General features: G+C 40.6%; 1 protein-coding gene across 2 annotated transcripts; it reads right to left on the minus strand.

Annotated features, from left to right (window-relative positions):
* Positions 1-24,748: 24,748 nt before the first annotated feature.
* POMGNT2 (protein O-linked mannose N-acetylglucosaminyltransferase 2 (beta 1,4-)) lies at positions 24,749-48,714 on the minus strand. Of its 2 annotated transcripts, none has more exons than XM_083377208.1 (2): positions 48,501-48,714; positions 24,749-27,028 (listed from the first exon to the last, which is right to left on the minus strand). In XM_083377208.1, exon 2 carries the CDS (start codon positions 26,935-26,937, stop codon positions 25,201-25,203), a length of 1,737 nt encoding a protein of 578 aa, XP_083233334.1. In that variant the 5' UTR covers positions 26,938-27,028; positions 48,501-48,714; the 3' UTR covers positions 24,749-25,200. The 2 variants fall into 2 exon arrangements, with proteins under 2 accessions (XP_083233334.1, XP_083233335.1); XM_083377209.1 differs by having other exon boundaries at positions 48,302-48,686.
* Positions 48,715-72,089: the final 23,375 nt, after the last annotated feature.

Consider the following 72,089-nt stretch of genomic DNA (forward strand, 5'->3'; position numbering starts at 1 on the left):
GAGGGGATAATCTGGAGTTGTTTGAATAGAGATTTGTATACAGTTACATATGATGAGAAGCTGTCCTGTGGAAGCATCAAAAAGGCCCTCTGTTGTTGACACCTGTTTTGTCTTATAAGATGGAAGAGCTATAGTTTTATCCTCTCTTTTAAAAATATATACTTTGTCACCTCAAGGCAATAATCACATCTACTACTTTTATTTTTCCCACAACAACCCTGTGAAGTGGATTGAGGTGTGAGAGAGTGAGTGACTGGCTCAAAGTCACCTAGCTGACTTCATGCCTAAGGAAGGCCTAGATTCCTACAGCGCCTTAATCGTAACACCCAACTGGCCCTCAAATGTACTCATTCTAGCTCAGGAATGGTGAGGAACCCTAACTTTAGGATTTCATATATCAGCTTTGTAATTCAAAGTCAGGCTGGAGCAGAATAATATCAACCTGGAAGAGAGCTACTGGGAAGGCATAGCCAATAGTAGCAATCCTCAACTTTTCCAGCTTGGTAACCCAGCAAGAGGGGGGATGGTTCCATGTGAGTGGCAGGCATGCACGCGCGCAAAGCATGCGTGTCTGCTGCTTCTGCAGCCCGGTTCCAAACAGATGTGGCCCAGTAGTGGGCCATGACCCAGGAACTGGGGACCCCTGGACTAGAGAGACAAAATGTTGGATTGACAAGTATTCAGAACCCTTTATGGCATGGGATCAGGGTATCTGAGCAGCCACCTCAACCCAAAGTCCTGCTTGTTCATATTTATTTATTTATTTTATTTTATTAAATTTCTATACCACCCTATTCCCGAAGGACTCAGGGCGGTTTACAGGGCAAAGAATTTTGGCTGGTGGGTCCAAGAGAAGAGCCTTTTCTGCTCTTTTCTGTAGCATTTCTTTGGAATATTCTCTCCCTGGAGGTGGGATCAGCACCTGCTCTCCTGGCCTTCTGGAAGAGCTTTAAACCTGGCTCTTTTGGCTGAGCTGGAACCCTAATAGGATGCTCTATGCTGGGAATGGGTGATTGGATAGAGAGAAGATCCCCATCACTATGTTGCCTGTCCTCTTTGTTTTTACTCTTTATTGAATTTTTCTACATTTTAATCATTATTTAAAAAGATAATTTTATCATTCCACCAGAATAGCTGCAATGGATGGCATATATATTAAATGAAATAAATAATAAATAAATGTAATTTGGATCAAGTCCAGAGATTTGGTCTGAGGAGTCAGAATATCCTAATTTGATCCAGGGATTCAGCTCTTCCACTTCAGAAATTCAGAGCCTTAGCATTTGATGTTAATTAAAGGCTTATTATTCCAATAATAAATAAATCCATTATTCTTTATCAGAGAACCTGTGGGCCTCAGGGTAATACTGAACTAATACTCCCAGCATCTTTTACCTTTAACTATGTTAACCTGAAGCTCACAAGCTCAGGAGACTGGAAACTAAATCTTAAAAAGAGACTGAAAAACAGGCAGCTTCTTCTAGGCAGCTTTTCAGATTTCCAGTTTAGTCGGCAACCTATTTTTCTACTTAGAATATATATTTTGTCATATTGTGTTTGTCACATAGTGTTCAGGACTCTTGTCATAAATATTGTCATGGATTATATTGCATTCAAAGCAGATTTCTTCCCCTTGTCTGCAAAACGTATCTGTTCAGATAAAATTTAATATTTTCCCCCATCTTCTTTTATGACATGTTTATATTTTAGCTAAACATTAATTTGACAGACTGGAATCTTTTTGTCCCTGAATACTTACTCTGTTTTCTTATTACTAGCTTAATGTTGGAATAGCATAGAGCCTTTCAAGGTTCATCAGTATTCACTTTCCTCATTTCAGCAATTGGAAAGCTTAAATAACTCAGGCTAATGAGATGCTATTTTGCTGACATTGTGACTTTTTTTTGAACCCAGCTCAATACTAATAGTTCCTCACCTTATTCTGTCCTCTTTTTACATTCATTTATGCTTTTAAAAAGATTCTGATAATTTGCATTTAAATACCCATTTAAATATGTATTTGTACATGAATTTTCTCTCAGAATATAGATTTATTCATTGGTGCATAGTAGTGGGTGAATTCTAATCTGCATTTCAGGCTAACAGATATGAATCTGATTATGTCACATTACACCTCCCCAAGCTTGCATTTCCTCAGGTTTCCTATGGCTTTTTCATTTTGTATTGTAATAACAATTTACCCACTATCCATCATTCCTAATAAATATGATCAATTATTTTTTCTTTATCTGTAACCTCCCAGAACTATGGGCTGAATCTGAAAGAAAGAAAAAGCTATGCACATTTGGCTGAAAGAACAATTGTTTTAAAGCAATGCTTACCTTTTTAAACATGGAACAAACCATGATTAAGTGCCATTTAATTGTCTGCCTGCCTACATTATAGAAGCAATCAGATTTTCTCCCTCAATTTTTTCTATTGTATTGTTTTCCACTCCTGTTCACATTATTAATGATGATGCTGTGATGGCTGCTATCCAGTTGCTTTAGTTGGAAGACACATTCACATAGTGTGGTGGGATGAAGGGTTTGTTGTCACTGTGTGTTGGGGGGAGAGAGCACGGGGGGGGGAGGCTCAGCTAATCTCAATGTACACATGTTGCACTTTGACAATAAAGGTTTATTTATTATCTTTATTATTATCTTTACTCACAAGTGCTCATCAAAAGCAATGAGACTGAGTGACCGACCCTAAGATTAAAATTTTGTCTTCGCAAGCTCTTTTGTTCTTCAGGCTCTTTTTGAACTTTCAAAAAACATTACTCAAGTTTTAAAATATCTAATTATGTTGCTTTTCTTTTTTACAGTAATCTTTTAGTTTCATATGGTTCGTTTATTAAAATCACACTGATACACGTCTTCCAGTATCACACCCAATTCTGTTCAATTTGGACCAGACAAAGTAAGGCAGGTCAATACCAGATGGTTTGGTAGAGGGATCACAAATGGTCAGGCCACAAGAAGGTACCTTGGACCATTCCTCTCTCCTGGCATTCTGTTCTGGTTAAACTGGGGAGATGTTAAGTGAATGGCTGTTTTCCAAGATGGAAAGATTTTTCTTCCTTCCCTCACCTCTCATTCTTTCAGTATATATACTTTTTACCTATCAGAGCTCCTGTTCCTTTAAAAAAAATCAATGCACAAATTCTTTTTTTGCTCATCATCTTTTATTTCCTACTGTTGCATGAACAAGATGAAGCAGAGCTAAATGGTGATCCTTCAGAAGTTGTTGAACAACCATTTGTAGAATCTTTTGTTACTGAACATGCTGGCTGTAGCTAGTGGCAACTGAAATTCAGCAATATATGGAAAGCCACCTCTGAAGCACAGCAACTGTTTTCATGAACAAGAAGTAAATATCCCCTCAGCGTTACAGGATTACATTCTCAGTTTTTCCACCCTTTCAACTAAACTTCCATTATTCCTCATCACAATGATTTTGGCAACCAAAGATAAACCCAATTAACCTTGATAAGTTCAGACTGAAAAAAGTTGGATTGGATTGTTACATTATAGCATGTACCACCTATAATTGCAGCAGCAAATTGATTTATTTAGAAATTTATAAACTGCTTCTATTTCAAAGATCGTAGGAGGCATATAGAATAACTGAGTAATCTTGGGAAGAAAAATGTGTCAAATCTTTGAAAGACAAAGAAGAAGGAAGACTCTGAACCAGTTACTGGTATTTTTCGGATGACCGATCCTTCTTGAGATGTGTTGTTCTACTCCTCTATTTTATGCTTGTACCAATGGTAATTCTAAGCTATCAAAGAAGATGAATGCAAAATTATGGGGTGGATAATTTGTATAATAACTATGTGTCTCACACAGATGTGTGCCTGTTGAAAGGTAATATTCAACTAACCAATTTGTAATTTCATTTTGTCAATCACCCAAGGGATACGAAATCATATCTGAAAGCTTTGGACCTTCTAGCAGCTTTTAAAAGCTCGTGTTAATAATAATTTTGTGCCTGTTTTGTACTTTTTAGGATTACCACTTAAAAAAAAAAACAACTTTGCCTTTAGTAGTAGTTCAACACCATGGAATTTAAATAGCCTAAGGCTTTCCCAGTTTTTTAGCTGTACTTTCAAGCTGCATTTTCAGATACAGGAACTAAGAACAATAAAACAGCAAGTTAGCAATTCCTACTTTAGTTTAACTGGTTATTTACATATTATTGGAAAGGAAAGCAAATCTGGGCACAGATCTAGATAGCTGATTGTTTTATATATGTAAATATGCCCATTTAGAAACAGTTATTCATATTTAAATAGAAATACAATATATCTCACCCAGAGAGAGAAAACAGTGACCAGATGTCTTGTGAGCTTCTTGCAGTAAGATGCTAATGCAGAAATTAGGAGCATGTAATCCTTTTAATGTCACTATGTTCCAAATCCTAAGACAACATGAACAATAATGAAAACTATTATCATAGTTTGGGAACATATGCAGGGTTTCAGAGGCCCTACTCTTTAGTAATGATTCATGAGCCACATCAAGGCCTTGTTCTCTTTATATTTGGATTATACATCTTCACACTCTGACAAGCCTCCAAATTCACATTCCAAAATTGTACCAGGACACTGCAGCAAAGTCATAGGGGTGTTGTTGAATATTTTAATGCTCAATAAGTGGAATTTCCCTAATTTTCCCCAAGGCATTGTGGTACATAACTTGGAAACTGCTAAGGATGCTGGGAAAAAGAATTGTGACCCCAAGGACAGCATGAACCAAGAATGTTAGGGATTTCTCCACTTTTGCCCTAGGTCATAATTCAATTTTAACCCCCAGACACCATGTGGTTATGAATAATGAAGTCCAAGACATCTGGAAAAAAAGGCCTTGATTAGGGAAGGCTGTAAATACAATAATTCTTTGAATAGAAGGCCCCTGACCACCCCTATTTTGAAAGACTGTCATTGTTTAGCATTGAGAACTCAGATCCCTCTTTACTGTTTCCAGAACTGAAATATCTAACCTGTTTTTTAAGAACAAATCAAACTGGCAAGTCACCCACTGAGAGGGCTTCCATTTAGAGGGATATAGAGTTGACTTGCCTGTTTGATTATGATAGCATGATCAAAGCCACATAATCGTACATTTGTCTTTGTCTTCTGTTAATGTTTTTTTAAATAATAAAGCTGTGATTATTGGGGAAGGGGAGGGTCAATCCATATTAATACAATAAGTAAGGACAAATGTCTTTAATCCCTTGCTTCTAACTGTGATTTCTTCCTGGATTCTCCTACTGAAAATCTATAAACAGAGAAGCCATCCATAGCACCATATTTTTTGCCCCAGTTACACTCAACTGTTTTATATATTGCTACTCCATGATACAGTTCTGAGGACAATACAAAAATAGTAAATCCCAAGAAATTTACACCTTAAAATTATACAGAAACTTGCTTAATGTTGTTATACCTCATAAGCCTTTTTGCATTCAGTGGATTTACTCTCTTAGTATTGTTCTTAGTCTGCAGCTTTGCTTTTTTAAAATTGTGTTTATTCATATGTTATTTTTCCCCTCAAAGCAGCACATTTAGATAGTCTAGGGCAGGGGTGTCAAACTCAATTTCATTAAGGGCCGCATCAGCATTGCGGTTGCCCTCAGGGGGCCGGATGGGTATGGCCAGGGTGGGTGTGGCCTACTGGGTGGGCGTGGCTAGAGTGCGTATAGTCTACTGGGTGGGCGTGGCCAGCTCTACATCGTTCGCATCAAGGGTGCCTATGGGGGCCTGGGCAGGAGTGGGACAGATCTGAGGGTCTCTGTCAGAAGGAGGGTCTCTGGGCCAGGGCCAAGGCAGTGGGGGCTGTTCCCTCACTGTTTCCAGGATGGCTTCGTGGGCCACATGAAACCACTTCGCGGGCCGAATCTGCCCCCCAGGCCTTGTGTTTGACATGTCTGGTCTAGGGAAAGTGGTATATAAGAAGATTGGATAAGATGGAAAGGAAAAGACAACCATTAATTTTGTCTGAACTTTCTATTTCTGTATTTCAGAATTAGCAAACTTGAGCCAGGACAAATTTTAATGAATCGCATGGAATAAAGTCTTCCTCTAAAGCAAACACAAGGCGAAGCCATCCTGGAAATAGTGGGGGAAGGGCCCTACTGCCTTGGCCCTGGCCCAGGCCAGCCAGGAGCCAATGTACAATTTTGTGGTGGCCATCTATGCTGAAATGCATTCAGTCTTAGCTTCACAAGGCCATCTGGAAACAGCGAGGGACTGGCCCCTGCCATGTCAGCCCCGCCCCCTGGGCGCACGCTAGGGAGGTATCACGCTTTGTGAGGAATGAAGAAAGGCACAATTGCCTGGAAGTTGCCAGCAAACGGCCCTCGCCTACTTCACATATCTGGCTTGATGGGCTCCAGGGGAGGGGTTTCGGCAGGCAGTGGGGCGCTCTCCTCACAGCGCCAAGAGGCTGAGCTGGGCGGCACGAATCCAAAAAGAAGTGTGATGCTGCCCAGCCCCCAGCCTGCCCGGTTTCAGCAGGCAGCGGGACACTCTCCTCACAGCACTGAGACGCTGAGCCAGGTAGTGCAAATCCAAAAAGAAGCATGACGCCACCCAGCCCCCAGCCTTCCCGATTTTAGCAGGCAGTGGGGTACTCTCCTCACAATGCCAAGAGCTGAGCCGGGTGGCACGAATCTGATAAGAAGTGCAATGCTGCCTAGCCCCCAGCCTGCCCGGTTTCAGCAGGCAGCAAGGTGCAAAGCCAGCTCAGCTGGAGGCTGGACGGCATCATGCTTCTCTTCGGATTTGCACTGCCCGGCTCAGCCTCTTTCTGCTGTGAGGAGAGCACCCTGTTGTCTGCCGAAATCGGGCAGGCTGGGGGCTGGACGGCATCGCAGTTCTTTTCAGATTTGCACTGCCTGGCTCAGCCTCTCAGCGCTGTGAGGAGAGCGCCTTGCTGCCTACTGAAATCGGGCAGGCTGGGGGCTGGACAGCATTGTGCAGGTAACATCAAATCTCCCGCTGCTCATGGCATCCCCTCCCCCAGAGCCCACCAAGCCAGATATGTGAAGTAGGTGAGGGTCATGTGCTGGCCACTTCCAAGCAATGGTGCATTTCTTCATTCCTACGAAGGGTGACACCTCCCCAGCTGCATTTCTTGCCTGTTTTTCTCCCTCCCTCATCTCAAATATTTTCCCACCACTCTATTCTAAGGAAGGAAGGAAGGAAGGAAGGAAGGAAGGAAGGAAAGAAAGAGAGGGAGGGTCTGAGGGAAGTCTTGGCTTAGTCCTGCCCTGCTGCCCTTTCACCATCCCCTTGCCTATCCTGGGAGTCTCCCATCCTATTGCTAAGCAAGCTTTGGATACAAAGCCGGGTCTCCTTCCATGGAGAGGGAGTGGGCCTCTCTCTAACTTTGCCCTCATACCCATCATGAGCAACCTGGCTAAGGAGAGCAAGCACAGCAGCAGCAGCCTTGAGGAGGAGGTAAGTGCAGCTGGGCACCCCCTTGGGGAAGTGGGGCTGGGCTTGGAACTGCGGGTGCTTGAGGGATGGGATGGGTATTTGACCTCTGCTGCCTAGGGCTCCAGGCACCATCTAGCCCCCCCCTGCATGGCCTAAGAGGAACAGTGAGGCTCCTCCAGTGGACCATGCCTTGGCACTTGCCCTGGTCCCACCCGCTTCTGCCAGAGAGCCTCAGATCTGTCCCACTCCTGCCCAGGCCCCCACAAGCACCCTTGATGTGAAGGATGTAGAACTGGCCATGCCCACCCAGTAGGCACACTCACTCCAGCCATGCCCACCCAGCAGGCCACACCCTTCCTGGCCACACCTCCTGGCCCTCTGAGGGCAACCGCAATGCTGATGCGGCCCTCAATGAAATTGAGTTTGACACCCCTACTATAAAGTTTTCTTACTTTCTGCTCCCAGTCACTTATTTCTGAAGTCTATGAAAGTAAAGATAAGAAAAAGAACCATCAAATTATATTCATGATTTTTTAAATGCCTCCACTGGACTTTTAGAATTGAGTTAGAATGAATAAAAGAGCTTTGATGCATAAATCTTGGGCATACTGGAAAATGTAATGTACTATATTAAATGGCTTAGGTTATACAAAATATAATTACAGCACAGTGGTGCAAGGTGGGAAAAGGTAAAAATATGAAGCTACATTATAGAAGGGAAGATGCAGAAGATGAAATGCCCTTCCTGTTAGACCAACCAGGCAACCAGCCCCAAATAGTCAGGAAGGAGGAAAAGGCTTAGAATAGGAATAGTATTTTTCTACCTTGTGTTGGAAGTCAGCACCCGCCCACCCTCCTAGAGAAGAAAATATTTTGGGTGGATATTAAAAAGGACAGATTGTTATATTTCCCCAAAGGAATAATGAAAAATCTTAGGCAAAGACAGCCCCAAGTCTCCCTCCCTCAAGCAGAAACCAAGCAGGCCAGCTTTTAGAAATGCAGATTTGATAATCCTAGAGAGACTGTAGCCAGAAAGCTTGGAGCTGATGGGATTAGAAAAACAAAGATCACTAGAACCAACAACTCCTTACCCAAAAAATAGCCATCAACCACAGCACCCAGGGAAGCAGGACAAGACCTTTAGGACATAATAGGATTAACCCACCACCATCAGAATATCAAAAAGGACATGCTCAAAAGTTCAGGACAAGGTTCATGCCACAGGAACAGGAAATGACTCCAAACACAAAAGCCCAAGAAGGTATAAAATCCCACCATTCCCAGCTACATCTGGTCAGCTGCTCCAGAGCCACATCTCTTATGGTTCTGCTCTTCAATCAACTACAACCTTCTTTCTAAAGCAGTCTCCATTTTGTTTATTGCCAGCTTGGACTGGACCCTGATTAAGATTTTCTTTCTACAATTTGGCACCTAGGATGGGACTTTAAGCTAACCTCTCCAATGGACTAGGTCTGGGTAAGCCTCCATCTTGCTGGCAACAGACCCCTTGTATCTGAGGGTGGATTTCCCAGACCCTGGCCATTTGGAGCAAGGCTAGTAAAGGGAGTTTTGAATTTGAGCTCAAGGCTGCTTTGGAAAGAAGTTGAGTACCTCTAAATTTTAACTTTTAAAGTCTAGGGAAGTGAAGGAAATGAGTCTATGTCTGTGTGTGTGAGTGAGAAGACCCTTTTCCCAATCACAGTTGAATCTTGCTTCTTCTGGCCTTTCCTAACTGCCAAAAGATCTGGAAAGCATGGGGGTTTGGCCAGAGTGCAGGACCTTTTGTTAGGGAAAAGGGAGAGGCTGTGTGAAAATGGAATGGAAAAGTGAATGAGAGAATTGGATTTGGGCAACTAGCTAAGCATCACTGAGCAGACCCTTATTCTGAAAGGAGGTACCCTTACTCTGGAGGTACCCTTACTCTGATTAATTTTGGCAGACAGAGTCCTCCCAGACCATTTGCCTGAAAAACCGAGGCGTTAACTGCAGGTTGGAAGTTACTCCATTTGTTGAGGTTGGTGTATTCTGCGGATGGTGTATTCCGCAGGTTGCGAGGGACCCAAGTAAAAAAGGGGAAAAGGGGTGGTCTTGGAGTCTCATAGTGGACAGTGGGAAGAGAAACCTAGGAAATGGGAAGCTTACGAGTCTAGGATCCCACTGAATTCTCTCCTAGGGGTCAGGACAAATTGCCCGCCCAGGCAGAAATAGAGAACAAGCACGTGCACAAACTGCGAGAAATGGACTCTGCTCAGAGATGAAGCAGGAAAAACCAATTTGTCTAAATAAAGGTACTTAAAAGAAAAGGAAAATAAAATATAGGAACAGTTATTTTTTTTCCCTCCTCTGTTTTCTATGCAACCACGTGTTATGTTTAAGATTTGTGTCTTCCCTAATTCGAATTAACTGAGATTTATAGTGGGAATGACCAGGGTGTGAAAACTGAGTGTTCTGTTTTCCTCTCCTTTACTCTTTGTGGTTGTGTGTGTGTGTGTCAAGGTCTTTGTGTGTCCTCGAGATAAATGTTAAATGTTGGGTGTCTCTAATCCCTAGAGTCAAGAATTTTAAAATTCTGCTAGAAATTCTGCTTAAAATAAGCCACCAAAAGAAAATACCCTCACCCTACTTTGCCTGGTGAACAAAAGAGGGTGAAGAGAAATGAGTTCTTTTTTCTTTCTGTGTGCTTGTAAGAACAGCCCAAAGTTTTCAGGAGGAAATGTTTTAAGTTCATCTACAGGAAAAGTTTCATTCTTGCATTTACTGTATATCTTTGAATGGGTTTCATCTATTTAATATCTGTAAAATTAACCTTAATGTCTTTTCAAACGCTGCCTGCAAGTTATCTCCCCACCATTCCATTTCGCCATTTCTTATCCTCTGTCCTCCATTTTTCATATCTGACCAGCATTGCCTCTACTGGGAGAGTCACTCACAAAATGGGGAGGGGACCTTGTTTTCAGGTCTTTCAGCCCTGCACAGACGATTCTGCAACCTTTGGAAGCAGACCATACTGACCCAGACGCTGCCTCCAAAGGAGACCCTCCATTCATTTGAGCTAGGAAATTCGGTTTGAATCCATTCATCCACTAGAAAATCACCATGTAACCAGAGTGCAACAGATCTTTCCAAGCCATACATCAATCAGATGTCTGTGGAAATCTGCAGAGAGAGGAAGGAGTCCTGGAGCCATTGGCCCCCACATGAAGCTCAGAAGACAACTAGGAAGACTATGGGGGGAGGGTGGAAACTCATTGTAAGGTTTTCTTTCTTGCCTCATTTGTATTGTAATAAGCGAGTCAAACAGATCCAGGGAGGGATGGTATTTGTGAATGATGTGCACAGAAAGTATTGAACACCTTGGAATTCTGTTTGGTGGGAGGGAAAATTTGTCCAGGATGTTTGTATTGCATGTCCTGTGGAATCAGCTGCACACACACACACACCATTCAGAATCACACTGAAGCTATCCCCTTCACTTACCTTCAGTAAAGTTCAACAAGCTGGTTTTTGCTGTGTGGCACTAAGGGCTTTGCATGCACACCTTCCTGCAAATTCCAAGGGGAAGGGAACCAGGCCCCCTCAGGCGATTTGCAATTCATATACCCTTTCTGAGGAGGTAGCAGGAAAGAGATCTACAAACCCAAGCCCTGAATATGTTGCACTTGTGGGCTCATAGTGGGAGTCCTAGGGCTCACTGTGTGCAATTTAATAGCTTGGCTTGCACACTGGCTAACCTCAACTGGACATCACAAGCTGTGGATGCATTAAACTAAGAGCTAAGGCAGGTTCAGTAAGCGACCCTTGAAAATGGGCAGTCAGTAGTTATGTACTGAGGCAAACCATGGGTGTGAGGAGTTTTGGGGCATGTGCTTCAAAAACCTGACTGGAAAGCTCACAGAAAGTGACATGTACCATTTAATAATAATAATTTAATTTCTATACCACCCTTCTCCCGAAGGACTCAGGGCGGTGTACAGGGCAAATACAATAAAAATACAGTATACAAAAGTTAAGAAAGAATTAAATAATGTAGCCCAATTACAATAAAAATTAATGCAATTAATATTAAAATAATTAATATTAAAATACCCCAAACCCATCAGACCAGGCTGGCTTGTTCAAATAAGTATGTTTTTAGGTCACGGCGGAAGGAGCGAAGGTCGGGAGCCATCCAGAGCTCAACCGGTAAACGGTTCCAAAGGTCTGGCGCGCCCACAGAGAACACCCTCCCCCTGGGGGTCGCCAGTTGACACTCTTTGACCGATGGCACCCTAAGGAGGCCCTCTCTGTGGGAGCGCACTGGACGAAGGGAAGTTGATGCCGGCAGCAGGTGCTCCCGTAAGTAATCCGGACCCATGCCATTTAGGGCTTTATAGGTCATTACCAGCACCTTGAATCTCACCCGGAGGGCAAGTGGAAGCCAATGCAGCTCGTGGAGTAGAAGTGTTACATGGGATTATCAGGAAAGCCCCACCACCACTCGCGCGGCTGCATTCTGCACCAGCTGAAGCCTCCGAGTAGTCCTCAAGGGCAGCCCCATGTAGAGAGCATTGCAGTAGTCCAAATGAGAGGTCACGAGCGCATGAGTGACTGTACGCAAGCCATCCCGGTCCAGATAGGGCTGCAACTGGCGCACCAGGCGAACCTGGGCGAAGGCCCCCCTAGTCACAGCTCCTATATGATCTTCCAAGTAGAGCTGTGACTCTAGGAGGACACCCAAGTTGCGAGCTCTATCTACGGGGGGTAATATTAATTATAATATTAATATTATGATTATTCTTTTAGGCAGACAGAAGGCAGCAGCTGGCTCCTAAGTTTAAGGTTCCAATTCCATGTTTTATGCCATCATATTTCTATTTGAGTTCTGTACACTGCCTTGAGAAATGAAATATAACTGTTGCCAACATAGGCATTTGAAATGGTGCCCCCATTCATGACCTATCTCATCAAAAGCAAAAGGCAAAGAAGCCCTGAGAATATTATATATCATAGCTTGATGTTTAACTATCCTCATTTAAAGTATTATATTTCAATTCAGAAATCAGACTGGATTTTTTTTTATTTTTGTTCCAGCAGCTTGACACCTTATAAATTAATTTTCCTATATTTAGCTCACCATCTGTGTGCTGAGCTAGAAAGTAACTTTGCTTTAGGAGCCACTGTGGTTTAAGGATGTAGTAGCTTGTTCAACTGATGAGACTATTACTTCAGATTGAAGACACCTTTATGCAGTCTATGTGGCAAGGAAATATTGGATGGTATTGAGAAATTTTGTAGCTTCATCTCCTTGCAAACTGTTCCCAATATATAATGAACAGTCTGATATCACACTGACCCTGGGTGGGCTGACCCTGGCTTAGTACATCAGTTTTCACTCTTGTAAGGAGGGTATTGATGATCAACTAGCACAGTGAAGAAGTGCCATCTTCACTTCCCAGAACATCTCTGAACTTTGACTGACTTTGTAGTGTAAACAGTATATTTGAGATATACTGTTCTATGCCTGTTGCTTAGTTTTAAGCCAGGCATTGTTGCCTGACTTAGTCTCTATAGTTGAGATGGTACAAGGATGGAGCCAGCTCAACTTGGAATGGGAAGAGGAGCACCAGGCAACACAGTTTTAGCCTCTTAAAATATCTTCAAATTTGATACCAGCTCTATCAGTATCAGTGGCGTAGCGTGGGGGGTGCAGGGGGGGGCTGGCCGCACGGGGCACAACATCTGGGGGGCGCGCTCGCACTCGCAGCTCTCTGCCCCTGCCTGGCTCACTCACTCTCTCTCACTGCAGTGCTGGCTGTGCGAATCCGATCCGAGCCGCCGGGTCGCCGCCCACTGTGGAGGGTGGGGTGCCAGGCGTGCGGTGCGGAGAGAGAGCGAGGGACTATCTGGGGGAAGGACAGTGCAGCGGCCGCCCAGCGCAGCGCTGAGCGCGGGAGAGAACCAAATTACTTGCCTTGCCCCGGGTGCTGACAACCCACGCTACGCCACTGATCAGTATATATCTACATTTGAGCCATACAAGCTAATCACCATTTAGGAAAATCAGGGTAAGGTTTCCTTTGAGTCAATCTCAACTCTTGGTGGTTTTCTCAAGTAAGTCCATGTAATTTTCATATAATTTTCCAATGCCATCTGCTGGGATATTTGGTTGGCTTCCAAGTGTAGCTTCCAATGCAAACTTCCAAATACCATCCAGGCTTAATCCAGCTTGTTTTCTGAGCCCAGAGAAGGATAGTCAAGTTAAAATTAGGGTAGTTAATAGATGGTTGGCAGAGAAGGATTTAAGATAAATAATGCAGAATAATTACCTTGCTTTTTTCTCTTTAATTTGAAAAGAGAGAATTTGCTTTTGCCTCTGACAAAGAAGTCTGGTGGAATGTGATCAGTGACTAATGTGTTTGTGGATGTTCTGACTTTTATTGTACAATCATCTCAACCAGCTGTCTGCAGCTCTGGGAAGGTGTGATAGTCACTGAATCAATATGGCAATTGCTATCTTGGGATTGAAGCCCCACCCCTTTTGTACATCAATACACAACTATAAGAATGGGGCTTTCAACAACCATGTCAACTTTTTGGATCTCTTTTCTCTCCATGGACAGTGCTGGCATCTTCCCTGTCTTTCAGCTAAATCCTAAGGAAGCCACTGTCATCCCACAAAGTTTATTTTTTCCAGGCACAGCAGTCTGAACAATGTCAGAATAGGGCTCTGCACACTTGGAAAGTAATTCAGAAGTGCTTTAGGCCTCACACAAACACAAGAGATTCCTGCTACTCACTGAAACAGTTCGGTTTTTTGCAGTTGCAGTTTTGCAATTGCTACAGTTGCTTTAAATTGGGGGTCACGAGTAAGCAATCAAAACCCCAACCCCTTTTTACATTCATCTAGGACACACATGAAAAGGAGCTTGGTTCCTTTGACCCCTTGGAAGCCTGAGATTTAAGATGTGCATTCATTAAAGTTAACAACACTCTTAACCAGCAATAGCAGCAATTTTGTTCAAGGTGGTGCAGCCGCCAAAAACAGAACACCCCCCCCAAAATCCCAACCCCCAAAAGTAATAATAATAATAGCAAGAAATGCTATATTTGCATGAAGTCTAAAAGTGTCACTTTTGAATCATTTTCAAAATGTGCAATGATAAAAAAAATGGTGAATGATTATTTGAAATTGCTCAAAAGTGGAAAAACAAAAATAGCAAAACAATAAAAACACACCAATCTGCATTAACTTGAGTGCACTGAGGGATACATCTAAAGTTAAAGCAACATTGGGAAGACTCACCAGCATTTTAAATATTTATTGACAACTTCAGGTGCAATGCATTTTATAACTAACTTTAATTTAGGTTTGCACCAAAGTGCCTTTCTAATGGAGGACATTTTCCGACATTATTACACTTTAAACTGAGAACTGTAAAGCATAACATTCTGATGCCATAGAATTTTCTTCTATGTGGTTGCGTACATTTGTATACAGTTCTTTGGTTCAGACGTCTTGGAAGTGGAATTCTAGATTGATTATTACTGTAATCTGTATAAGTATGTGTGCGTGTTTGTATGTGTTTAACTCCTTTTATTATTTTTTCACTTTATTTTCATGTAAATTTTATACATATATATTGCCTTTGTTCATACAATGCAAAGAGTTTTTAATGATAATAATGCAAGGATTTGGCTGGGCTAGGATTCTTTTCCAGTCACAGCTCAGTACCATACATTTGTGAATAAAGACTTACAAAATCAATTCTTACTTACGTTGTGGGGCTGGCCGAAAGGCTTTGCGGGAGCCTGGCCAGAGAGAGGGAAATGGGAGGCTCGGACAGCTGCTGCCAGTTTTGGGCACGGCGGGCATGGACTGGGTGGAAGGAAAGAAAGGGGGAAAGAGAAAGGGGTGGGGTGGGGTGGTGGTTGTTGTTGGGGAGAGACCAGGTGAAGCTGAAGATGAGTTTGGGGTTTTATGTGATTCCTTTCTTCTGAAATAAAGGGAGGGAGAGAGAGAGTGAGAAAGTGGAGTTTTATTGCTTTCTTTTGCAGGGGGGATATTCCGAGCGAAGGGAAGAGTGAGAGTGAGAAGAGGGAAAGTTTGCTGGGGTTTTAAATTAAGTTTTAAAAGAAAGAGGAGAGGGGATTTAGCATAGAGAGACCTGGGACTACGAGTGCCAACAGAAGAAAGGAGAGGCTGGTCGCTACTGCTTTGGAGACCAGCGGCCATCCGAACTTTGATCATTATCACCTGTGCAAACTGAAGACATTGTGGGGAGCTGCCCTCATGGGGCGAGATGTTGCTGCGGAGCACTGACTATCTTCACTAGTGCTTTCTGTTGCTGCCTGGAGCTGGAGGGCCTCCCCCCAGTTTTTCCAAGCGGCTGCTACAAGCCATTGACTACTATTGCCACGACTGCCAGGGGGTTGATAAACACTGTCACACACTGACAGTGGCTAGGGGTTGGTCATCTTTGTTCCTGTAAACCCCATTGATGATGAGAACCTGTCACCCCTTCACTCTGCGTGAACTCGGACATTTTATCAACACCTTGAGAGCATGGCTGCTGGGCATAATGGAAGTGGGGGCTAGCAGGGCCTGGGCTTTGGCGGCCTCTGATGGGGTAACACTACACTTAAATTTACCTCTGTATGACATCTAATCTGCTTCAAAAAGGTCAATAATTCAAAACAAATCAATCTCACCTGTTCTAAATAAATCTCTGCTTAGTACTGAAGTGGTGGTGTTTTTCTTCTACAATGTATTGTTTAGAAACCTGAAGATCTTGAAATTATGATTTATGAATTGTTTCTGTTTAGGTAAGTGAGAGAATGAGAAACAAATTCTATCTGGTATCTGCGCGGTCAACAATATGGTTCCAGTGGTACATTACGTAAATAAATCCTTAAAAGTGCACATTTCTGTTAAATGCATTTTTGCTTTTTTCCACTAAAGCTATAGAGACATGAAAACTAAATAATTAAATCCTGTTGATAAATACATTTCCTGACCCTTGAGATAAAAATTACTACCCCAACCAAGTGTCAGATACGCAGAAACGTGAAAATAAAGGTTTGACAGGTAGAAAATACTTCTGGTATGCATTTTACTGCCCGACTCTAGTTGAGATTAATTGCCTGGCTGCTGTCCTCAGTGTACCAGTGAAATTGAATTCAAAATCAATCAAGCAGAGGAAAGAGGGAGATTTTACAGAAATGCCTCCTTGGAGTCTCCTTCTAATTCCCAATTACTCCCATTTCTTCAGGATTTTGCCTTTGAACAGCTCCCCTGCCTCTCATCCTTGCATGTGCCATGTATAAATCTACTAAATATGCAGAGCTTAAAAAATGGGAGAGAAAAAAATACCCTGAATGTTCCTCAGGGTTGAAATCTATCAAATTGCAATTTTTAAAGGCCATTGAAGAATGATAAGTTTGAAAGATCAGGTTTTAGTAAACCTCTAGTAAGTCTGAAGAAAACTGTAAAGCTACACTTTTAATATTTCTCTTCCTTCTCTTTTGAAAAACATAGTCATTTTACAGCTTTCAAACACCATGACCTAATTTACTGGGGATAATCTAGGAGGACAAACTATTAGTCTATGATAGTCAAAAAGTCAGAAAATCTGATAGCACCTTTTTAGACTAACAAATTGTATTAAAAAGCATAAGTGTCTGTGAGCTACAGTTCTTTTCATCAAATGCATAGAGTGATTTGATTGATATAAGATTTAAATTGGGATAAGTTGGAGAGAAAGAGGAAAACAGGTTAGTTATTTGCAGGGGCAAATGACCATACATGAGAGACAGATTACAAGTATTTTATCCATTAACAATTGTAATATATCAAATCCTACTTGGGTTTAACAATTCTGTGCAACTGATGAGCGAGCTATACCTCACAAAAATGTATGCCTTTTAATAAAATCTGAAAACTCCTAATTGTTGCCCTTACTAATATGGATACCGACTGTAGCTTTGTGATTACAGCAGATGGCAGCACCAAGCCAACCCTAACTAAACCTGGATAAGCTGAGCATAATAAAGTTGCTGTAGCTTTATTATTACTGTATATGTTTGATACTTTAATAAGAGATCCACAGAAAAATTGAAGACTGTAAGTTAGACTGTGAAGTAGAAAAAACTTGGGAAAAGACAATGCTTAACTACTAGGTGATACATGGATGTGAAGTGATCAAAACCTAAGCTCCACTCAAGGCATCTTTTTTTTTTAATGTTTTTGTGATTGAAGCTGAAGAAAGTTCAACAACCTACAGCTGATGGAATTCAGCATAAGAACATTTTTCTCAGTGTTGGTCTGGGAAGAAAGAAGGAAAAAAACAGTATTTATGGAACAGAACATAGCATGACAGAAGAGTTCTGAAATGGCACTTTTGGGAAAATGAAAATAAACTGCTATATTAATCCTTAAGACAAGAATCCTAAACCCATGGTTGGACAATATTTCTTTTTAGAATCAACTAAAAAAAATTCATCCCAAAAAAAGCAAGGCATACTGTGTAGTTTGATTTTTTACATATGAAATGTAGCAGGAAATATTAGCTCAAGCACTGGGAAAGGTTATTATTTAAGAGCCTTTCTGTTCATTCTTGAGTCAAAAAATAAACGTGTACAAAATGCGTAGTCGTCATTGTCAGCGCCTGTCCTTCCACTGCTGCTATTCCCAGGCCTTATAGCCATTTAACTTCTCTCCAATATGACAAAGCCTAACAATGCACAAGCAGCAGGGATGATCGCAGCCTGGCGAGGATTGTCAGGAACAGGCCACTCAAAGGTGTTGGGGACTTTCACAAGGAGTGGACTGAAGCTGGAGTCAGTGCATCAAGAGCCACCACACACAGACGGATCCTGGACATGGGCTTCAAATGTCATATTCCTCTTGTCAAGCCGCTCCTGAACAACAAACAACATCAGAAGCGTCTTACCTGGGCTAAAGAAAAACACACCTGGTCTGTTGCTCAGTGGTCCAAAGTCCTCTTTTCTGATGAGAGCAACTTTTGCATCTCATTTGGAAACCAAGGACCCAGAGTTTGAAGGAAGAATGGAGGGGCACACACTGCAACATGCTTGAAGTCCAGTGTGAAGTTTCCACAGTCTGTGTTGATTTGGGGAGCCATGTCATCTGCTGGTGTTGGTCCACTATGCTTCATTAAGTCTAGGGTCAACGCAGCTGTCTACCAGGAGATTTTGGAGCACTTCATGCTTCCTTCTGCAGACGAGCTTTATGGGGATGCTGACTTCATTTTCCAGCAGGACTTGGCACCTGCCCACACTGCCAAAAGCACCAAAACCTGGTTCAATGACCGTAAGATTACTGTGCTTGATTGGCCAGCAAACTCGCCTGACCTGAACCCCATAGAGAATCTATGAGGCATTGCCAAGAAAAAGATGAGAGACATGAGACCGAACAATGCAGAAGAGCTGAAGGCCACTATTGAAGCATCCTGGTCTTCCATAACACCTCAGCAGTGCCACAGGCTGATAGCTTCCATGCCACGCCACATTGAGACAGTAATTGCTGCAAAAGGGACCCAAACCAAGTACTGAATACATATGCATGCTTATACTTTTCAGAGGTCCAATATTGTTCTATGTACACTCCTTGTTTTATTGATTGCATGTAATATTCTAATTTTCTAAGATTGTGGATTTGGGGTTTTCATGAGTTGTACGCCATAATCATCACAATTATGACAAATCACGGCTTGAACTATCTTGCTTTGCGTGTAATGAATGTATCTCATATATTAGTTTCCCCTTTTAAGTTGCATTACTGAAATAAATGAACTTTTACACGATATTCTAATTTTTCTATTTTCACCTGTATATATGGAAGTCCACAGATGATATGTGATGATATTACAAAGTAAATCCAACCCTTATATTCCCCGCATTTTAGTGTTCGACACAAGGACTTCAATCATAGAGTTTGCATTGTGATTTCAAGGCCCTATTTGGTCACTTGCTCTCCTTTCCACGAAACTCTGTCACATTAAATGCATCTAGTAGATAAGCAGAAGTCATTGAAGACATAGGCAGTAGTTAGGATTTAAAATCATAGGTCTACTGATCCTGAACCAATTCCCTGAAAAATAATTCCAATATGACTGTGTTTGCTAGCAGAAGGCAGAGGAACAATTGCAACCAGCCATCTGTGAGAAAATTTACCATCCCACTCAGCACGTGCAACCAATCGTTTTGGGGTTCAGAAAGTCTTTGCAAAAACAGTTGCAGGGGATAAACAAACTGCAAGCCCAGCTGACTAAGTCTAGTGGCCTTTAATGAAACAAAATGACACTGAGTAACCTGGTCTTTTGCTTTGCCAAAAGGCAACCAGGCTCACAAATAGAACAGGACACAGCAATTTCCTTACAAGAGATATTTCTACAGGTACAGTAAATAGCAGACTTGGCTTTTCAACCTGGTTGCTAGGGAATGCGTTGCAATAACAAGCCCTATAATACTTGGTTTGTGTGCTTGAGTACTGTTTCAACTTGGGAGAACTTGATGGTCCTCAAAAAGGATTTGCACACACAGACTGCAATTTTGCCATCTCTTTAGAAATAGTTCCTGAATTCTAAGCTTAGCTATCTCTGATATGTCTCAAAATGCTTCCAGGTAGTTCCATTTTTACTCTACTTCCCCTAATCACTCACAAATCAGCTGATGTTTAATTTTTTACTACTCTTTGGCTCTGAAGTCCTGGGAGCAGATAGGGAATACTAGGAGCCAACCAGATCAGCTTATCAATACTAAAAATTAAAAGACTAATATGCGCAACATGTCCTCAATATTCCCCCACAAAGAATACGCAGTCAGGCCTTAAACATGTGTCAGCTCTTTAAGATAGACCAGATTAGGAAGCCAGAATTATGAATGCTAATACTACTTTTATTATAAGGTAACAATAAAAAAAGTTTGCAAGACCGTCAGTTTAGGTTCGTGAGAATTAGGAAGGTCATATCTAAGACACCTTTTCAAAGTCCATTTTGCCAGGGTTCAGATTTCTCTTATCTAATCGTAGCATTGGTTGTGGCTCTTCCTCCTTTTTTTCAATATTATTTGGACTTCGGATTATACCATGTTTTCAAGCATATGTGCATAAAACAGAAAGCGTGCTGTTTTTATTACAAAAAGGAACATTATAGAAGCTCTGTTACCCATTCCTGGTTGGCCACATTTCAACAGAAACAAAACACAAAACAGCTTTGGATGTTTTGGTCACAAGAAAAAGGGATTCAGAGAAATTTCTTGGGCTACAGAAATCTAGAGGACCTTTAGACAGCAACAGAGGTACAGAAAACAATAACTCCTTGCTACCATCAACTGGCTATCCAGGTTTGTCAACCCAGATCTCATGCCCTTCCTTGAACTAAGAGCAAGTGTTTGCCCTGGGGCAGAAGTGCTCTAAATTAGACTGAAAATGAGAAGAGATTGGCAGGTTTTACATCTCACACCAAGACACAATCCTTTCATTTAATTACCTCCTCCAGGTCAGGAGAATATTCCAACGGAAAACATGAAATAGTCTCCTCTTTTAAATATAAATGGTTTACGCCTGAATCTAATCTTGCAGGAAGTCAGAAACATGAACTACTTACAACTTCAGAGCTAGATTTTCCCCTACCACCACCTAATCCTCCCCAACAAACAAGGTTTGCATTTCTACCTAGTAGAAACAGAGCAAAAAAAAAAAACAAAAAAAAAAAACAAGCAGGAGTAGATTACAATAAATAAATCTCATTTTTCCCCAAGTATATCAGAAGATAGCAGTCATTTTTGGAATACTTTAATCATACGAGGTTTTGTAATTGATAGAAAGCAAACATCTTTTGAAGTAACTGACCCATTGTGCTTTCACCACCAAAATTAAAAAGAGCTATGCTGTACAGTCATGATTTATTTTCATCCTGCCATTTGCCATATTGCATTGCCTTCTATGATTGCATCATAGTTGGGACATAGACTTTTATAATGGCAATTGCTCTTGGCATCTGTGACTGTTGTAACTAATTTCTGTGTCTACTTACTTTAGGATAAATACGAAAGTCTGAGAACACCAAGGGAGACAGAGTGACAACAACAAACTTCAAAGAATATACTGAATCTATCAGGTGAGTCCAATAAGCTAGGACAAAATTTGACTCACAAAGGGGTTGCCATCTTAATTTTGTAACCCTTCAAACTGCGTCCCCTTGCGCCTGCAGAGTTGCTTAATTTAAGCATCAGCAAAGGAAGGTTATATATTAATGAGAATTAAGTGTCAGGGTACAACAAAAGGGAAATAATTATCTGATTGCAATTACAGTTGGAGTGAGTTTGTTATCTCACAATTTACAAAAATAAATAGGAAAAGCTAGCTTGTCTAAGAAGTCTCTCTTCCAGTGTTTAATTGAAAAATGTAGGTTAAAAAACAGTGACTGAAACGCACTCTTTTTGGCTATTTGGGATGAATTAGAAATAAATGCTATTATGATTATATATATTACATGGCTGTCTCATAAGACTGACTTCACAAGAGCACCAGAACTTGTTAGGCAATGTGTGTATGTAAACATACATATCCAGAAATATAGACATTGAAGTCTAACATGGAAAAAATAGGTAGTAGAGAAAATTTCTGAAATATGAGATAAATTTTCTGAAACTATATCAGAAATAAGGCTAGCTAGAAGTTCTCATATTTAATCCTAACATGAACAATTGACAGGTATTATAAATGAATACAAGCATGTTATTATCCTTCAATGAACCATCTCGGTGTGGAGCTCCAAAAAAACAACTGCCTGTTACAATGGACGCATAGTGGAAAAACAATTCTCCAAAGGCTTGATTTGAGTTGAAAAAGGAACATGAATGTATTCATCAATATTTGCACAATTGTTGTGGATTTCTACAACTGCACAACTAAATTGGATGTTTCAATAGCCAGAAATGAATTAGAGAAACTGCATCTCCAAACAACTGAAATACAGCAAGAAATGGTCTATCTAGAAAAGAAATGTGTGCCATTTTAAATCCTGACCTTCCCATCACTTTTTCCCCACTAGTGTTTTCTTTCCACAATTTCTTGTGTTGTTACCCTTCATCACCAATGTTTATGTAAGCTGAAAAGAAACATTATTGATGTTGCAGAATCTGCAGATTGGAGCAGTGTGTAAATATTGTTACTTATTTCTTCTGGGTCAATATCCTGATCTACTGCCATTACAAGTTTACTCCTCTTCTCCTTGCTTTATTTTATCTTGCTTTTGCATTATTTGGCTCTGAGATATTAGGGATAGGAAAGGAAGCATTTTGTTCCAGGTAATTTTATTGCCCAGCACTGTCCTTCAGCAGTGCCAACAGGTTGTCGGATCCTCTGGTTACCCAACACTTAGGCTACACAGTTTTCTTGCTGTTTCTATGTTACAACTTTCAACTTTCTATTATCACTATGCAGCTGTTCTGTCCTGCTCTACATTTCCCCCACACCTTCTATTCAAACATATTGCTTTTGGCCATCTCAAGGTCAAACATATTTGGGGGGGGGGCTTCAGGTGTCTTTTTTACAGACAACAGTTCAATGAAGGTAACCCATAATATCTATATTAACCAACACCAAGTTGTTTGGTGTTAAGATAGCAGTCACGGTACAATCAAAGCTTCACAGTAGGTCCAGCACATAAAAAAGGCAGAGCTTCAATCATATTGTTACAATCACCATGATAACGTTTTTGACCATGCCTTGAGGACAAACCCTAAACAATACAAATATATATTTATAATTGCTTATTATTTTAAGAAGCTCCAGAGAAGTACACGGGTACAGCAATAGCACATAGCTGAGATAATATTTGATTTCCCAAACACTACATGCTTAAATGGCATAGTTCTTCAAATATTACTATGGAAAACTATCCATTTGAATAGGTCTCATTATTTTGGATGAATTCATAATTGTAACACAAGATTGAGGACAATATTATAGGGGATGTGGAATAAATTAGTTGCTGAAAATTATTATGATTAATTGGAAATAAGTCTCTTAGTTAAAATCACTGCTATTAGGAAAAGAAGGACAGCAGTCTTATTACACACTTAATATTAAATGTACCTCAAATTTTATATATTGGATCAATTATCTTTCATTTATTCATCATCTGGTACTGGGAAGGTACAAATGGAAAGCGGAGACACTGCTCCCATTCACTCCCATCTACAGATCATTGGAGTGACTTTTTCCCCAGTCAGTACTTATGTGAGGAAAAGGCGGAATTGCAGCCCATGAGGTATTTCTGAACTCTCAAAATCCCTGAGTATTTCTTTTGTTAGCTAAAGCTAAGGCAATTTGGAGTGCATAAAAATCAGGAAGATTCTTGGCAAAGTTTCATCTATATTGTCTATCAGAGAAACTGGTGACTACCTCCCACTGTATCAATAAGTGATTAAAAATATGATCAAGGAATCTACATTCAATATTAAACTAAATATGACTGCCAAGATTCCCCTTTCAATACATTTGGTTGAAGAAGATTCTGTGAGAATCTTACTTTTTGGTTATAAATAGCCACTTGGGCTGACATCAAACATGTCAATTCTTTTTAAATTTCCTACCAGTTTAAAAATTTAAATATCTCAACAATTACATCCACGTTTTCCTTACAGCAGGGGTCCCCAACCCCCGGTCAGTGGATTGGCACTGGTCGTAGCATGCCAACAAGTGGGCCACACAAACAAGCAAAGCTCCATCCTCAGGATGCAGGCAGTATTCAAAACCAAACCCCCTCCGATCTGCGGAAAAACCCTTCTCCATGGAACCAGTCCCTGGTGCCCAAAAGGTTGGGGATCTCTGCCTTACAGGATGATATTTCTTGTTATATTAATGAACAAAGATCTACCATCTTCATAGACTTCTTTTTTTTTATCAGATGTTCATCGTAGGCATTGAGATTGGGTAAAAAGAATACCCAACCATTGTATCTATGAAAAATAGACACTCTACTACAAAAATAGAATAAAAAGCAATAAAATAAAAATAATTTACAGAAAGCATCCAGAGCAGGATTTCTGGAACTCTTTCAAACTCCTTATTAACAGCTCTGCTTTAGATCATATGACTAGGAAAGGATTTTCATTGGAGGAAAAAGTAATCTCAACAAGTGGTCAATTGCATCTTCCATATGAATGCACTGGGGGATTTTTCTTCATCTTTTGCCTTCTCAAGTCAAAAGATCATTTCATCTTTTGTTGGCTTTTTCAACCATATCAACATTGATCATCTTCCATGTCCTATTCAAATTGAACAGAGTTCTATTTAATGCATAAATATCAAAGACAAATGTGCTTGAATAGGTTTTAAACAGTTTAATAAATATTCTGGTGCCGAATTTCTGCTCTGGAATACAGAACTTTGGGGGAACAAACAAAAAATAAATTAAAAATTGTACATCCAGTATAACCAAATTCCAGTATAAAGCTATATTTAAAAGATTTACCACACAAAAGAGAGAGAAAAGTTCCTAGAACAATCAAGATAAAACAATTATTCCACTCTGATTTTGTAGGCTCATGCCTGTTGCCTCTTTAAAAAACTAAGAGAGTTTATCTACCAACTGGATGTAATGTTACACAGAATGGAGAAGACATTCAGAATGCAATAAAATGGACACATAGGCACTATCCTGGTCTGCAAGTTTTTATCCATCTTCTTAAACTACAGAACACCAGGATTGGGTTTGTTTTCTTTGAAGCTAGTAGCTAGAGAACAATTATGTACTGCAAACTAACATATCTGCAAAGGGCCCAAGGAGATTTTTGTTGAAAATGCATCGGATCCACACCAAATAGTTTGTGAATGGCTTAATGTTGTCTGAAAATGTATGGTTTTGGTGGGACAAAATATAAGGCATGTACGTATTTTCTCCTTGCTCCTGAATCCAAACTTCATATTTTACTTCTCTAACCTTCAAGTATTTCAAGTTCCAAGGGATTTGCCAAGATACAGAGAGCTTAGCTTCACTGGTACCCTGGACAGAGGCCTGGCATTTGGCATCTCTAACTTTGCCTGGATAGAGGCCACTAGTCCACTTTTGCTTCTTAGGCCCTGGTTTGGTTTTCACCGTTTGCCTAATCACCTGGGTAAGGGAAGCAATGTTAATTTTGGTGTCCTGGTAGATACGGAAAAGCCATTCTGGGTTACGGCAACACAGATGCCGGGGAACCTCATTGTTCTTTATAATGCGATCTTGTTCTGCTTTGTCTAAGTGGGCAATTCCTCCTTGATCCCAGGGTCTGTCTGGATAAGTCACAGTATTCTCCTTTTCAGTGTTTTGCCATGAAATGTACTGAAGATCCATACCAGGAAGGGTAGATAATGTCTTGTAAGGTGTGTAATGTTCAGGATTTATGGCAAAAGGGAAGAGTTCCACAACAGTGGCTCCTCTTGGCAGGAAGAGAGACATAATAAGTTGAGCTCCATGCATGCTGACAAGCATGGATGCATTGCTAATCAAGCGTACTATTTCTGAAAATGTATGGTCTTCTATGGAAACGGTAATGGTTTTCATCTGAAATTCTTGGGCAAGTGCCAAAATTAACTCTGCCTCATTTAGGATTAATCTATTGATGGTTCGGCTGAATACTATTATATATTCCTCACCAGGTATTCCTTCCAAGCTCACATTTAGCCTCTTCATCATAAATGTTTTGAACTGTCGGATCTCATTGCCAGAGACCAGGATGTTGGCTTTTGGCCCCTGGGGCTGAACAAAACCATACTGATACCAGGTTGTGATTTTAGACAGACCCACGTATGACTTGGTGAAGCACAGGAGCCGCCCAAGTGTTTTAAGCTGCTCTTTTAGGAGTGGTTGCTTACTGCTAAGCAATTTGTATAGCTCAAAGTGTAGTCCTTCACCCCAGCCTTCCATGAAGAATAATCTGGCCTCCAAGTCCAAATCAGGGAACTGCAGCATTGTATAGAAAATTGGAAGGAGATCATCATGGAAAACATGCATCAAATTATCTGGATTGAACCTATTCATAATCAGCGCTACATCAGGAACAAAGACAGGCTTTGGCATAAATTTCAGAGCTGCAGCAGGCAGTTCTACAAAATTGAAATATTGGGTATTATGGTCCTCCACTGTGGAGAGATCAAGCAAGGCAGGCTGAAATCTTCTGGAGCCCAAGTTTGGAAGCATGACAGAAGAACTGCTATGGAAGAAGACAAATTCCTCAGCTTCGGTGGAATAACAGAGAGATTCAAAACGGCATATACGATCAGTATGCATCCTGCCAGTGCACACCATCTTGGTACCATCTTCTGCCAGAGCTTGAAGTGCAGCATGATAGTCAATGCTGACCTGAGAGAGTTCCTGGGACTGGCGCATAAGGGCTAACTCCTCTTCCAGCACAAAGACATGGTCGTGCAGCTTGATATACTTCCACAGCACAGCAGCAAGGATGCACACTAGCAAGGCGTTAAATACTGATGCTATGTTCATTCTGGACCCAGGTCCTAGCAAGCGGGCAGGTGGTGAACACTAAGGAAGAGGGATGCATTCTCAGTCTTCTTTATCATAATGGAGCAGAGGCCTAAAAAAACAAAGTAAGGGCAAAAACAGTCATCTAAAGTTCATTATGTTGTTGTAATGGAATAATGGCTACTCTCCATATCTCCACCCCCTCCCCCGCGATAAATTCTTCAGTTTTTGTGCAAGAAGGAAGGACTGCAGATAATGTTTAAAAATATTCTTTGGAACAGCTGCTCCAAACAAATTCACTGTAATTTTAGCCTTGCTCTCTAAATAAAAATACATGTTATATTACAGACTGATAAATAGCTGCTACATACCAGCAAACCATTTCTGCTCTTAAAATGCTCATATAAAACTTTACTCATGGACACACTTATGAAAGAAGGTATACTTATAGCCACATGGACCTTGTCCCAAACCAACTATGTGATTTGTTTTTAGTTTTGTGCCTTATTTCTTGCAAAAAGAAAACTAGCAGGGGAAAAAAGGGAGAATCTTTGAGTTTCAATGTGACACATGACTACTTACATATGTATAGAATTACTGCCTAATGGATATGCCAGCCAAACAGGAGCATTTTACAACTCTTACCCTGTATCCATCACATACATGTAGGTTAAAGTTACAAGCCATATACAAACAACACTCCTGAGCATTTGGTGTTGGTTACCCTTTCCCACTTTTGCATCCCAGGAGAGAGAGAGAATTCCCTAAAGAGGCTAAAGAAGATCCTCAGCAGTTTTTCCCCATGTGTTTTCTCCATGTGTTTCCTACCCATCACCCCAACCATCAGCATTAGAAAAGTCAAAGCAGGAGCCTGTGCTTCATCTATTCTAAGGGATCCTCTCGTCTGCTTCTGAAGGGGCTGTCTGAGCGAGCTCCAGTTGTCAGGGGTGGCCTATTACTCCAGCTGACTCTGCTCCCTGAGGTCAGCCTGGGCAACTGGGTAATCGCTATAGTGTTGCTGAATAGTTGCAGAGGGCAGAGAAATGGAAACAGATCACCAGAGAACAATTTTTACAAAGCTAAAAAATGCGCTGGGAATTGGAAAGAAGGTTCTTACGCTTTGTAGTAATTAAAAGGAGAGGCAGGCGGGCATGCACACAGATCAGACCAAAACAAAAGGCTAAGAGGAAAATGGAACATCAGCCATAAGAGCACGAAAGAGAATTAAAAAAGGAAATTATCCATTTTGATCTCCCAGCTCTTTATAAAAGCTCTGGTACTTCAAACCATCACAGGAATCAGCCCAAAATAACAACACTGTACTCTTTCTCCAAGAATTATATTGTTAAAGAGATAGGGCTATCTGTGCTACAACTCACACAAGCATACTACTCCCACCAAAGATTAGTATCTTAGATTGCAAACTTTCAGGAATAGAGTGCAGTGACCCCATACAAGTGGATGGGTGGGTAGAAAAACCTTCAATCAACATGGGAACCTAGGCTGAGTAAGATGAAAGGTGTAATCCAAGAGACCTCAAAGGACTCTTAAGCTGATCTATATATCTCCTTCCAAAGCTAGCATTTTGATCCCACTTCAGAACTTAATATTTTAGTTTGATCCAGGCCTTTTTTTCTTAAAAAAAAAAGGTGCCGGAACTCTCAACTTGTTAATCTTATATTTATATAATTTTATTTATATATTTATTTATATAATTAAACAATTATATATTCAATTCTTAACATACATTTTATTTATTGTATTTAAGGCAAATGTTGATAGAAAATTCCAAACTTTTGTCCAATTCTCGTCTGGCAAATCTTCTTGACTCCTTTCCTTGCTCTTAGTATCTATGGCCGAATGTCATCCTCTGAGTAACCACAGATCAACGTACTTTGAAGGATCGAAAAGTCTCAGAGATGGTCCGACAAGTTTGATGAACAAAAGTGCTGAAATTGTCTTAGTCTTTAATGAAGCTCTTGTTGGGGTGGCAATTAGATTCATCTGTGAAAACCCACATTCACATTCACTTGAAGAAATAGGAATGGTATTCAGAGTCTGTATCAAATGCAACAGTTTTTCTGGATATGTTTTTTCGAGAATGTATTCACGGAATCCACAAATCATTTCTATTTCATTTAATTGCAGTCTGATTGATAAGTTTCTAATTTCCACTTCTCCAAATGTCAGTTGAGTATTAACATCTTCAGGTCAATGTTTTTGATCAAGTATGCGAGACCAATACGCCAGCTCATCATCTTTGCTATCAAGTAATCTTTTTTCAATTGACTCTTTCAATTTTGTATAAAATATACTTGGGTCAATGGGAGGATCCTTTTTTGAATCTCTTTTGTGAAATAAAACTCCACAAAAGAGAAGATCACTTACAGCAGCAACAGCACAATTATAATAGGGCCCAAAGTTCTGTCTTCTTTCTTCAAAAACTTGTACCAATATTTTTATTTTCTTATTTGCCTTATACAAGTCGATGCTGCGGTCCTGTAGATCCAAACTTAAAAATGACAATTCTTGGAGAGCATCACACATCAATCCTAGGTCCAATAAAAATTCTGTAGATGTTATTTTTCTTTTCAAGCCATCATAAGTACACTTATCATTTTTATCTCTTGTAGGATCGTGCATTGCTTGTTCAAAATGATACACAAGGGATTCAAAATTATTCCATGCAGCCAAAACTGTACGCAAACTAGATGACATCCATCGGGTACTTAAAATTCTTCTAATTTTCAGCAGCTCAGTCCCCAGTAATTCTGCACATGAATGCAACTCTCTGCTATTCTTTGGTGAAGCATGGTATATGACATTCAGTTTATCAATAAATGATTGGAATCTATTTATTCCTGAAGTTTCCTTGGCAGCATCACCTGCTGATAATTCTAGTCTGTGATTAGCACAATGCCAAACTATAATAGAAGGAAAACATTCTGACAGCAATTTTTTCACTCCACTTTTACATCCCATCATCACAGCGGCGCCATCGCATGCCAGAGAAATCAAATATTTTTTCAAATAATCTTCTGTCATCCCATAAGAGTAAAGACATTGGAGTAAGGAATCAAATATTCCTTCTGCTGTTACTTTTTCAAGTTCTACCAAGTCCAAAAACAAATTTACTGGTGAATTCATTCCCATACCTTCGATACAGCATTGAACAAATACTATGAGGGTAGTTTTTTTGCTTATTGTGGTTCATCAATTATCAATGAAATTTTATTATTGGATCAAACAATTTCTTTAACCACAGTTTTCCTCATTTCTTCACTTATATGATTAACAATATATAATCTTAAAGGGCTTGCCATTGTGATAGAAGATTGCTACCACTGCTCCAGGGTTTGGCTAACTTAAATATGCATAGCATAATTAGATTTATTATTGCTGCTAAAGCTATGGATTATGGATTCACATTTCCCGTGGATTGTCTTCTGTCCATGGGAGGGAAGCTTGGTAGGTTCTAAATTTCATCATTTTAGTTATTCCTTTGTGGCAGGGTATATATGAGAACAAGCTGCAAAGATCTTTAAAAACATGTTTCTCACATATTTATATTTTCGAATCATAAATATTAAATCTTTTTTCTTTCCAATGATCCAAACTAATGCTTTAGAAATATAATTTCCAGTTTTAGCTACAGTAAACAAGCAAATTACACTAAAGCTAAATTTAAAGTTACTTGTTAAAGATATTTACTATATTTCAGAATTAGTATTCTTTCAGTCACAATTCAATTTGGCTGATTTTAAAATGTGATGTAAAATCATAAGCACATAAAAAGAAAACAGCAGAAACAGCTGCAAATTAACTCAACAGTTCTATGCTTAGCAACATTTCCATTTAATCAAAGTCCTTGCTCTTTCCAAATCTATTTCAGGGTTTACTTTCTATGTACACAAACAATGGGAAATGAGTTTTTGGGCTGGTTCAAATTTTTTACACATTCCAAAAATTTCAGGTAATGTATATGTTCCATATAAATATAAAAGCATGATAGGCTCTGTATTTGTACAATGGCCAATTATCTCAGTGTGCAGAAATGTGGATAACTACAAACAGAAGTTGCAAGCCCTCTCCTTGACTTCAGAGTCATCCTGGTGAGATAGTCAGCACATAAATTTAATAAATAACATTTTTTTTCAAATGCCCTTATCAGGAATTGAATTTGAATGAAGTTTCAGAAAAGCAAATGTTCTGTGCTGATGGTACTAAGCTCCCAAAGATCTAGTGTGGCATAAATGAATTCTTCCTAATAAAAATAACTTCCTGCCTTTTTCTAATCATTTCTTCCCTACAGCAATTTGAAAAGTAAAACAAAGTGAAACAAACCACTACTCCCTCCATGCAGGGAAAATTTCCTTGAGTCATACATGGATATCCTATTTGCAAATAATATCTTACTTACCTAGTTGAGATGGTGTAGTTGGGGAGCAGGAAGGAGTGCAAAATTCCTGCCTTCACTGCAACGTGCCTGTGCAACATTTGCCTGCCGGGTCTTTTGGCAAGCTCAGCAGCAATTCCTATTGGCTTCCAAAATCCAATAGCATAGCTGACTCAGGAATTCTGGGAGTTGAAGTCCATGAGTCATAAAAGAGCAAAGCCTGCAATAGTCTTAAGCCAATAGCTGCATAGGTTCTGCAAAAGCTTTTTTTGTGCAAAACAAAAGGTGCCAGAACACCGTTCTGAGCGTTCTATGAGAAAAAAAGCCCTGGTTTGATCCAACCTGTTACCCAAATTAAAAAAAATGTTCTGGCTTGTTTTGTTTGAAGGCAGGAGCAAATCTAAAATGGTATTTTGCTGAAAAAGCAATAATTAAGCAGTTAAGAGATCACTTTTGTAACTAGCTTCCAAGGTTATGTCAACAACAGAGGATTCAGTGATATCAGATAAACAGGAATTAATATGTCTAACTGTGTCAAATTACAATCCAATTCTCTTTACAATCTAATCCAAGGAATTCACAGCAAATTTTGACCAAATAGGTCCTGGTATGAGAAAAAAATGTCATACAAAAACAAAACAAAAACAAAAACAAAACACACACACAAAACCCCAGTAAAGAAAAACTGTTAGACTTGGTGGTTAAGATTCTAGGCTAGACAGGTATAGTTCTAGTCTGATATGAAAGCCAACTGGGTGAAATGGGCCAGTCATTCTCTCTTAGGCCAACCCTCTTCACAGAATTGTTGTTGTGGGAAATACAGGAGAGGAAGGAATATAAGAGTATAAATATAATGGTAACTGTCTTAGTTATTTATAAAAATAATAAAGATGGGATAGAAAGTCTTTTAAAAAGCTTAATTTAAAAAAATGTGCAGTTTTGTATGTAACAACTCAAAAATTAGAAGAGATGGGTAATAACTTTTATTCTGTCCTACAGAAATACTGGACTATGACTCCTAGAATCCCAATCACTATCCAGAAAAAAATAAGAAACTAAGGGAAGGTTAACAGAAGAAACAACAGGTTTGAAATGAAGAAAAGAGAACAGTCCAGCAAGATAAGTGAGGACAGGAAACTGGTTGACCTATTTTCTTTTGATTATTTTGGATCTCTCAGATGTGTTTTAGAATTGAGATACTAAATTAAAGGCAGAAGAATGAAGATTGACCCGCCATTGGATATTTCTTTATTTTGATGTTGTCAACTGTTTCAATGGTGACATTTATGTAACATATCAAATGAATACACACTACTCTTTGTTAGAAGAGTAGGCTAATCTAAAGAGAAGATAGTGTGCTGTATGCACAGAGGCACTTCTTAATCTGCTGGATTCTAGACAAAAGTCACACAGTCTTAAAACACTTCTTGCCCACCTTCAGCAAAACCTAGGTATGTTTTCAGCAAGGAAGTGAGCATAATGGTTTCTAAAGGGTTTCAAGCCCATGGGGATCAATCAATCCCTAAAGAACAGGAAAGAGACAAGAATTATAAATTAGTAGCTCTGTTGAAGGAGAGAAAGACATTGCTGTTTTCCTAAATGCTGAATAAAATAGCCTGAAAGGGAACATAATCTAACCTTCCCAGGATTATACTATCCAGGTTCAGATTTTTTTAAAAAAAAAAGGGGGGGAGGGAACAAACTGTGAAAGATTCAATCTATGAATTTATGTCACAGCAATAATTCCCAACATTAGAAAAGCTAATTTACCTACCGGTATTTTCTTCAAAAGTGCTCAACAAGAAGACAAGCGCACAACTATGTACATTAACTACAAATAAACTTGAACCTACCTGCTAACATCTGAAGAGTGAAACATATTACTTTCATCTCCAGAAACAGAATGCTCCCATATCATCATATTCCTTAAGTTATCTATGTTTGTAAAAGACATGCTGGCCTCATTACACTGAAAATGAAAGTGCAGTAGTAGATGGATAGATCAACAATAGCCTGCACTTGACCTTTTGCAGCATCCAATGTGCTACCATATATAATAACAAATGATGCAGTTTTAGATTAGCGTAAAGAAATGCATGCTGGAAAATGAACTCATTTTGGTAATCACTGATTCAGTATTACTGATGGCAGTAACTAAGATGGAATTCCTGCAATTAATATGAATAGTTCTGCGAGAGCAATAACTCATGATGCCACCACTGTGAAAGAAGAAATCTGTGTCAGTGACCTCTGGGAAAGAGATTGGATAATAAAATGTGATGGTCACCTATCAGGAGAGCTAAATAGTCCATTCTCCTGGAGAGTCAGTCCTCTGGAGTTCCACGTAATGCTGAGATTCAATCATCCTAAGTCTACAGTGTGACTAGATTTAAAATATTGTATACAGTTCTGACAGCATTCCAAACAAGCTATCCTTTGTGAATCAGTTAACTACGTGTATGCCTGTGTTTGAAAGGTTCAATTTAATCCCCGATTGTGGCTATAAAGAGTTGTTGTACCTCACTCTGTCCAAAATGCTACTGCTTGCACTATTCTGGACCTTCCTCCCACCCCACCCCGCCCACCTACCATATCTATCATCTATCTGTCTGTCTGTCCATCCGTCTTATCTATCTCCTGTCAGATCTTTATAGCTGACCTTCATAAGCAGCATATCCCTGAGTAGCTCACAATCAATAAAATAATATCAGTTTAAAATACATAAAAAACAATCTAAATAACTTCCTGGTGTCCTTAAATACAACACATAACCATACAGCCAGGAAAAAAAGTTTCTCTGGGCTCCAGCCATTACCATCTCAAGATCTAGAAAACCCAAATCTTCATGGGTTTTTGGAAGTTAGGAAGGGAAAGTCCTGTGGGATCTCCAAATGGCAGGTCCCACTGGGTGGCAACATTTAAGGACTTGGAGTACACTCACTTGCCAAATCTAATGAAATGATCAAATTCCCTTAGAGAGAGGTGGTCTTGCAAACAACCTGGCCCTGTGATAGTCTTTAGCGGTAACCAATTTTTTATAGTTATAATTATTGCCAAATATTAATTAATTGGCTATTCATGAAAGAAATCAATAGAAATTTCTGGTATTGACACTCTGTGCCCTGCATATAAGGAAACCCAATTATTTGAAAGACTTCCTGGTGCCTCATATGCCTGTTGATTCAAGTATCAGTGATGGTCAATTCAACTCCTAAGTACTAGAAGAGCTACAACTGACTTTTTTGATCTGGCTCCAGTACTTTATAATAGAGTCCTATCAGAATTACATGTGAAGTCAGATTTCTTGACATTTAAAAAAGCCCCCCAAATATTTCTTCTCCCTGGGGTCCTGTGAAGCTGATTAAAAGGGGGGGAAAACCTATTTGAATTATATGTTATGGGAATATTCTTTATAATTTAAAAGCTCCTTATGTTTTGATTTCATAACACACCATAGTCTGTTATAGTATTATTTCTATTCTTTATCTGTATTCTGCTTCATTACAGTATAGCTCCATAACAAAATAGATTTAGTATTATGCAACTAGAACGATCAGAAGAAGCTGCCTCCACAACTGATTTATCTACAGTAGCTCTGGGTTTTTGTAGATTCATAGAAGTTATATGACAGCTGAATGACAATACCTCCATCTTCATAAATTTGGGTTAAATACAGTATTTTAATAAACAAAATAGGAAAATCCTTAAAATGAGCTCTTTTGTTACTTCCATTTGTTCGATTCCAGAGGGCGCTTGGGCCTATACCTATCACCCTTACCCACAGCCCAGTCGATGCTCTGGTGGAGGCCTGGGAAACGGCTGCCACCAGGGCACTTGACTGCGTTGTACCCATGCGACCTCTGACCCGGCGCAGATCCCGTTGGGCCCCATGGTTCTCTGTGGAGCTCCGGGAGATGAAGCGTCGGAGACGAGGTCTAGAGAGCGGTTGGAGATCCAGCCGATCCGAATCCGACCGATTGCAGTTAAGAACCTTTATAAGGTCTTATCTTGCGGCGATAAGGACGGCGAAGTCTAACTACTTTGCCGCCCTTATCGCGTCCGCAGATAATCGCCCGGCCGCCCTGTTTAGGGTGACTCGCTCCCTCCTTAACCAGGAGGTGAGAGAGGATCCCTTACACGGACGAGCTGAGGACTTTAGTCATCATCTGGCGGACAAAATCGCTCGGATCCGGACCGGCCTGGACTCTGACTGGGCAGAGTCTGATGTGGAGGAATCAGGCAGTCTTGAGCACGTTATCTGGACTGAGTTCGACCCTGTTTCCCCTGATGATGTGGACAGGATCATGGGGAGACTGAGCACCACCACCTGTTTGTTGGATCCGTGCCCCTCCTGGCTAGCTTATGCGGCTCGGGAGGGAACACGAGGCTGGTTCCATGCAGTAATAACTGCTTCTCTGAAGGAGGGTGTCTTCCCTGCCGCCTTGAAAGAGGCGGTGGTGAGACCCCTTCTCAAGAAGCCTGCTTTGGACCCGGCTGCTTTAGACAACTACCGTCCAGTCTCCAACCTTCGCTTTCTGGAGAAGGTTGTTGAGAGTGTGGTGGCGCATCAGCTCCCTCTGTTCCTGGAGGAAACTGATTATCTGGACCCGTACCAATCGGGTTTCAGGCCCGGACACAGCACGGAGACGGCATTGGTCGCGCTGGTGAATGATCTCTGGAGGGCAAGGGACAGGGGTTGCTCCTCTGTCCTGGTCCTATTAGATCTCTCAGCGGCTTTCGATACCATCGACCATGGTATCCTGCTGCGGCGTCTCAGGGGGTTGGGAGTGGGAGGCACCGTTCTACGGTGGTTCTCCTCCTACCTCCAGGGCCGCTCGCAGTCGGTGTTGACAGGAGGGCAGAGATCCGCCCCGAGGTCTCTCATTTGTGGAGTTCCTCAGGGGTCGGTCCTCTCGCCTCTCCTGTTCAACATCTATATGAAGCCGCTGGGCGAGATCATTCGTGGTTTTGGGGTGGGGTATCACCAGTACGCTGATGATACCCAACTTTTTCTTTCCACCCCGAACCAACCCAGTGATGCCCTCTCCGTGATGTCCCGGTGCCTGGAGGCGGTTCAGGTCTGGATGGGGAGAAACAGGCTTCGTCTCAATCCCGCCAAGACTGAGTGGCTGTGCATATCGGCATCTCGGGTTAACAAAGTTATTCCACCTCTAACGATGGGGGGTGAGGTGTTACCCCCCGTTGATAGGGCTCGCAACCTGGGCGTCCTCCTGGACTCACGGCTCACTTTTGAAGACCACATAGGAGCCGTGACCAGGGGGGCTTTTGCACAGGTTCGCCTGGTGCGCCAGTTGCGTCCCTATCTGGACCGAGACGCCCTACGCACAGTTACTCATGCGCTTGTGACCTCCCGTTTGGACTACTGTAACGCTCTCTACATGGGGCTGCCCTTGAAGACCACTTGGAGGCTTCAACTGGTGCAGAATGCGGCCGCGCGAGTTGTAATGGGGGTCTCCCGATACTCCCATGTAACACCTCTACTCCGTGAGCTGCATTGGCTTCTGGTTGCCCTCCGGGTGAAATTCAAGGTGCTGGTTATTACCTATAAAGCCCTACATGGCCTGGGTCCGGGCTATTTGAGGGAACACCTGCTGCCGGCATCAAACGCCCTTCGCCCAGTGCGCTCCCACAGGGAGGGTCTGCTCAGGGTTCCGCCGGTAAGAGATTGCCGGCGGGTGACACCCAGGGATAGGGCCTTCTCAGTGGGAGCGCCTGCCCTCTGGAACCAGCTGCCGGTGGAGCTGAGAACTGCCCCCGACCTCCGATCATTCCGCCGGGGCCTGAAGACCTGGCTCTTTGAGCTCTCGGGCCCAGGCTGAGGAGAAATTTTTAATTGGGGTTTTAAGTGTACAGGGTCAATTTAATATTTTTTAATTTGGTTTTTTAACTTTTGTATGGTGGATTTTTAATTCCCTGTAAACCGCCCTGAGTCCTCAGGGAAAGGGCGGTATATAAATGTAACTAACTAACTAACTAAATAAATAAATATGCTTACTCCATATAATCACCACTATAGGATACATGCTTCTGCCAACTGAGAAACTTCTTAAACCTGTCAGGAAAGAACTCTACACTTTGTCCCTTCAAATGGTCCTGGCACCTCTTCATTGGAGTCAGAGATGTTTGCGAAGGTTTATTTGATTTAGGGAAAAAGTGGAAATCTGGAATGTTTAGCAAAATCCAACTTTGCAATGCCTCTTGAGGTATGAGGTTTAGTATTATCAAACTGCAGCAATTTCTTATATTTTCAAACTCTGCTTAATCTTGAGTGTAATGTATTACTCTGAGTTGATTTATGTAGTCCTAGACTTAGACAGACCCCCCTCAGGAGTACCTACGACCTGGATACAAAGTTCTAATGGCCAGGTCCCCCCACGCAACCATGTGACTACATGTTGGATCCCCAATAATTGGCTCACGTCCTTTGCAGCATTCTGCAGTCATATGATCAAATTTCTGCAAAACCAGCCCAAAGCAAACCACTGACTCATTTAATGACTATGGTATTCGCTTATCAACCATCACATAAAAGTCATTAAAAAAGGTCGGTCATATGGATGACCTAATTTACAACTGTCATGACTTTTGATTGTGATGGGCAGGCTTCATTAGTCATATGTTGAGGACTATGTAGTGATGCCAGATTTAAGGAAACTTAACACTATCTGAACCCCCAAAACTAACCAGGTATTTAACTGGAGAAAACTGGGCTACTTATTTTTTTATTTGCATGTGGGATGATCTTCCATGGACTGATTCTTTGTTTCAGGGTCACAGAGATGAATCCAAGTTTCACTGGCTATTTCAATGCTTTGAAAAACTTCTCTTTCATTCTAGTAGCATGACAAGCATAAACTCTTAAAACTTTCATTTCTGCTCAGCTTGTGAGGCATCTTGCACAAATCTCCCAATCTTGCACAAATCTCCCAATATTGAAAAACATCAGTGCAGTATCTATTATATTGTGTTATGCAATACAAGAATGTGTGACACACATTCCTGTGAAATACTAGTCTGACAGAATTTGTTTTTGGTTAAACCATCAATTGCCATTAATCAACTTGCAAATCTTTTCCTGTGAAACTCAATGGTTGTCTTCTTTGTTCTTGATCACATGAACTGGCTCCTCCCAGTTCATCATCTTTATGTCTTTTTGACCAGGTAACAAGTAATGCAGCTGGTGATGAATTTTAGTTGGAGGAACTCCTTTGTCTGCCAAAATTCAGGCACTGCTTGTTGTTTCAAGAGTACTGAACAGCTTGAACAACAACTCACAAACAACAGCTATATGTTTTTCATAGCAACTCTCCATCCACTGTGGTAAAATAACAAATTCTAAAGAATATGTCAGAGTTTTTGGTGCATCAGTATTGCCATCTATTGGTAATGCATATCACTGAAGGCATTGCTCTTCAACTAAGTCCATGTATAAATTCCAGTTTTTCAAGAGAAACATCTGAGGATCCACAAATAGTTTATTTTTTAATTAACACAATAATGTAAGTTCCTAAGGCAAGTATTTATCATCTTGTTATCCTGATCCCATTCCCTTCAATGGATATCAGAGATTTACTTGCTGCCTGACAAATGTATGGCTACTATTAAGCTGTGATGGGTTTTCAAGGCAAAACTGATCTAAATTTCTCCTACTCCTTTTCTTCTTGGAATAAATTTTCCTAAATAGATGGCTTTTTTTTTCAAAATTCTAATAACAGACATGTACACGTAAATTTATAATTAAACTTGTTCATAAAATTTCATGGTTGTGTTAAAATATATAACCACTTATATCAACGTACTCAGAAGTGAACTTAAAACTAATGGTTTAACTTATTTTTAAACTGGAAAGGAAATAACTGATCACATTTGCAACCTGAGCAGTAAATGTATCCTCTACCTTTTAGAATTACTGGTCATAATTTATTACATAGACCATTAATGAGAACCTCTCAGTATTTGGGGGCCTCTATGGAAACCACACAGAAAAGATGAGATCAAGACTTCCAAGCTTGTCCTTGATACCCATTTAAAAAAGACAAATACTTCCCTATAATTCCCACCCCACCTTTGCAAGATTCCATATTACCCTACTCTACTTGAAAGCATTCCAACCTGGGTGGAGTTACAGTATGTCTGTAAATTAGAGCCTTGGTGGAGCAGTGGGCTAATGCCTCCTTAAGTAACACCAGCTGCCTGCAATTAGTGCAGGTTCACATCCCACCAGGCTCAAGGTTGACTCAGCCTTCCATCCTTCCAAGGTAGGTAAAATGAGGACCCAGATTGTTGGGGGCAATTAAGCTGACTTTGTAATAATGCCGCTTGGGGTGTGTGAAAGCCCTAATAAGCAGGCATATACGTAGAATGAAGGCTACTGCTAAGCGTGTAAGCCGCCCTGAGTCTTCGGAGAAGGGCGGGGTATAAATGGAATTAAAATAAAATAAAATAAAATAAAATAAAAATTAGATCATGAGCCTTTTAAATGATGCTTCAGGTGTGATGTGGAAGTATTCTGAACTACAAGTAGCATAATGTATGGCAAATATAATGTAGTAAGATACAGTGGCATTCCTTGATCTGGTACCTTCCAGATATGCTGAAGCTATATTTTTCTAAGCCATGTAGTAAAGGATTTAATTCCAGCACTTGTGAAGCAAAAAGAGATAAGATGCTTGAAAACATGTATTATCAGGATCAATAAGCTGAAAATCTGAAATAATGAAACACTAAAGCAGTAAAAGATTACAGGACAATAGTTACACAATGAACTATGCTATGTACTTTGATACCATGGATTATTTTAAATATCATCCTAGTCTTAGACTAAAAGATTGGCTTTCCAAAAATACACTGGGCTTTTAAAATGTGTTTGTGTAGAAAGGGTATTGCCTTTTTTGTTGTTGTTTTTTAAACTGAATTCCCACTATAGAGTTGTAAAAGAAATTGACTGCAAATGTATTTGGAATCAATTTGCAACATCACTTTAGGATGCATGACTTCATTGGATATAGTTCATTAAAATTCTTCTTCTTCTGTCCCATACACTCTCCCTGCCACCATAAAAGCTTGTGAAAGAGGTACCTGCAAAGAAATGCATGCTTCTGAACATTGTATAAGATAAAACAATATTTATACTTTTTTTTAAAAAAAGTTGACATTACAGGATAAAATTATCCACATCAAAGCTACTTATGCATAAAAAATAAATCCATATTTTAAGTTTCTGTGGAAACTTATGTTAACCATTACATATGTCAGGGAATTATAAATAAAAGCTCTGTGTTTCATGGGGAAAAAGGTTAAATCATTGTTGATTTTAAACCAATCTTTAAAAAGGATTGTATAAAAATGAGGCTAGTTATTTGCTGAAATATGCCTCCCTCCCTTGTGCCTATTTGCAAGTGAAGCAGCAGCCTGATATCTAAATCCACAAAAGTGTCACCTTCCATCTTACATTGCTGGAATGAAGATTGGGTCAGAGACACAGAATGCAGAGACGGCTACTGGGTGGTAAGATGTAAAAAGCAACATAAAATTTACTTCTTGGAATCAGCACAATCACTACACATGATGAAAAGAGAGCTCAAAATCCTTTTGGAGTGAACATCTCTGAATCTATTAGGCATCCATATTTAGCAATTTACAGCCCCGGATCTAGCAAGGTCTCTTTTACAACCCTTGGCAGCTAGAAAATTGCAGGCTGGGCAAGGGAATATCTGTATATTCGTCAGGACTGGGTCTCTGCAGCCAAATGTATTTGAAAGGTTTCTTGTTTTATTAGCTTAATTTTATTCAACACTAAAGCCTCCAGGATAAAAACATGAGATGAAACTGGCATTTTACGTTAAGCAGTTCAGAGAACATAATAGAACATTAACAACACTGGTTTAGGTGGGTTGGGAAAGCAGAATCACTCCCTCAATGCGGCTACAAATTTGATTTTCAAATGTAGTCACAGAACTATCAAGCTACTAGCCCACTGCTTGGGGAACAGGATTGGGTTGCTATGCTACTGCCGGAACTCACACATCATACAACCCGCCTTGCCTACCCTACAAGGTTCCATCCAAAAAAGGTGCCAGAACTCCATTCTGAGCATTCTATGACAAAAAAAGCCCTGGCAGAATTATATTCTGCCTCAACAAAATGGCTTCGTATATAAAGTTCTTACTCCATCTTTGGAATTTGCACTCCTTTAACAATGCTGTAAGAAATATTAACATGCCTGGGGAATGCATGATTGGACAAGGCTGGTTTAGTTGAATCAATGAAACTTTCTAATGAAAGTATATTTCAGAAGGCTCTGACTGCAATTGATGCCTATTTATATTAGGCGTAAGTGATGAAGTGAGAGATGTAGAGGTAAGGACTGTATGTGCACCAAGAGGACTGAATAGAAGAGCTGGCTTACATCTTTTTCACTGACCCCTACAAACAACTGGCTGACAATTAGAACTACACACTAAATTCTTCTGGTTTCATTCCAATTCTAAAAATTCTCAGCAGTGATTGTGCTAGCTAGAAATTCCGAGAACTGATAAACCTAGAAAACACAGAGATTGGAGAAGCCCACTGTAAGTTATAGATCTTTGTGCAGCTTTCACTTTTAAGGTTAGAATATAATGCAAAAATCAACTTGGCTGATGAGCTTCTGATGGAACTGTCATAAATTACACAGATTTATGTGAACAGCAACAGATGACATATTTGTGGGTCATATCCTGGGTTCTATGGATTACAATCTGGAATTCTATGTTAGGAGAATTTCTTGACATGGCCTAGAAGTCAGATATACTTATATATTGACCTACAACATATCCTGTGATACAAATACTGTGTTGGATCTGAAATCTCCATTATGCGGTATTAGAGGTTAGGACTCCCTTCTTACCATTATTTCTTTTGTGTTTCCACACAAAACTTCCAACACTGTCATTGCCTGTTTATTAACAGAATCTCTATTTAGAAGCATTATTTAGGTATTTATTTTATTTTATTTTTATTTTATTTTAATCCCATTTATATCCCGCCCTTCTCCGAAGACTCAGAGCGGCTTACAATTTAAACACAAACCAATGTGCTTAGCAATAGCCTTCATTCTATGTATATGCCTGCTTATTAGGGCTTTCGGGGGGGCCCAGCGGCATTATTACAAAGTCAGCTTAATTGCCCCCAACAATCTGGGTCCTCATTTTACCTACCTCAGAAGGATGGAAGGCTGAGTCCACCTTGAGCCTGGTGGGATGCGAACCTGCACTAATTGCAGGCAGCTGGTGTTACTTAAGGAGGCATTAGCCCACTGCTCCACCAAGGCTCCTTTATCAGGTTCCTGTGCTTATTTTGTGGGATTAGAGAATGAGATTATTCTGAATGAGGGAACTGGGCTTCCTCATTCATATTTCATGACATATCTAGAAATCCCAATACCCCAAATCCTTCATGTTATTCTGTCACAACATGGATGCTCAACAATATATAAAACAGCCCTGCCCCTTGCTACTGCAACACTTCCCTCTCTGAGCATAAATAGGAGTAATAAGTGGACATCGAATCAAGTAGCAAGAACAAAAAATAATCAAAATATTTAAAGAGTTTCAACAGAATAAAAGAATAAAAACAAAGCTTCTGGTTCAAAAAATAAATAAATGTACAACAGTAATCAATAAAAAAACTTTTCATCCCACTGCAAACCTTTAAATTTTTATGGCCTCTTTCATAACTACTTGAATTAAATTGCATTTTTAACCAAATTTTATCATAAACCATCCTGGGAGTTTTATCAAAAGTGATATTACAAGCATCCTGAATGAACATAAACCTTAAAAATACATTTACATTTTTCAGTAAATAATCAACCCATGTAAAAGGAAAATTTAGAGAACAGATTTTTTTCCAATTTAGACATTCCTTTTATCTATTCTCTTTTTTGTTTTTTATCCTTGTTCTTACATATTTCCTACCTATAGTGAGATATAACACAAGAGAATAAGATTTTGGTGGTGGTGGAATTATGCCTCAGAGAAACTTGGCATGCTATTTATTGAACTGGATAGAACACTTCATTTTTGCAATGGCATTCCTTCAAAATCATTCTGCCTTTAAGTTAAATGCTGTTTTTCTCCAAAGCCATGCTTGGCATTAAATGGTAAGTGTCCTGCAAATTTATACATTCTTCCTGCATAGTGGCCCATACATATTTTGCCTGGGCAGCATCATGTGGGCATCTCCAGCTCTTATACTGCATGTTTCCTCTGGCAGCCATTTTGTGACTGCATAAGCAACCCTCCATAGGCATTTAATTCCACATTTGTCCATCGGTCTCCAAAAGATAGAGAACAGAAGCGATATAATAGAAGCTATTAAGGGATGTATTCAGACCTCTTATGTGAACCTCTTGCAATATTCATTTCTCATTGAAGTCAATTCTCATTCTCTATGTGGGCAAGTGCTACCACATAGTTTTTTGTCATCAGGGCCTGCAGTCTGGAGAAGTCAAGTGCAAATGCCAGATAAGGCATACTTTTGAACCTCTTCGGAGGAGCATTGGCAATGTGCTTTTCAAATAGAAAACATGATCCTAAGTGAAGCATAGTATATAAAAACACTTAATTAAAACTCAGTGGACTGGATCAGATTAAGTTAGCTGAATTTGGATCCAAGCAAAACTCATGGGATTAATTATCATTGACTTGGTTTTTTGATCTTTCTGAGATTTAATTGAACTAGTATTAATCTGGAAATGGCTTATTGGTTTTAACCAAAGAAACCATCTTCTTGATCCTCCCTTTGAAGTCAACACTGCTCTAAAATGATAATGACTTTCTAATGAGAACTGCAGTGGTAAATTAAAACAACAAATAACCCTTAGCACTCAAACATTTCATAATTCTGAATACTAAGGTATTTGGCATGCAGAAGCAAAAAGGCTCTAAATTTTTGTTATCCAAACACCTCTTCAACATTTTCCTTTGAACTTTGGTATTAAGAATGTGCTTCCTTTTTGCCTGGTTTAAAGAAAATTCGCTGGTCATCAATAATTTACTTCCCTACTGAAACATTATCCTGACAACAGAAATAGAGAAAAAATGTGGTGCACACTTGTGAAAACCTTTTAAAAGAGCTAGTCAAAATATAGCACAATGAGATATCTGCAGCAAGTAGTATAATAGAGGAAGTGAGAGAGAAAAATCTCCCCATATCAGTAAGTATGCTAAATGTTCTTTCTTCAAACTAGGGGGTAGTAAGAATGCATTATTCAGTCCGAAACTAATAGAAAAAATAGAGAGAAATGCAGTTCCTGTTATAGCTTCTTGCTTGTGCTCATTTTTAAGCAGAGAAATGGATAGCTGCCCTCTTAGATCAGGTAAAAGTAGTTGCCAGAAGTAAAGTGAACACAAAAAGACTTGGCTATCAGAAGAAACAATGTCCTTTTACTACAAGGTAAGGAGCACCAGCCTTAATTCTCCTTTGTTAAGACTGAATGTAAGAAATGTGGATAAGTTTGGAAAGAGAAAACTAATTTCACTAAGTATAGCAGTTAATGAAAGTGTGTTATGTGAAGGAGTTACAAATACAGTAATTACCAACTTGAGAATTGGTAGTGCTTTAATGGTTTCATCTATCTCATCTATCCTAAGCTAAATTTGACACTGTTGTTTATATTTATTAGCTTCCTAAATATGAAGTGTGCTTGAAATCCCTTCAATAATGTTTAGAAAACCATAATGATCAGTTTTTCCCCACCATCATGCTCTCTAGGGGCACTAGGAACACGGTTTTTATAAGTTGAAACAAAACTACACTGGAACACAGCATTCTGGAAAAGTTGGACCACACATGTCTGAAAGACACCAACTTATGGAAACTTCCAACACTAGGTTAGAAAATACAAAGAGTATACTAAGCTAAAGTTAACTCCTCTTCCTCTGGAGCCACTTTTATCAGAAACTATATAAGATGTAAATACAGATAGCATGAGCTATGATGTGAAAACATTGTTTTGGCAAGCTCTGAAGACTCAATTCTAAATCTAGCTGAGTGAGGCGGTGAGCCTATAATCCAGATACTCCGGAGGCTGAGACTTGAGCTCAGGAGTTCTGGGCTGCAACAGGCTATAGCGATTGGGCATCCTTATTAAGTTTGGCGTCAATATGATGATACGGTGAATCGAGGGCCACCAGGTTGCCTAAGGAGGGGTAAATCGGCCCCAGTTGGAGACGGAGCAGGTCTAGATCTTAATATGAGATTGTACCTTTGTTTACCAATCTTTCTCCTAATTAACAATTTCCAATTCTAGATTTCATTTAGAAAAGCAGTATTTATTGAGACTTGTCTTTCCTATATAAGCACAAAAGGCTTTGAAGACCAAGGCCATTCCAGGAGAATAAATTTTGTTCTTCCATTTTAACCTACTTGCAATACTGCAGTTGCTGCTGAACACATTCAGCATTTACAGAAGTACAAGATAATATTTCCTCCCCCAACCCCAAAGTATTTTTAATGCGGGCCATCCTTAAACACATTTTTTCAGCCTTTAATACAATGGAATATCTGGTCAGTATTGCCCGGGCCAACCCACCTTGCAGAGTTGTTGTAAATTTAACATTGCAGAAGGGTTGCAGATACAGGATGGAGCTCCGAGAAGAAAGGCAGGATAAAAACCTAATTAATAAATAAATACCCAGAGATGCTGGGGACTCAATTTTTGCATATAAAGCAGGCACTCTATCATGGAGTACACCCCTCCCAAAGGGCTACAAGCAACATAGAATAATAAATACAGGTTTTGCTTTTACTTCAATACTTCAGAGCCACATTATTAATTTTTAAAAATATATTTCAGCAGTTTGTTCCTTTTATTGTTGCTGGTTCCCTGACTTGCTGCTGGAAAGGAGATCAATAAAATCAATTTTGTTGTTTAAGCAAGCACAGGTGATGTTAATATTATTTTAAAGCAGCCCATCTGTACTGGGAAGATTTCTTTGAGCTAAGTATTTAAAGAAGGATTTGTAGGTACAAAGAGGTCCATGAGAGGCATAAGGGCAACATTTTCAGTGTCTGAGACACTGTACTATGCTGAAATACTGCTGCTAAATCAAAGCAATGTAGTAGGTGTACAGATATTTTATGAAATAAATTATCACCAGAGTTAGCCCACACCTTATTACAATTTATTCTTTCATATTTGTTTGTTAGATTGCTAATTTAAACAAAGGACACTGGGCTTGTCGACCATAAGTCTGGCAATTTGAGACCTAAGTACTGTATGACAGAGTAAGCTTCTATTTCTTGCCCCAGCTCCTGCTACTCTAGCAATTTGAAAGCATCTCAATGCAAGTAAATAAATAGGTACTATTAAGGTGGGGAGGTAACAGCATTCCATGTGCCTTCAGTGATAATCATGCTTTCCACATGATCACAGAAGTGTCCTCAGACAATGCTGGCATTTGGGCTGTGAATTGGAGATAAGCACTGCCCCACAGAGACAAATATGACTGGCACGGGAATCCTTAATTTTACCTTAATAGAAATCTCCAAGATTTTCAAACCAGACATCCAACTGTGGCTTCCTTTAATAACAGGGAATACCATCCCCGCCACACAGGTTTTTACCTGCTTATAATTTCTGTTGTTCACGCTGGCCTGAAGTAGGCTGTGGAATTCAATAGTGTATCTGTTACAATATCAGCTGAATACCAGTTAATAGCACACATTCTGACAGATGTACATGTGAGGAATATACATGCTTTTTTTCTCTTAAAGGGTCATAAGAATTGTGGACTTTTCCTACCTCCTCTATTACTGCACTGAAGTCAATCAAAAGTTAAAAAAAATCACAGTTTGGTTACGGCTTACTCACTCTTTCCTACTGAACCGAGTTCTAAACTGGGAATTCTGAAGTTCATAGATTTGCTCCCTGGGAACAGCAATTAAGTTTGTTTTGCCTCAGTCGACAATGTAGGACTATTTACTTTGAAATTTACTTTAAGTAGGATATACTGCCAAATATATTATCAGCATCAATAACTAAATAATGCCTCCTATGCTTCTGCATGGCTTAAAATATGCAGCCATAGCACATATTTTAATGAGGTGATTATTAATATATTTTTAGGACACTGCATTTATTATTTGGTTATCTCAAACACAGACACACAACTGTTGTTTGAATCTTTTATAAATCTTACCCAATAACACTCACAGCATAATAGAGAATGTGGCATAATGTGTGCCAGTTTTAAGGTCCATTTGTAGAATCAATTTTCCATATACACTGAATTAGTAAATATCAGAAATAGTTTTTTAAGCTATCTAATATGGTAACCTCAACTGTGAAATCTGAGAATATACAATGGAATCCAAATATAATTAAATTTTAAACCAGCTGTAATATCTAAAAACAACACTACAGAACCTCAACATTGACTGCAGGTAGCCTCTTTTCAATCTGATGTTCTCCAAAGGTGTTGGGCAACTCCCATTGCCCACCCACAGCTAGGAAGCACACAAGCTGCAGTTCAACACATCTAGAAACCCCTGGGGAAGGAGTAAAGTAATAGAGGGTGAGTTGGTTACTAATTTCTGAATATGCTGGCGGATGTATTTGGGATTCGGTGAAGCAAGGGAAACCTTAAGGAACTGACCCGCGATTTCTTTCTCTTTTCAAAAGCTTTATTTTGAACGCTGGCATTTTCCAAAGCTTATAAAAATATGGTGGGGGACTGTGATTAAACCCAACCCCCAAGCTGTGCTTATAAAGAAAATTCAAAATACCGTTATCGTGCATCCATTCCGACCCCCAAAACTTATAGTACCCCGAATCTCCACGTAACGACATTAGTTAACTGGGAGACTTCGTGAAAGCACTCGCTCATCCCACCCCACTCATCCCGGGGGGAAGTCCCCCTAGGACGAACAGAAGGCCAGGAAGAATTACAAGGACTCGCAACGAAGACGACTCTTTTCACTCACCCTCGTGATTTTGAATGCCATCAAAATAATAAGAGCGAAGTAAAAAAGCTGCCTCTCTTAGCATATCTGAATGCGAGTCTCAGAGCGTACTCCGCAGTCGGAAAAAAGTGCTGTTTGTCTTGCAACCCGTTCTTTCCCTCACCACCGCTGCTGTCCCCGTCCCAAAAAGAACTGGCCCCCTCCAGACCAGTCTCCTCACCTCCTGCAGCGCTTCCTAGGACATTGCAGCAGTTCTTGCCCTGCTGTTGCGCGGCCGCTGTTTCAGCAATAGGCTCTCCGCCCGCTACTGGGGACGCATAACTTTGCTTCGCACGACGCCGACGCATCGGCGGTGGCCCGCAATTACTGGAAGAGAGTCGTCCTCCTTCCGGCTGCTCCTTTGCCTACGCGAAACGAGTGCGTTTAAACCGCTCTCTTGTTTATCACCGTTGCTTTTCGGCCGGCGCTGCTCCTAGGCAGGACCCACCTATGCTCATGCTCGGTCCCGGCATGGCTGCCACGTTGCATCCTGGGGGTTGTAGTTTTCTTTATGCCCATTCTGCCCATATACATGAGGAGCTTATTTATTTTGCGCATCGTAAATTCTCATGCAGAATCTGTTCAGGCTATAAGCCTATATATACTTATCTGGGAATAAATTCCACTGAGCTTACTTTTGGTAGGCAGACATTAGACTGAATAATTAGCCAGCAAGATGTTTTTAAACATTAGCCAATTCTTATCAGCAACATGTATAGTTCTCTCAGGCATGCAGTATCTATACAAAAGCCTTAAAAACCAGGGGGTTTCCTGAAGTGTCTGTGGGTAATCAATCCAAATATTTTGTGCTATTTCTATTTCATTTTTCTCTCCTCAACATTTTAAAGTTAAAACAAAAAATTGATGATTGAGAAGTATAGAAGAATTACCTCCAGAAGTCAATTATGACTGCAGTTCTCAGGAAATAAGAGAAAATTGTAATGAATGAGGGTGGTTTGTTCTCTGAGCTTGTGGGTTGGTTTCCAAATGTTAAAATTCATTGTAATGAATTTTAAATTTTACCACCTCCTGTTATATGTCCTCCATCATCAATATCATCATCATCATCAATTATTGACAAGAATAGTAAAACTTGGACAGCAAAATTGCAATACCATAAGATAACATAATAAAAAAACTTATTTAAATCTCCATGTGATTTCTCTTTAGAGCACGGGTGTCAAACGCACCACATCATGTGACGTGTTGCAACATATCACGACTTTTTTCACATTGCCGGAGCTGGGGTAGGCACAGCCTCTGCACGATGCAACTGGCCCGCAGGCTGGCAGTTTGACACCCCTGCTTTAGAGCGTATAAATCTTTTGCCTACTCATCTATCCAAATTGGCTGGGCCAACCCACCCTTTGTACCAAGAGAGGCATTTACCCCAGGGGGTGGGTATTGTGATGTGAAGCAGCAACAAAGTTTTGGGTGACAGGCTTGAATGTTTCACTTAAGCTGTCCCATAGATATTTCTAAACTAAATGGCACCCCGCTCCAATTTGATGACACATACTGTACCTTCTCAGGAATTGAACGGCCAATCTGCTGGAACATGGGAGGATCATCTTGTCCTTCTACTCAGGCAACAAGATGCTAGGCTGATTATGAATGTTATTCTTTTGGAATATTTCTCAGCAGGAAATAAAAAAAGTATTCAGGCCTATCACTCAATAAATGAATAAGAGCAACCAACAGAGCCTTCAAATGCTGCCTTATATTAGCTACTGTTTGTATGCATAATTAGATATTCCCAAGGTAAAAAGACACTTAAACATCTTTCGAGTACATTAATGTCAGCCTTTAACTGCTGAAGTGTTTGGCCCTGATAACTTGATGCTTATCTAGGGAAAGCTTACTTTTTAATAGCTGAGCATTGCATCCCCCCACAGCTTGTTTGGTTTTGATACATACAGTATACATAAGCACCTAGTCTCCTAATAGGAAGCACTTTATTTTATTTCATTTTAATGGCTGTTATCCCTCCCAATGTTCAGACAAGGCTACCAGAGCAGTTCCCATTTGGGTCACTAAGAAGAATAAAACAATGGTGGAATGGGGCTGCCATTTCAAGAATTCCCATCTAGGATGGAACTGGCAAGGCAGCAGTGAAAGATATCTTCACAGAACAGAAGGGATGTGGGGCTGAAGGAGCAGCAGTGACCAAAATACTGGTGATAGTTCCCCTTGTCTAGTTTTGGGAAAGTTGATCTTCAGTAAAAATAGATTCCAGAATGGTCAGATAGCTTTTGAGAGAATTGACGCAGCTTCTAGTTTGGGTGATTCAGTTGTTGTATGATGTAGATTTATGCTGGACTCAAACAGCAATATCTGTATCAAAATGGAGAGTCCAGCCGGCAAGGGAGGAAGAGAGGGACGGGGGAAAAAGAAAGTAAGTTAAGGGAAAAACTCTGAATTGGATTTTGTGACCCAAACAGCTTAGTGGAATAACAGAGTTGGAAGAGATCTTGGAGATCTTCTAGTCCAGGGCTTTTCAACCAGTGGTACAGGTACCACCTCTGGTACATTGGTACCTGGCAGGTGGTACGCGACCATCCTAGAAAAGTGGTAGTGGGGGAGGGGAATGAGCTGAACTGGTGGCAGCACAGCACAAGCCTGAGTGAGAGATAGCTGGAGCTGCAGGGCTGTCAGGGCTCAGCAGAAGCGCCATGATCAGCGCTTCTTTGGGGCTGTCAGGGCTCAGTGGAAGCGCCAGGAGCAGCGCCAGGCTCCAGCTGGAGCTCAGTGCTGATCCTGGTGCTTCTCCTGAGCCCAGAAGAAGTGCCAGGATCAGCTGGAATGTTGCAGCATCCCCAGGGTCTGGTCTTGTGATTTACCTTCAGATGCTTGGCAACTGATTCATATTCATGACGGTCATAGTGTCCCAGGGTCATGTGAAGTGACCAAAACCTGCTGCAACCACCCAGCGGGGGGGAATAAAAATCTGTGGAAACACCCCCACCCCCAATCCTCAACATAAATGCTCACAACAATGAAACTCGCGCAGCCGGTGGGCAGGCAGGTGTCTTGCTCGGCTGTGGCTTGGGGGGCACTTTTTTCAGTGCCATTGTAACTTCAAACAGTCACTAAGCAAACTGTTGTAAGTCAAGGACTACTTGTACTTCATCACTTTTTTCCTTTTTCTTTTTTTGGTCATCAAGTTTTTGACACCTTGCTAGGTGACTGGTGGTACTCGGATATTGCCATATCCTAAAAGTGGTACAATGGGTGAAAAGGTTGAAAAGCCCTGCTCTAGGGAGCAAGCCTACTACTTTCAATAAATATCCCTAGTCTTGGTCATAAAACTGTCATAAAACTCAGTGACTTTCTTGAAAAGTACGCAATCACCCAGCTTGATTTTCCCTACATTAAGCAACTAAGAATAAAATAGTATATGTGTATTTTTTTTAAAAAAAACTTTTTTAGAGAATGCCATTTGTAAAAACAATTTAAAATAGATCAATTTATTTCAAATTCAGAAACTGACAAGATAGTTTTATTTATTGAATATTTTGATAAAAATGGACACTGTGGATAGTTCTAATCAAATAAGGTACTTAACATAATCTTATCTCTTCATTATTTTAAAAATAATCAAACACTGTTGTTATCATTTGCCAGACATAGAACAGACCTTTGTCTGTGTATATGTTTATGTATGTACACACACAAAATGTATATGTACAGTATGTATATGTAGATGTATAAATATTCATAAGATTCTCAGACGTAGCAGAATGTTTCCACAGATTTTCTATGTTAAAAACATTTTTTCTGCTTGTACTAAAGCTTCTAATTATGCAACTCAATTCTTTGAAGATGAATTGCTAGGAATTAGAATAATGCATTTTTAAAAACTTATCTTGGGAAGACCATTTCAACTTTTGTAGGAATAATAAATTCATTTATGTGTTATCAAATTCCCAGCAACTGTGGGAAGTCTATTTGAATGAAATTTTAGTATTAATTGGCTGCTGATATATAAAACTTTCATTCTGCTGATTTTTACCCAATCAAAACAAACTAGTAAATACAGGTAGTCCTTGACTTATAAACATTTGTTTAGTGACCACTTGAAGTTACAATGGCACTGAAAAAAAATGACATAACTGTTTTTCACACATCATTACAGCATCAGTGGTCAAGTGATCAAAATTAGAATTACTTGGTAATTAGTTCCTATTTATGACAGTTGAGATCCTGGGATCTTGTGATTACCTTTTGTGACCTTCTGAGAAACAAAGTCAGTGGGGAAGTCAGATTCACTTAATACTAATTTAATAACTGCAGTGATTCACTTAACAACAAGAAAAAGTTGTAAAATGGTGCAAAATTCACTTAATGACTGTCTTGATTAGCAACAGGGCTATAAGTGGTTGTAAGTCGAGGACTACCTGTATAGGGATTTCTCAAACTGTAAGAAAAGTTAAGCTGTTCTGTATTCCTTCTCTATTTCTCCAGCTTCTCAGCTCTGAAAGATAACATGATTTGTTTTACTCACAAGAGAGATGACATCTAGAAGTTTTATTATCAATGTTTATTTATAAATACATCCATATGATAGTTTGACTTTTAAGAATATTATCATTGTTATTATTATGCTTTTCAATTAATAAGGATTTACTAGATAAGAATTAATAATCATGAGAAAAATAAAATTTTACTATAGGCCAAAAAAAAATGCAGGGGATTTAATTAAAAATAAAAGCAACAACAAAATTACAACTGAACTGTGAAAAGCTGGTAAAAGTTATTTTCTCCATATGCTTAAATAGCTTTATAGGAAAAAATAGCTTTTTCTCCTATACAATTCTTTCCTTGGGAAGTTTTCTTCCTGTTCTATTGATTTGATTTCAAAAGTGGAGCAGAGCTGTTACTGTTGTACTTTGGGCCATTGAGGTGTAAGGTCCCAGTTCCTTATGTAAACTTGAGATACCATATCAGTCTAATCCACAGGTCGGCAACCTGCGGCTCCGGAGCCGCATGCGGCTCTTTGAGCCGTCTCTTGCGGCTCCCAGCCGCCCGGTGCGCGCGCACCTCTTCCAACGGGCAGTGGTGCGCGCGCACCTCTCCAAATGGAGAGTGGCACCGCCCATTTGGAGAGGTGCACGCGCACCTCCCCGAATGGGCGGAGGTGCGCGCGCACCTCCCCAAACCTTTGGAGAGGTGCGCGCGTACCTCCGCGCGAATGGGCAGTGGTGCCGCTCTTTCAGGAAGCCCGCCGTGGCCCGTCTGTGAAGCTGCCGAAAGCGGCAGCTTAGCAGACGGGCCGCGGCAGCTTCCGCAAAGAGCGGCGCCCCTGCCCATTCCGAGAGGTGCGTGCGCACCTCTCCGAACGACCGGAGGTGCGCGTGCACCTCCCCAAACCTTTGGGGAGGTGCGCGCGTACCTCCGCGCGAACGGGCAGCGGTGCCGCTCTTTCAGGAAGCCCGCCGCGGCCCGTCTGTGAAGCTGCCGAAAGCGGCAGCTTAGCAGACGGGCCCGCGGCAGCTTCCGCAAAGAGCGGCGCCCCTGCCCATTCCGAGAGGTGCGTGCGCACCTCTCCGAACGACCGGAGGTGCGCGCGCACCTCCCCAAACCTTTGGGGAGGTGCGCGCGTACCTCCGCGCGAACGGGCAGCGGGCCGCTCTTTCAGGAAGCTGCCGCTTTCGGCAGCTTCCTGAAAGAGCGGCGCCGCTGCCCCTTCGCTTTCGGCAGCTTCCTGAAAGAGCGGCGCCGCTGCCCCTTCGCACGGAGGTGCGCGTGCAACTCCGGTCGTTCGGAGAGGTGCGCGCGCACCTCTCGGAATGGGCAGGGGCGCCGCTCTTTGCGGAAGCTGCCGCAGCCCGTTTGCTAAGCTGCCGCTTTCGGCAGCTTCACAGACGGGCCGCGGCGGGCTTCCTGAAAGAGCGGCACCGCTGCCCATTCGCGCGGAGGTACGCGCGCACCTCCGGTCGTTCGGAGAGGTGCGCGCGCACCTCTCGGAATGGGCAGGGGCGCCGCTCTTTGCGGAAGCTGCCACGGCCCGTCTGCAAAGCTGCCGAAAGCGGCAGCTTTGCAGACGGGCCGTCGCCATCGGGCAACCGGGAACCGGTTCCATCTCATTTTTTAAAAAATGGCAGCCGCGTGCGTCCGCGCATGCGCAAAAAACCTTTTTGCGCATGCGCGTGCATGGACACACGCACGCGGCTCCCTCTTTTTTTAATTTGTGATGGAACCGGTTCCCAGTGGCTCTTTTTCTTTTTTAGGTTGCCGACCCCTGGTCTAATCAGATAGCCCAAGTGGAGACTTCTTGATCAAGCAGCACTCTATTTGATCAAATTAAGCAGCTGGGTGGCCAACAATCTGGAATGCTGGCAGAGTTATGTGCCACACCTTAGAAAGTTGGTAGCATTGCTTTATAAACTTTGTTAGTCAATGAAAATCAGACAAAAGAGTCATTACATTATAAAGAATCATTCCTGTACACTCCCTTATTCCCTCCTTCAGTATATTGCATCCATGTAAATGTTTCCCACGCTTGCATGACATTTTCTCTGGTGCAAAAGCTGATTACAAAAAGTAAGAAAGCAACAGTTAGACTAAACAATTTCCCTTTGTTCCAGAACCCTTCAGAGATATCAGATGCTGTGGGTTCCATCTTCCTTTCTGTTTAGCCTTTAATCACTGTAGAACTATGAAGTCCAAAATGAAAGCTCCTCCCTTCCTTCCAGGCCCCACGCTATGGAATCCAGATCAGCAAATGGAAGGTCTTGTTTCTGAGTTGGGAAGGTTTTTGGCAAATGAAATTCTCTCATGTTAGCTTTTAGTGTTGCTCTGAATTTTCACAACTATTGTTCTAATTAGTGGTTCATATGATGTTCACTATATGTTGTAAAAAAAATTATACACTTCAGCAGTATAATTACACAGTAATTAATGTTATATTGAAAAACTGTACTCTCCATGACATTTCAAATTCCAGGGTTATTTTAATATATTTTACTTTCATTTATTTTTCTGATTTATCCCACTTTTTCTACATAAATAAATGAAGGCAGCAGATGTAATGTATTGGGCTTAGTCTTACTTAAGTATATCATGTGGGGTTAATTGCTGGAAGGTTGCTTAAGCAGGGAAGCTGGCTAACAGCTCCCAGCTCCTAAAACAACCCGTCTCCAGTGCCGCCATTGGCTGCTTCTAGGGCGGCAATAGGTTGCTTTAAACCTATTGGCCGCCACCTAGACGCCAGGGTATAAATTGCTGCATTCGCAGCCCTGTTTCTCAGTCCAGTTCCTGCACCCAAATAAAGAATGATTCTTGCTGAACTCACTCACCTCGTCTCGTCAATCAAGCAACGAACCCAGTATCTAATACTGGTGACGAAGGTGGGATCCTGCTCCTCCAACTGAGCTGAAGAGTCACTAGTGGAGAGGCCAAACATGCCTGGCGACAATTCTCCCCCCCTACGGTTGGCCTAGCACAGCCATGCTAGCGACCACGCACCCAGAGGACCAGTCCCTGGGCAACGGAGGAGCAGGACAAGAAGACAACGAGCCCCAGCCGCGAAGACCAGCCAAAATGGCAAAGGTCAGAAAACTGGAAGAATTTGATATAGCTCACCTAGAAAGATGGTCTTCGTATCTATCCAGGGTCAAAAACTATGCACGAATCAAGTTGCCGAGGACGGCCTGAATGCCGCTATGCTCCTGTGTGTGTGCGGCCCAGCCACATTCAACATCGCGGAGAACTTGTTCGTGCCAATGCCATTGGAGTCTGTAATGTTCACGGACTTGAAGAAACGGCTCGGAGACCACTTCCAGCCCAAGCTGTCGATAATCGCTTGGCGCCATGTATTCGAACAAAGGGTTCAGCAACCAGGTGAAACAGAGTCTGAATTCATTGCGGCATTGAGGTAGGCCGCATGCCTGTGCCAGTTCTCCGATGTCAAGGAGAGGCTGTGAGACTGGCTTGTTTGCGGTCTCCGGAATCGAGAGTTACAGCAAAAACTCTTTGCCAAAGAGACTCTGTCGTTCCCAGACGCTCTGAAAGAGATCATGGTGGACGAAGCTGCCAGCAGGGCCATACAAACCATGCGGTCCGCCAAAACAGCACAGCACAAGGAAGTTGTCCACACGCGGAAGACCCAGAAAACAACACAGAAGTCGACAAGCTACAAAGACACAACGACCAACAGCGTCACAGTGACAAGCAACAAGGGGCAACTTACAAGGCAGATCCCTTCCTTAGGTGCCCAGGATGTGGGAGCTGCCACCAATGCATGGACTGTAGGTTCTGGACAGCCATGTGCCAGGCCTGCAGAAAGACCGGCCACATCGCATCCATCTACAGAGGTCACCAAAAGGACCGGCAATCAAATCACCAGTTGGACATTCCGACAAGGAGAGGTACCGGGGCCCCAGGACAGTATAGTGTAGGGTTTTGCTCCAACTGCAGAAGCATTTGTCGCACAGGAGCTCGTTGCCCTATTAAGCCGAATTTAGACTGCAGGTGGAGCTGCAAGGGGTCCCCTGCAAGATGGAGCTGGACACGGGCTCAGCCGTATCCATTATTTCACTTGAGACATTTAATTTCATCTGCAATCGCAGCAAGAGATGGGCCAAGCTGAGGCCATCTGACATTGTACTAACTGACTTCCAGAATGCTGATCTTTTGTTCCTCTAGATTTTTTATAATTTCCTTTTTGTTCTGCTGGATACAAATTGTTTTCCATCAGAAGATTGAATACTGAATTTGACAGTATTCTTGTAAAAAGTTTGAATGTTGTTGGCAGACAAGTAATTGGGCAGTAGTTGCTTGGTTCTGTGCTCTTTTCAGGGTCTTTCATTATCAAGTATGTTCGGCCAGCTGTTAACCATTATTCACTTGTAGCATTTTGAAGCATTTCATCAAACTGAGTGGCCATGCAGTGATGGAGGCTGGTGAGGTGTTTCAACCAGTATCCATGCAGCTCCTCCAGGCCAGGTGCACTCCAGTTCTTGACTTTCTTTACTTGTTTTGCAACCATATCAGTGGTTATTACAATATTCTCCATTTTGTTTTGTGTTGCTTGTTTTTGGATATCTTTGATCCAGGAGGCAGTTTTATTATGTTCCACTGGGTTTTCCCACAGTTCTTTCCAAAAGTTTAAGGTTTTTTCTTTACATGGTAGAACAATAGTTTTGACTTTATTTTCATCAAGTGACCGATAGAAGAGGTACTGGTTTCTTCTGAACTGGATGTTTTCACGATATTGTTTTATTCATCCTTCATATCTTTCAATTTTCTTTGCTGTTGCTATTATATGTTGTTTTACATTTTCCATGATTTCTGTTATTGTTTTTTCCTCCAGGTTATATTTTTTGTATAAACTATTTTTCAGCTTTTATTCTTTAGTTTTCCTTCTTTCAAGTATTTCAATTTAATGACATCTCCTCGTAGTTTTTTTGTTTTATTTTCAAGTCGATTTTTCTACTTTGGTGTTCCAGTGGGTTTCTTTTTTGGCATTTTATAACCCAATTTTGCAGTTATAATGGCGGCTGTACTGTACGTTAGTTGGTTTGTTTCATACAGTGTGGTAGATGGGATGGAAGTTAAAATGTTGTTCACGGCATTTAGTAGATCTTTCACTCGTTTGCTATACACTTCACGGATGGCAGGCAGTCTTTTTCTTTCTGTGTTTTCTTTGATGTGGTTTTCAATCTTTTCTTTCAGCATTTTTGCTAGATTACTTAGCTCTACACTTCCGAGTTGTTGCACAGGGGAATCTTCATCCTATGTGGTGGCTTCTTCCACTGGTTGGTCAGTTTGTTGTTCAGGTATTGGAACAATTTCTTCAGCCTGTTCACCATCATTGCTTGTTGTTTTCTTTTTAGCCAATATTCCTAGATGTTGAATTTCCACATCTGTAAAAACTTTATTATGGATGATGAAACGTCTTTGATCCATTAATTGTTGTTCGGTTACATCACTTTCCTGATGCTTTTCCTTCCACAGTTGCATCATTCTGTTTTGAAATTCCCTGGCTGTTGATTCTGCCTGGTAGTAGCATTGGATGATTTCTCGATTTTCTTCGGTTGTCCAGGTTTTGCGCTTTTGTTCCAGTCGCTTTACAGTTGTACACTCTGGTTCCCCAGCAGTAACAACTGACCCCTTTGGCTCATTTTTCGACAGATGTCCAGGAGCCATAGCATCTGACACGGTCCTTGTTGATCAGGGCGACGACCGATCCGGTATGGATTTTTTTTATTTCTTCTCACCATTGGTGATGGGAGATGCCTGGCTTGGTTCACGGTGGCTAAGCCACTACCAATCCGAAGACCGGCAATCCCATAACCATATGCACCCAATAGTCGTCCAGGCCCGGCCACAGGTTGTTGTTGTTGTTGTTGTTATTATTATCATCATTATTATTTCAACCATTGCTCAGTCCAGATAGACAAGCATCCCACCCTATTTCAGGCCTGGAGAAAAAGCCAGGAGTTCAAAGTGTGGCCACATCATCCCCATTCACCAATTTTGCCTCTTTCCCAATTCTGGTCTGCTTCTACTATAAATACAAAAGGGTTAAGGCAGTGGGCCCAAAATATTCAAGAACCGATTCCATTGGATACATGGGAGGTAATTTGGGTTAAAAATGTAAAATTTACTCAGGCCCAAAATTTAAGAGAAAATTTTTACAAAATGTTTTATAGATGGCATCTGGATCCTAAAAAGTTGTCTTGTATGTATCCTAATTTACAGCCCAAATGTTGAAGATGTGGCAGTTTGGATGCTACTTATTTTCATATCTGGTGGACTTGTAGAAATATAAAAGCTTTTTGGATTAAGATTTGGTGGAACATTCAAAAGATTTTCAAGAGAAAGATAAAGTTTACTCCACAATTATTTTTATTGGGTGTTATTACAGATTGTGATACTAAAGAAACTAACTTGATGTTGAATTTGATAACAGCTGCAAGGTTATTGGTAGGGCAATATTGGAAGAAGGATTGCTTGCCTACTATAGAAGAATGGACGCTAAAAGTGTCAAATTTAGCAGAAATGGCTAAGATTTCTGCTTATTTGAAGGATCATTCACAAGAAAGATACATTTTGGTCTGGAGAAGATGGATAGATTATATTCAGAATAAATATGGGACTAAAAAGTTCCATTTAGCCTATGAGTAAATTTTAGAGTATTATTATTATTAATAGTTTATTATAGTGGAATTTTTATTAGTTTTAATTATATGATATTATTATTATTTTTAGTATTAGTATTGTTTAACAACTTGGATATTGTATTGTTTAATAATTAGGATATTAATTTGTTTATGTTTTTATTATTATTATGTCTACTTTTAATCTGTTTATATTTATGTTAAAGGGGAGTTAAAGCGCATTATGGACTTGGTTAGTTATATAGTTGGTTATTGTTAGTTAGATTATGATTATTATATTTGTAACCCTGGACTCAGCTCTGGGAAGTGGGGGAGGGAGGGGGGGTGTAGGGCGGGTTGGTTTTGGGGTTTATATTGTAACTTTTATAAAACTTTTCAATTAAAAAAAAGGGTTAAGGCAGGAATAAGCAGAAAGTACTTCTTTTGGGGATGGTCCATGTTAATGATCTCAATAAATTTCTGTGTCTTTTCCTATGGAGATATTGATAATGAAATTGTTCTCTGTCTCTGTCTTGCTCTCCTTTGTCCCACTTTGCCAGTTAACTCTTTTTGATATTTGCTGATGTTTAATAAGTAAACATTAAGCTTGTTAGATGAAGTGAATGCCATTTGTGCTTTGTCTGATCTGGATATATAAATGGGATGGCTGCAAGCTAAAGTGAAAATTAGTTGGACAACTTTTCCAAAACAATTCTCTCTAAAACAGTGGCCCCCAACCTTTTTGGCACAAACGACAGGTTTCGTAGAAGATAATTTTTCCATGGCCCGGGGGGGCACAGTACCAGCCTAAAGCCCAGGGTTTGAGGACCCCTGCTTTAAAAGATAGTAGGTTAGGGGCAATTCAAACCTCCAGGTAGGAACCACAATAATGCTTCTCCTATTTTTGTGTGTGCGTGTGTGTTTGTGTGTGTGTCAGTTTTTGATTCCTCATGACTGCCTAGACTAGTCCTTGCAGTTTTCTTGACAAGATTTTTTGTAATGGTTTGATCTTTCCTTCTTCTTCCTAAGTCTGAGATAGTATGACTGGGCCAACTGGCTTCATGCCTAAGATGGGACATGGACACAGACTCCCAGTTCCTAGCCTACAACCACTATACCAAACTGGCTTTTTTTATTCAGCCTTTTAAAAAGTTTGTATTGTATAGGTATTTTGGGGTCTCAAAAATTATCTTTAGATTGTTCAGAATGTCATCTATATACAAGGAACTGAAAAAAACAATTTCTTATTCTATGTCAACAATACTCCTATTTTTAAATGGCTCTATGTCAAGATGAATCTTAGAAAATAACTACATGAAAGTTCTAAGTCAGGGGTGTCAAACAGCCGGCCTGCAGGCCGGATGCGTCATCGGGAAACCACACCAACCCCATTGCCGGCAATGGCGAAAAAATTCTGATACATTGCACGATGTCACGTGACGTCGTGAGTTTGACATATCTGTAAATCTAAGTGGATCTCCAAGAAAGTGAAGGGATTTGGGCTGATTTTGAAAGAAAGATTATCAGAATGTTTTCTAGAATTCTAGGGATTTTAGTTCAGTGTCCTCTGAAACAAAATGTCTAAAATAATATTTTAACAAAACTAGGCATCAGGTATGAAAAAGTTTGGAGTTTGCATAGCACAGTGAAAGTGACCTACTTATACTTCCCTTCCTTAAATGAATTCATGGATTATGAATTCACTGAATTCAACTACTGAATTCAATTGAACTTTTTTGAAGAAACATTGTATTTAAATAGTGAAATATTTTGCTTTAATTAACGTATAAATATTGCTTAAAATATATGTATATAACTTTATGGGAAATGACTATTCATTAATTTATTAGGTAGGTGATATCTTTTGTTTTCTTCCCCTGTATAAAACTGATTATGATATTATGTTAGATTATTATGCTTTTGCAAAAATCTTAGACCATATTGTTATTTGATTATTTTTTTTTAGAAAAAAAAATAGTTTTTGCCGTGAAATTTAAATGCTCAAGGTATTGAGAGTCACTTTCAGTTGTGGCAGGAGATAAATAATTGCTCACAAAAGGAATACTTATAAACTATTTTCTTGTTTCCAGAGATATTTGAAGGTATGTGTGTGTGAGTGGGGATGTATGGATCAACATGGTGGACCCAGCAATTATAATGTTGCGCTCACAATCTTTCAGATTTTGATCCTCCTTGTAGTCACCCTTTCTACATCTTTCTAACAAACTTAGGGAGAGCTTTTATTCCAATCCATCATAATTTTGCACGTGGTAAGATAAATTGCATGGATGAAGAGCTATTACTCCATTAAACTGTCTAAGCTGGTACCAAAAACCCCCCTCTATCAATTGCATTGATCACCTCTTCTCAACCCTTTTTATTTTTTTCTCTCTGAATTTATTTGTTAGATGGAGAGATGGAATTATTGTAATTTTTTTAAACTCCAGTGGGTTTAATAAAGGCTTTGTCTCTGAGTTTTGGATTATTATTACTTTTTAAAACCCCTTTCTTACTGATATGTTACAAACTATTGAAAATAAAGAAAAGAAAAAATAATTCTGAGAGAATAAATCATTGAGTTTCTAATGGGCAGACAGAATGGATTTATAAATTATATTTATAATTTTAACATATATCATACTTTATCATAATTTATTATTGTAATAAATTAGGGAGTTTTTGTGAGGATTGGGTTCTTCTGTACTCCAGCCAGGGAGTTTAATAAAATGAAATAAATAATAACATAATCAATAGTTCTAAAGTGCTGCCCAGTAGTGTTAATAGTACTCAAATGCCTCCTTTCGTATGTGCCATGAACAGCTCCCTAAAGTGTAACTTCTTTAACAAAGGATTTTAATAAAATTAGTAATAATTAGCACAATGCAAAGCCAAACTTTACATTAGAGCATTTTCTTTATTTGCATAAAGACCTTTGAGATCCAAATGGATCTTTATTTTTTTTTAAAAAATGACAGCTTGGTTTGGGAATACAGTATATACAGTGTTTCCCCAAAAGTAAGCTCTATCTTGAGTTTCAAGGGTGGGCCTAATAGAAGCTCAACCCTGAAAGTAAGCCTTACTTAAGAGCCTGAGCAGCTGGCTGCCCGCCGATTCCATCTGGTTGCTACTGGACCATAGATATGAGGTGAAGGCGGGGGGAGCTGTCAGTGCCGCTAACATTAGGTGAAGCCGGTGGGGGAGAGGGGATCTGATCCCCATTTACCAGTACCCTGCTGCAGCTTCTCATGCCGCCCCACTGGTTCTGCAGCCAGTTCAATCATTTTTGCGAGATCTTTTTTTTTTTTTGCAAGAAGTTGGAATTGATTGATGAACCTTTTTTTAGTCCCACAAACTTCTTTTGATTGTGGTACTGCACACAGCGGCAGAGGAACGTAACATATCAGAGCTGGAAAGCAGGTGCCGCGTGGGTCAGATTGAGGGGGGAATCTGCCAAGCACGTTGGTGGGTGCAATGCGGCTCGGCCAAAAGCTCTACAACAAGTGGGGCAGTGTGGGGCAAATCCTTCACCTGCCCACCCTCTTTCCTTTCACTCTCCTTCCAAGCCAGACTGATAGCACTTTTGGCCACCTGGCCCTCTTCACAGCTTTGCCCACACAGCCACTGAAGCAGCAGGTGAAGAGCTGGAGCTAGAAAGCACATGTTCCAGCTCCATCACATTTCTCTGTGGGCACAGAGCTGGAGAGCTTGCCCCACCACTGCCCAGATCCCTTCTCTTCCACCAAGCATTTCTTTGCTTACCTGATTTCCAGCTCTGTCGTGTTCCTCTGTCGCCGTGTGCAGTCCCACAAACAAAAGAAGTTTCTGGGACTAAACAAAAAAAGTTTAATCAATCATTTCCATCTTCACAAGATCTTTTTTTTTTGTTAGAAGTTGGAATTGATTGATTGATTGACCTTTTTTTTAGTCCCAGAAACTTCTTTTGTTTGTGGGACTGCAAACAGCAGTGGAGGAACACGATGGAGGAATGCAACAGAGCTGGAAATCAGGTAAGCAAAGAAATGCTTGAGGGAAGCCTTGGCGCCCTTCCTGCCGCTACCCAGCATGATTGCCCTGGGGCTGCAGGTGCTGGCCTGGGACGGGAAGGGCATGTGCCCACTGCCAGCCCAAACTCTGTCATATGGTACTTTTACCATAGTTGGTCCACCACCACGCTCTGAAGTTGGCCCATTGCTGCCGTGCTGCATCTCCTCCCCATGTGTCCGCCACACCCTATTCCCCCTCCCCCTGCACTTGCTGCCTCCTGGTAATGTAAGACCTACCCCCAAAATAAGCCCTAATGCTTATTTCAGAGCCCAAAAGAAAATAAGACTAGGTCACTGTGCGACCTGACCCAGGTGAGAGGTGGAAGTCTGCCTGTTCTTACCAAGAAAGATTTGAGGAAGAACCAGGCTGAAGAGCAATTTGCCTATGAAAGCTTTAGAGAGTGACTGGCGAAAGTTCTTCTTTCCCCAGCAAAGGAAGAAAGATTGTTACATAAAGAATGGGACTGACCACAGCTCTGCATATGGTAGTCTACCAAAGGGGCCCTTGAGATGGTTTTAAAGAAAAGTGGCAATTGTTTCTCCCCGAAAAACATAGAGAGACAGTGTTGGTTGTTCTACATGATGACCGTGGGCAGTTGAGACCAGAGAGAACTTTTAAGCTGTTAAGAGATTGGTTCTACTAGTCTTACATGAGTCAAAAGTTATTATTGATCCTATCTGCACTGTGTCCACGAAAGACGTTACCCCACCCAGGGCTACCTACAAAGTCAAGGACCTATTGAACTATCATGACTTCCTGTGTTTGGAATCCAATACAAGTGGGCAGGAAAATATTCTGGTAGTAACAGGTCATCCATCTGCTATGCCCAGTCTTTTCCAACTGAAGATCAAAGGGCTGCCATGGTGGCCAGGGTCTTAGTGGAGATTTTTTTTGTCCATTATGGACTGCCCCAATGAATACATTCTGATTAAGGCAAAGACTTTGAGAGCAAGCTTTTCAAACAATTGCTTGATCTCTTAGATGTTCAGAAGTCATGAACCACTTCCTATCATTCACAAGGTGACTTGCAGCCTTAGGGGTTTAACTACACTCTTCTTCAACTGAGGAAGGACCTGAAGACTGCATATGAGAAAACTCAAGCTGCTTCAGGGTTTCAAGAAAACGAACCATGAGTAAGGGTTCAGGACTTGCAGATGATTAGGTGCTGCTGAGGAATACAGTATTCCCAGAAGCATAAATTAGTTGATTGGTGGGGTTCCCAGCCTTACATTGTCTGTGAGAAGGTGGCTGGGCTGCCAGTGTACCAGATTTGCCCAGATGGAAGCATGAATCCCCTCAAAGTTTGGCATCAAAACCATTACTTACCTCTGCATGAAACAATATGAGAGCCCCAGCAGCCCAAGCCACAACTCACTAACCCTGCCCAGCATGGAAGGGCCCAGCAATCTGATCACAACTTCCTGTGGAAAGAGAAGAGGAGGAGGACAGTGATGAAGAAGGAGGCTGTATGGGCTCGATGTGGCCATCCAAGCCTAGTTAGGCCACACATCCATGTCTGACACAAATATTTCTTTAGGGACTCTTAGGCTGGAGACCTCCAAATTTGTGTCTTATGACCAAGAACAGGAAAAGGTTCGCACAGAGCCTCCAGGTGAGGCAGGAAAGCCTTCCCCACAACAGCCAAAGGCAGAGGGTGAACCAAATCTTTGGAGGAAAACCCTCCACCTCTGTTGAGCCAAAAGAAAAAAAAGTAAAAAGGGTGATACACCCCTTCAGAGATTGACTTACGATTCCCTGGGCAATAACATGGAGGAGGCTGTATTAACTGCTGGAAGACCTTTTGGAGTTCAAGTACACCCTGTTGGGACATCAGGGGAACATACTCTTGGTGGGAGTATTGCCCAATTATAGGATTAATATAGTTTCCTCAACAAAGGTTTATGTATGTAATAAACTTTCTTTATGTAAACTTTCTTTATGTATTATATTGTACATTAACTTACATAGCTGTCCAGATGAACTGTTGTTATTTTTCTCTTTCTCTCTCCCTCTCTCTCTCTTCCCTCTCTTTCTTTTTCCCCTTCTCTTCCTCCCTCTCTTTTTTTGCCTGCCTTTCCACCTGGTTTGCCATTTAATTTTTTGGGAGGAGGGGGAATGTTTAATAAGTAAACATTGAGCTGTATTTTTTATAGTAGGACTGAGAGCTATGTATATTAACCACATTTAATTTCCCAACATTTGAAAAGCCTTCCTTGGGAAAGCCAGCAATATTTCAGATTATCAAATTGGTTCTTTTAATTGCTCTGCAGTTAACTCCTATTCTTATTCTAATAATGGCAAAACTGCAAAACATAATTATAACAGGCAATGATACCCCCTGCTGACAGCTGAGTATGGCTGTGATTCAAGACAACACAAGAGAAGCTAAACAGAAAAATCATTAAGAAGTTGCTGTGACACATCTTGTGGAGCTGGACAAGATTTAATAAAGCAATGACCTTAAAGCAGCCCTTAAAGAAACAAAATCTTATTGCTATAACAGTACTACAATGGCATAATTATTTATCTAGTAATATAGTAGATTTTACTATTAAAGCATAGCCTTACAACACAGCAGTTGTAATTAATTAACCAGCATTACTCCTTACTCAAATATATGGCAGTCCTTTCTGCAGTTGGGCAATTTGTGATTGAAGTATGCATTATGTTTTGGGAAAACATGGCTGCTGTTCTGCTGTTTTTTTAAAGCATCATCATCACTTAGCTAAAAGTTCTGTCCTTCAACCACTTCTCAGGAATGGTTTAATTGGTTTTCCAGTATACACCGTGTTTCCCCAAAAATAAGACTGGGTCTTTTTTTTCCCCTCCAAAAGAGGTACCAGGTCTTATTTTCGGGGGATGTCTTTTATACTCACCTCCAGCACCGACAGCCCTGCCAAGCCAGCCCACTTCTTCTGGGGCTAAAGGAGCAGCTTCATTCTGCAGATGCATTCTGGCCTGAATTTGGCAGTCAGGCCTTTCCAGAAAGCCTATGCAGCCAAGTACCGACTACTGAGCTATGGATTCAATCCATAGCTCAGTTCTCGGCTGCAGTGCCCTTCCAGAAAGGCCTCTGATGGCAAAATGCAGGCTTGTGGACACCGCAGAAGAAGTGGGCTGGTGAAGAGAGGCCTGGCTGCAAGGTAAGTGGGTTTGGGGCTTGTGGGGCAGCTCCAGCCCCCCACCCCTGCCCTAGCTTGATTTTTTTTTAGATGTGTGCCTCACCCCAAAACTAGGGCTTATTTTTGGAGTAGGGCTTATATTAGCCCCACCAATCAAGCTAGGGCTTATTTTTGGGATAGGCCTTACTTTTGGAGAAACACAGTAGTGAGTTGGACTAAGTGGCTTTTGTGGTCCCTTCCAATTTCAGCCTATGCAATACATCTTTATGAATCACAACAACCTTTATATATCACAGCTAAAGTTATATCCACTCAAGTCTGAGCTGTGGCCATGCAGGCATTTATTGTGGCGAGACCCTGCAATCCAAATATCCTACCAGCATTGTTTCTTTTTGGTATGTAAATAATATACCCTATGTTCCTTTCAGTACAACATTTTTCAACAGCACAAGGTCACCATGCAATGACAAGACTTATCGCAGCTTTCCTTTTTCAGTGCACCTGTAACCATGGCAACTCTGGAGATGCTGCTGACTTGGGATTAAAAAAAGAGGGGAAAAATCAGCACAGAGCTGGTGGGCATGTCAAGTCTTGGATATCTTGGAACACATTTTTAATTACTGTGTTCATTTAATTACTACTGCAGCTTCTTCTCTGGTAAGTTGCTTTTCTGTAAGTTGAATGGCTCATTGGACACTGAGATAAATCTGCTGTTTCTTTAAGTCAAATTTATTCCTAATGGTAGAAATTAAAGTTGCTGGACAATTTATGCAAAATTATTTTTGGAGGTACCCATTTATTCTGGAAGTAAAATGGCTAAACTACTTTGTTGGTTAGGTCCCTTGAGTTCATTCATCAGGCTAGATTTCTTTTCAGATATGAATTGCCTGACCAAGATAAAATCTGAATTCTTGACCCGTTATATGTAATTGTTAAGCACAACAATGAATCAGCCAACCTTAAAGTCTCAATGGCTCCATTGTTTTTTATTGTGCTCATAACCCCTAACTGGCTTTTATAAAATACTCTTGTCTTCAGCAATAGAAACACTTATCTTTATGATGCTGAATACTCACTCTCGTTATTTTTAAAGGTGTGATAGCTATATTTCCTAATTTTGAAATATAAATATGAGAGGCTCATAACAGTCTCTTCTAGTATTAAGTATTATTAAATTGTTAGATTTATAGTCTGTTTTTATTTCGCCCAACTCAAGAAAGCATAATCTCCCTCCCCCTATTTTCCTCACAACAGCATCTTTTCAAGGTGGGTCAGGCTGACTTCCATGTTCCATGTCTCCTGATTTTTAGTCGGGCACCTTCACCACTTCACTAAATCGGCTCTCATCACAAATAAGCCCATTTTGTCCCACTCTCTCTGATTTAATTCTCAGCTAGAGGAACTCTGCCCATTCACCCTTTCCACATCCCACTCCATACACATCTTCTGCCCTTACCTTCCACCTGACTGTGGATTTCCTTGATAGCTGTTACTGTAAAATCTGCAGAGGCCCCTAGTAGGCCTATAGTTTGAGGTGTTTTGCATCTAGGGTATTCCAGAATGGGCTAAATACAGGTAGTCCTTGACTTACAACCATTCATTTAGCCACCATTCAGTTACAACAGCACTGAAAAAAAATGACTTAGGAATTATCTTCACACTTATGATGTTGCAGTATACCCATATCAAAATTCAAGCAACTTAGCAACTGGCATGTTTTTATGATGGTTGCAGCATTCCAGGGTCATGTGATTTTCATTTGCTGCCTTCCCAGATGGCTTCCAACAAGCAAAGTCAAGGGGGCAGCAGGATTCATTTAATGACTGCATGATTCCCTGTACAACTGAAGTGATTTGCTTAATGACTGTGGCAAAAAGTCAGAACATTGGACGTGCCTCAGTTAACAATCACCTTGCTTAGCAACAGAAAATCTGGTCCCAGTTGTGATTGTAAGTTAAGAACTACCTGTACGGGTCTCTAGCATCTGCTTGAAAGCATTATTACATAGATTAGCTTTCATCTCACATGCCCTACATTGGGAAACAGTTGGGCTTTTGGACTCTTACTACATTGATTGATTGATTGATTGATTGATTGACTGACTGATTGATCGATTGACCTTCAAGTTAGTGATGGCTCTTTGAGACTGCCTGAATTAGTCTCTCCTGTGTTTGTCACTGCCTCCTTCCTAGGGTTGAGAGAGAGTGACCGCACCCACTTGGTTATGTGCCTATGGGAAATTAGAATTTATAGTTAGTTATTCAGTTTCTAGCCTTTTGCTTTATGTACTACACCAAACTGGATCTTTAGCTCTATTAGCTGAACTGTTTTCCTGATTTTTATGCAGTAGAGGGTTTAGTTTAGCACTAATTATTTAATCTTCTTGAGAGGATTTTTTTTAAAAAGGATCCAAAACTATTTCTGTTGTTTAGTTTGTCATGCAGCCCAGCTCCTCAGCCATGCAACAAAAGTCTCAGGTTGGAGAAAGCCTGATACTGAAAGGGAGGTGAGAGAATAAGCAGTCATACATCCATGTCCATTAACTGGGAAGAAGAACTAAGAATTAGGCAAGAGCAGAGGAAATCATTAACATACATGATGAAGGGAAGTGTATGGTTCCTGGAATTGCTGACAGAACTTATTAGCTGGGTCAAAAGAGGAAAAAATAAACACAGAAACCACCACCCCACCAAAATAATTTTTTAAAACTCCTTGAATCCTTTGTGCTACTTGGAATAAGAGCATGGTTTCGAATCCATGAGGAATATCCACATGATAAATTCACACAATACACTGGTCATTTTCTGCTTGCCATCCTAGGCTACATTTACTTTTTCCAAAATTACTTATAATAAAACATTTCACATATTCAGGACAAAGAAAAGAGAGGAGCAGGGGACTCTGCCCAATCCAGACTCACAGCCTTGTCCCAAATTGTTTAGTCACTTGCCAAAGTTTTAGGCAGAACTTTTCTAGCTGGGGATAGAAGAGAAATTAAATATGAAACCATCAATATACAAAATGTGCTTCTCCCTTGCAGCTCTAATCTCTCATTGGTTGAAATTTGCAGATCATACCTGCTCCCTTGATAAACCCTGTTTTTAGGCCTGTGTCCTTCTGCAGTGGTCTTGTAACTTGATTTGCTTGCATTATTTGGGGGGATAGGGTGATAAAGAGTTCTGGAAATGGTCTCTTGATTGACTGAAGCACAGTTAACCAATGTTCCTAGTGATTATGGTTGGTTGCAGTCAGTCAGATGTTGAAATTGGATTTGACAATTTTTGTCCACCTCTCAATTCCTTCCAAGAATCTGGGATAGGCAGATGTTGCTCGTTTGATGGTGTTAAAAGTATCACCACAGGATATGAGGTGTTCCAAGTAAAACTCCCTTTTGCAATTGATTTTGTCAATGCTGATGTTGTTCAAGTGGTGCTCTCACGACATCACGTGACGTCACGCGACGTATCGGAACTTTTCCCCATTGCCAGCAATGGGATGGGCGCGGTTTCTCCGTGACGCTCCGGCCCGCGGGTCGGCAGTTTGACACCCGTGCTCTAGAGATATTTTGGGATTAAACCCAAGGCCCCTGTTACCATTGGTACTATCTTCTTTCTTCTGCTATAGTAATTCTACATCTTTGTAGATTATTAATTAATCTTTGTATTTTGTGATTTTCTCCAGTTGTTTCTATTCTCTTCTGCTGTCTCCAGGTGCTGCTATGTCTACTACCCAGATGCTTTTGCACTTATTGACAGTTGTTACATTTTACTACCGGCATATTGTTTATAAGAGAGACACTCTTTGCTAGGCATGTTCTGATGAGAGCTATCCATCCATAGTTGAACTTCTGACATAGCTCTCATCCTCCTCAGAGCATTCACGCTCCACAATCATATCAAGATAATGTTTCACTGGGTGAGGGGGAGGGTTATTATGGAATAGGCAGATCTGGATGGTTGATGGTGTTACAGATAACGTCACAGCATGGAAGCTGTTCCCAGTTCCCTTTTCTAATTAACTGGTGACTTTGTGAATGCCAATGGTGTTCAAATGATGCTCCAGTTGTTTTGGGATTGCACACAAGGCACCTATTACAACTACTACTATTACTACTACTACTACTACTATTACTACTACTACTATTTTGTACTTATATCCAGTATATACTTACCTGAGTTCAAGTTGAATTGAACTGAATTTCCCCCCCCCCAGAAATCAATGCAATATAAATTAATTATAATTAACAGATTTTTATGAGCTTACCCCATTGTGGCTTAATCTGGGGCTAGCCCACTGAGGTCAGTCTAAGAAGTAAATGATGAGAGGGATATTAATAGTAGGATTACAGGCAGAAAAACTGAAGCAGTGAGAAGGCTGTGAAGAAATCAATAAAAGGATTTAAAAGAATAGTTTTATTCAGTTTCTGACAGAGGGCAGTGTTTAGTTTATTTTCACAGTAAAAATATTCAGGCTCTTTAATAAAAGGGCTGCTAGAAATAAATAAAGATACACATAGAGAGGGGAAGAGAGGGAGAGAAGTAGGATTTTAATCAAGCAAGATCACCTTTATTTTAATGTAAATCATTAATTAAATCATTAGCCACTATGTCCCCAAAGTCATCCATATTCAAAGCAGTAGAAAAACCATGCTTCCAGTTTTAAAATACAGGAGTTAATTTGGAGGAAAGCTTTGGATATATGTAAGAACTCATTACTCAGCTGAAAGATTTTCATTGCAGTTGAAATGCAGTATCTAAGAAGTTGACCCTGTTACAATTTAGTGAATGAGGTTTGGCCTTAAAACGGCATATTAATAAATCCAGTGGCTTAATTCGTAGCTTTACTCTGCAGGGGCAAAGGTAGGCCTTCTACTGCTGGAGCTGAAGCATAATCTTATGCTATTGGCTGCCTTGGACAAAAAATGGCCATCATTTCCATTAACCTAAGAAGCTCTTTGCACACCTATTGAATACTTATACTTTCATTGTATATATTTACACAGTGCAAATAGTTTTGTATGGCTCAATTGGATGCAGTCATGTTACTTTCTGTAATAGTTCTTCAATTAAAGTTATTATTTATTTATTTAGTTTTCTATACCGCCCTATTCCCGAAGGACTCAGGGTGGTTTACAGGGCAATATTTAAAAGACAATATAAATTAAGATAAAAATAGAATTAAAAAGAATTAAATTAATAATAACCCAACAATAAAACAATGTTAAAATTTAAAACTAAACCCCCTCTCAGTCCAGGCTGGATAAATCGAAAAGCCAGGTTTTCAGGTCCCAGTGAAACGAGCGCAGGTCGGGGGCAGTCCGGAGTTCCACAGGTAAATCATTCCAAAGAGCAGGCACGCCCACAGAGAATGCCCTCCTTCTGGAGATCACCAGCCGGCATTCCCTGACCGGCAGCACCCTAAGGAGGCCCTCCCTATGAGAGCGCACAGGATGATGGGAAGTTGATGCCGGCAGCAGGTGTTCCCTTAGATAGTCCGGACCCA

The sequence above is a fragment of the Vipera ursinii genome, assembly GCF_947247035.1.
Source record: "Vipera ursinii genome assembly, chromosome: Z".
In the NCBI taxonomy this organism is placed as follows: Eukaryota; Metazoa; Chordata; class Lepidosauria; order Squamata; family Viperidae; genus Vipera; species Vipera ursinii.

Excerpts from the sequence above, each read along its gene's own strand:
- POMGNT2 (XM_083377208.1), bottom strand. The coding sequence starts at position 26,937 with ATGAACATAGCATCAGTATTTAACGCCTTGCTAGTGTGCATCCTTGCT.